This window comes from Lissotriton helveticus, chromosome 10, assembly GCF_964261635.1.
Source record: "Lissotriton helveticus chromosome 10, aLisHel1.1, whole genome shotgun sequence".
Classification (NCBI taxonomy): domain Eukaryota; kingdom Metazoa; phylum Chordata; class Amphibia; order Caudata; family Salamandridae; genus Lissotriton; species Lissotriton helveticus.
The window spans coordinates 399,851,321-399,923,409 of NC_136071.1; positions in this window are offsets into that span (position 1 = coordinate 399,851,321).

The following is a 72,089-nucleotide window of genomic DNA, read 5'->3' on the forward strand; positions in this document are numbered from 1 at the left end:
ATGTTAGTTGAAAAAGTACTAATTCCCATCCAACAGTAATTTACAGTCAAAAGATTAAATGTTAAAATTTCATCCAAATTGACCATTTTAGGAAAGTTCGACTGGTCCGGGGTCATCGTTTTTCATCAGAAAATTGATTTTTTTGTCTGTACCAAAAATCATTCAAAATGTCAATTGGATCGTGCCTAATGTTAAATAACCACTTTTTAAACCCTCACAGTGACCAAAATTGCCATTTTTACAGAGTTTTGCTTACTCAGAAGCTTCAATTTTGACCAACTTCAGGCCCAGAAATTACTTTAAACACAAAGATTTTAGTTGAAAAAGTAATAATTCACATCCAACAGTAATTAACAGTCAAAAGATTAAATGCTAAAATGTCATCAAAATTGACCATTTTAGGAACGTTCGACTGGTCCGGGGTCATTGTTTTTAATCAGAAAATTGATTTTTTGGACTGTACTAAAAATCATTCAAAATGTCAATTGGATCGTGCCTAATGTTAAATAACCACTTTTTAAACCCTCACAGTGACCAAAATTGCCATTTTTTCAGAGTTTTGCTTACTCAGAAGCTTCAATTTTGACCAACTTCAGGCACAGAAATGACTTTAAACACACTGATTTTAGTTGAAAAAGTAATAATTCACATCCAACAGTAATTAACAGTCAAAGGATTAAATGCTAAAATGTCATCAAAATTGACCATTTTAGGAACGTTCGACTGGTCCGGGGTCATTGTTTTTAATCAGTAAAATTGATTTTTTGGACTGTACCAAAAATGATTCAAAATGTAATTTGGATCGTGCCTCATGTTGAATAACCACTTTTTAAACCCTCACAGTGACCAAAATTGCCATTTCTACAGAGTTTTGCTTGCTCAGAAGCTTCAATTTTGACCAAATTCAGGCACAGAAATGACTTTAAACACAATTTTGTTAGTGGAAAAAAAAAATAATTCCCATCCAACAGTAATTTACAGTCAAAAGATTAAATATTACAATTTCATCAAAATTGACTATTTTAGGAAAGTTCGACTGGTCCGGGGTCATCGTTTTTCATCAGAAAATTGATTTTTTGGACTGTACCAAAAATCATTCAAAATGTCAATTGGATCGTGCCTAATGTTAAATAACCACTTTTTAAACCCTCACAGTGACCAAAATTGCCATTTTTACAGAGTTTTGCTTACTTAGAAGCTTCAATTTTGACCAACTTCAGGCACAGAAATGCCTTTAAACACACTGATTTTAGTTGAAAAAGTAATAATTCACATCCAACAGTAATTACCAGTCAAAAGATTAAATGTTAAAATGTCATCAAAATTGATCATTTTAGGAACGTTCGACTGGTCCGGGGTCATCGTTTTTCATCAGAAAATTGATTTTTTGGACTGTACCAAAAATGATTCAAAATGTAATTTGGATCGTGCCTCATGTTGAATAACCACTTTTTAAACCCTCACAGTGACCAAAATTGCCATTTTTACAGAGTTTTGCTTGCTCAGAAGCTTCAATTTTGACCAAATTCAGGCACAGAAATGACTTTAAACACAATTATGTTAGTTGAAAAAGTACTAATTCCCATCCAACAGTAATTTACAGTCAAAAGATTAAATGTTAAAATTTCATCCAAATTGACCATTTTAGGAAAGTTCGACTGGTCCGGGGTCATCGTTTTTCATCAGAAAATTGATTTTTTTGTCTGTACCAAAAATCATTCAAAATGTCAATTGGATCGTGCCTAATGTTAAATAACCACTTTTTAAACCCTCACAGTGACCAAAATTGCCATTTTTACAGAGTTTTGCTTACTCAGAAGCTTCAATTTTGACCAACTTCAGGCCCAGAAATTACTTTAAACACAAAGATTTTAGTTGAAAAAGTAATAATTCACATCCAACAGTAATTAACAGTCAAAAGATTAAATGCTAAAATGTCATCAAAATTGACCATTTTAGGAACGTTCGACTGGTCCGGGGTCATTGTTTTTAATCAGAAAATTGATTTTTTGGACTGTACTAAAAATCATTCAAAATGTCAATTGGATCGTGCCTAATGTTAAATAACCACTTTTTAAACCCTCACAGTGACCAAAATTGCCATTTTTTCAGAGTTTTGCTTACTCAGAAGCTTCAATTTTGACCAACTTCAGGCACAGAAATGACTTTAAACACACTGATTTTAGTTGAAAAAGTAATAATTCACATCCAACAGTAATTTACAGTCAAAAGATTAAATGTTAAAATCTCATCAACATTGACCATTTTAGGAACGTTCGACTGGTCCAGGTTCATCGTTTTTAATCAGAAAATTGATTTTTTGGACTGTACCAAAAATGATTTTAAATGTCAATTGGGTCGTGCCTCATGTTAAATAACCACTTTTTAAACCCTCATAGTGACCAAAAGTGCTATTTTTACAGACTTTTGCTTACTCAGAAGCTTCAATTTTGACTAATTTCAGGCACAGAAATAACTTTAAACACACTGATTTTAGTTGAAAAAGTAATAATTCACATCCAACAGTAATTTACAGTCAAAAGATTAAATGTTAACATTTCATCAAAATTGACCATTTAAGGAACGTTCTACTGGTCCGGGGTCATCGTTTTTCATCAGAAAATGGATTTTTTGGACTGTACCAAAAATCATTCAAAATGTCAATTGGATCGTGCCTAATGTTAAATAACCACTTTTTAAACCCTCACACTGACCAAAATTGCCATTTTTACAGAGTTTTGCTTACTTAGAAGCTTCAATTTTGACCAACTTCAGGCACAGAAATACCTTTAAACACACTGATTTTAGTTGAAAAAGTAATAATTCACATCCAACAGTAATTACCAGTCAAAAGATTAAATGTTAAAATGTCATCAAAATTGATCATTTTAGGAACGTTCGACTGGTCCGGGGTCATCGTTTTTCATCAGAAAATTGATTTTTTGGACTGTACCAAAAATGATTCAAAATGTAATTTGGATCGTGCCTCATGTTGAATAACCACTTTTTAAACCCTCACAGTGACCAAAATTGCCATTTTTACAGAGTTTTGCTTGCTCAGAAGCTTCAATTTTGACCAAATTCAGGCACAGAAATGACTTTAAACACAATTATGTTAGTTGAAAAAGTAATAATTCCCATCCAACAGTAATTTACAGTCAAAAGATTAAATGTTAAAATTTCATCCAAATTTACCATTTTAGGAAAGTTCGACTGGTCCGGGGTCATCGTTTTTCATCAGAAAATTGATTTTTTTGTCTGTACCAAAAATCATTCAAAATGTCAATTGGATCGTGCCTAATGTTAAATAACCACTTTTTAAACCCTCACAGTGACCAAAATTGCCATTTTTACAGAGTTTTGCTTACTCAGAAGCTTCAATTTTGACCAACTTCAGGCACAGAAATTACTTTAAACACAAAGATTTTAGTTGAAAAAGTAATAATTCACATCCAACAGTAATTAACAGTCAAAAGATTAAATGCTAAAATGTCATCAAAACTGACCATTTTAGGAACGTTCGACTGGTCCGGGGTCATTGTTTTTAATCAGAAAATTGATTTTTTGGACTGTACTAAAAATCATTCAAAATGTCAATTGGATCGTGCCTAATGTTAAATAACCACTTTTTAAACCCTCACAGTGACCAAAATTGCCATTTTTACAGAGTTTTGCTTACTCAGAAGCTTCAATTTTGACCAACTTCAGGCACAGAAATGACTTTAAACACACTGATTTTAGTTGAAAAAGTAATAATTCACATCCAACAGTAATTTACAGTCAAAAGATTAAATGTTAAAATCTCATCAACATTGACCATTTTAGGAACGTTCGACTGGTCCAGGGTCATCGTTTTTCATCAGAAAATTGATTTTTTGGACTGTACCAAAAATGATTTTAAATGTCAATTGGGTCGTGCCTCATGTTAAATAACCACTTTTTAAACCCTCATAGTGACCAAAATTGCTATTTTTACAGAGTTTTGCTTACTCAGTAGCTTCAATTTTTACTAATTTCAGGCACAGAAATAACTTTAAACACACTGATTTTAGTTGAAAAAGTAATAATTCACATCCAACAGTAATTACCAGTCAAAAGATTAAATGTTAAAATGTGATCAAAATTGACCATTTAAGGAACGTTCGACTGGTCCGGGGTCATCGTTTTTCATCAGAAAATTGATTTTTTGGACTGTACCAAAAATGATTCAAAATGTAATTTGGATCGTGCCTCATGTTGAATAACCACTTTTTAAACCCTCACAGTGACCAAAATTGCCATTTTTACAGAGTTTTGCTTACTCAGAAGCTTCAATTTTGACCAATTTCAGGCACAGAAATGACTTTAAACACACTGATTTTAGTTGAAAAAGTAATATTTCACATCCAACAATAATTAACAGTCAAAAGATTAAATGTTAAAATGTCATCAAAGTTGACCATTTTAGGAACGTTCGACTGGTCATCGTTTTTCACCAGGAAATTGATTTTTTGGACTGTACCAAAAATGATTCAAAATGTAATTTGGATCGTGCCTCATGTTGAATAACCACTTTTTAAACCCTCACAGTGACCAAAATTGCCATTTTTACAGAGTTTTGCTTGCTCAGAAGCTTCAATTTTGACCAAATTCAGGCACAGAAATGACTTTAAACACAATTATGTTAGTTAAAAAAGTAATAATTCCCATCCAACAGTAATTTACAGTCAAAAGATTAAATGTTAAAATTTCATCCAAATTGACCATTTTAGGAAAGTTCGACTGGTCCTGGGTCATCGTTTTTCATCAGAAAATAGATTTTTTGGACTGTACCAAAAATGATTCAAAATGTCATTTGGATCGTGCCTCATGTTGAATAACCCCTTTTTAAACCCTCAAAGTGACCAAAATTGCCATTTTTACAGAGTTTTGCTTACTCAGAAGCTTCAATTTGACCAATTTCAGGCACAGAAATGACTTTAAACACACTCATTTTAGTTGAAAAAGTAATAATTCACATCCAACAGTAATTAACAGTCAAAAGATTAAATGTCAAAATCTCATCAAAATTGACCATTTTAGGAACGTTCGACTGGTCCGGGGTCATCGTTTTTCATCAGAAAATTGATTTTTTTGTCTGTACCAAAAATCATTCAAAATGTCAATTGGATCGTGTCTTATGTTAATTAACCACTTTAAACACACTGATTTTAGTTGAAAAAGTAATAATTCACATCCAACAATAATTAACAGTCAAAAGATTAAATGTTAAAATGTCATCAAAATTGACCATTGTAGGAACGTCCGAATGGTCATTGTTTTTCATCAGAAAATTGATTTTTTGGACTGTACCAAAAATGATTCAAAATGTAATTTGGATCGTGCCTCATGTTGAATAACCACTTTTTAAACCCTCACAGTGACCAAAATTGCCATTTCTACAGAGTTTTGCTTGCTCAGAAGCTTCAATTTTGACCAAATTCAGGCACAGAAATGACTTTAAACACAATTATGTTAGTTGAAAAAGTAATAATTCCCATCCAACAGTAATTTACAGTCAAAAGATTAAATATTAAAATTTCATCCAAATTGACCATTTTAGGAAAGTTCGACTGGTCCGGGGTCATCGTTTTTCATCAGAAAATAGATTTTTTGGACTGTACCAAAAATCATTCAAAATGTCAATTGGATCGTGCCTAATGTTAATTAGCCACTTTTTAAACCCTCACAGTGACCAAAATTGCCATTTTTACAGAGTTTTGCTTACTCAGAAGCTTCAATTTTGACCAATTTCAAGCACAGAAATGACTTTAAACACACTGATTTTAGTTGAAAAAGTAATAATTCACATCCAACAATAATTAACAGTCAAAAGATTAAATGTTGAAATGTCATCAAAATTGACCATTGTAGGAACGTTCGACTGGTCATTGTTTTTCATCAGAAAATTGATTTTTTGGACTGTACCAAAAATGATTCAAAATGTAATTTGGATCGTGCCTCATGTTGAATAACCACTTTTTAAACCCTCACAGTGACCAAAATTGCCATTTCTACAGAGTTTTGCTTGCTCAGAAGCTTCAATTTTGACCAAATTCAGGCACAGAAATTACTTTAAACACAATTATGTTAGTTGAAAAAGTAATAATTCCCATCCAACAGTAATTTACAGTCAAAAGATTAAATATTGCAATTTCATCAAAATTGACCATTTTAGGAAAGTTCGACTGGTCCGGGGTCATCGTTTTTCATCAGAAAATTGATTTTTGGGACTGTACCAAAAATTATTCAAAATGTAATTTGGATCGTGCCTCATGTTGAATAACCACTTTTTAAACCCTCACAGTGACCAAAATTGCCATTTTTACAGAGTTTTGCTTGCTCAGAAGCTTCAATTTTGACCAAATTCAGGCACAGAAATGACTTTAAACACAATTATGTTAGTTGAAAAAGTAATAATTCCCATCCAACAGTAATTTACAGTCAAAAGATTAAATGTTAAAATTTCATCCAAATTTACCATTTTAGGAAAGTTCGACTGGTCCAGGGTCATCGTTTTTCATCAGAAAATTGATTTTTTGGACTGTACCAAAAATCATTCAAATTGTCAATTGGATCGTGCCTAATGTTAAATAACCACTTTTTAAACCCTCACAGTGACCAAAATTGCCATTTTTACAGAGTTTTGCTTACTTAGAAGCTTCAATTTTGACCAACTTCAGGCACAGAAATGCCTTTAAACACACTGATTTTAGTTGAAAAAGTAATAATTCACATCCAACAGTAATTACCAGTCAAAAGATTAAATGTTAAAATGTCATCAAAATTGACCATTTTAGGAAAGTTCGACTGGTCCGGGGTCATCGTTTTTCATCAGAAAATTGATTTTTTTTGTCTGTACCAAAAATGATTCAAAATGTAATTTGGATCGTGCCTCATGTTGAATAACCACTTTTTAAACCCTCACAGTGACTAAAATTGCCATTTTTACAGAGTTTTGCTTACTCAGAAGCTTCAATTTTGACCAACTTCAGGCACAGAAATTACTTTAAACACAAAGATTTTAGTTGAAAAAGTAATAATTCCCATCCAACAGTAATTTACAGTCAAAAGATTAAATATTACAATTTCATCAAAATTGACCATTTTAGGAAAGTTCGACTGGTCCGGGGTCATCGTTTTTCATCAGAAAATTGATTTTTGGGACTGTACCAAAAATTATTCAAAATGTAATTTGGATCGTGCCTCATGTTGAATAACCACTTTTTAAACCCTCACAGTGACCAAAATTGCCATTTTTACAGAGTTTTGCTTGCTCAGAAGCTTCAATTTTGACCAAATTCAGGCACAGAAATGACTTTAAACACAATTATGTTAGTTGAAAAAGTAATAATTCCCATCCAACAGTAATTTACAGTCAAAAGATTAAATGTTAAAATTTCATCCAAATTGACCATTTTAGGAAAGTTCGACTGGTCCGGGGTCATCGTTTTTCATCAGAAAATTGATTTTTTTTGTCTGTACCAAAAATCATTCAAAATGTCAATTGGATCGTGCCTAATGTTAAATAACCACTTTTTAAACCCTCACAGTGACCAAAATTGCCATTTTTACAGAGTTTTGCTTACTCAGAAGCTTCAATTTTGACCAACTTCAGGCACAGAAATTACTTTAAACACAAAGATTTTAGTTGAAAAAGTAATAATTCACATCCAACAGTAATTAACAGTCAAAAGATTAAATGCTAAAATGTCATCAAAATTGACCATTTTAGGAACGTTCGACTGGTCCGGGGTCATTGTTTTTAATCAGAAAATTGATTTTTTGGACTGTACTAAAAATCATTCAAAATGTCAATTGGATCGTGCCTAATGTTAAATAACCACTTTTTAAACCCTCACAGTGACCAAAATTGCCATTTTTTCAGAGTTTTGCTTACTCAGAAGCTTCAATTTTGACCAACTTCAGGCACAGAAATGCCTTTAAACACACTGATTTTAGTTGAAAAAGTAATAATTCACATCCAACAGTAATTTACAGTCAAAAGATTAAATGTTAAAATTTCATCAAAATTGACCATTTTAGGAACGTTCTACTGGTCCGGGGTCATCGTTTTTCATCAGAAAATTGATTTTTTGGACTGTACCAAAAATCACTCAAAATGTCAATTGGATCGTGCCTAATGTTAAATAACCACTTTTTAAACCCTCACAGTGACCAAAATTGCCATTTTTTCAGAGTTTTGCTTACTCAGAAGCTTCAATTTTGACCAACTTCAGGCACAGAAATGCCTTTAAACACACTGATTTTAGTTGAAAAAGTAATAATTCCCATCCAACAGTAATTTACAGTCAAAAGATTAAATATTACAATTTCATCAAAATTGACCATTTTAGGAAAGTTCGACTGGTCCGGGGTCATCGTTTTTCATCAGAAAATTGATTTTTGGGACTGTACCAAAAATTATTCAAAATGTAATTTGGATCGTGCCTCATGTTGAATAACCACTTTTTAAACCCTCACAGTGACCAAAATTGCCATTTTTACAGAGTTTTGCTTGCTCAGAAGCTTCAATTTTGACCAAATTCAGGCACAGAAATGACTTTAAACACAATTATGTTAGTTGAAAAAGTAATAATTCCCATCCAACAGTAATTTACAGTCAAAAGATTAAATGTTAAAATTTCATCCAAATTGACCATTTTAGGAAAGTTCGACTGGTCCGGGGTCATCGTTTTTCATCAGAAAATTGATTTTTTTTGTCTGTACCAAAAATCATTCAAAATGTCAATTGGATCGTGCCTAATGTTAAATAACCACTTTTTAAACCCTCACAGTGACCAAAATTGCCATTTTTACAGAGTTTTGCTTACTCAGAAGCTTCAATTTTGACCAACTTCAGGCACAGAAATTACTTTAAACACAAAGATTTTAGTTGAAAAAGTAATAATTCACATCCAACAGTAATTAACAGTCAAAAGATTAAATGCTAAAATGTCATCAAAATTGACCATTTTAGGAACGTTCGACTGGTCCGGTGTCATTGTTTTTAATCAGAAAATTGATTTTTTGGACTGTACTAAAAATCATTCAAAATGTCAATTGGATCGTGCCTAATGTTAAATAACCACTTTTTAAACCCTCACAGTGACCAAAATTGCCATTTTTTCAGAGTTTTGCTTACTCAGAAGCTTCAATTTTGACCAACTTCAGGCACAGAAATGCCTTTAAACACACTGATTTTAGTTGAAAAAGTAATAATTCACATCCAACAGTAATTTACAGTCAAAAGATTAAATGTTAAAATTTCATCAAAATTGACCATTTTAGGAACGTTCTACTGGTCCGGGGTCCTCGTTTTTCATCAGAAAATTGATTTTTTGGACTGTACCAAAAATCACTCAAAATGTCAATTGGATCGTGCCTAATGTTAAATAACCACTTTTTAAACCCTCACAGTGACCAAAATTGCCATTTTTACAGAGTTTTGCTTACTTAGAAGCTTCAATTTTGACCAACTTCAGGCACAGAAATGCCTTTAAACACACTGATTTTAGTTGAAAAAGTAATAATTCACATCCAACAGTAATTACCAGTCAAAAGATTAAATGTTAAAATGTCATCAAAATTGATCATTTTAGGAACGTTCGACTGGTCCGGGGTCATCGTTTTTCATCAGAAAATTGATTTTTTGGACTGTACCAAAAATGATTCAAAATGTAATTTGGATCGTGCCTCATGTTGAAAAACCACTTTTTAAACCCTCACAGTGACCAAAATTGCCATTTTTACAGAGTTTTGCTTGCTCAGAAGCTTCAATTTTGACCAAATTCAGGCACAGAAATGACTTTAAACACAATTATGTTAGTTGAAAAAGTAATAATTCCCATCCAACAGTAATTTACAGTCAAAAGATTAAATGTTAAAATTTCATCCAAATTGACCATTTTAGGAAAGTTCGACTCGTCCGGGGTCATCGTTTTTCATCAGAAAATTGATTTTTTTGTCTGTACCAAAAATCATTCAAAATGTCAATTGCATCGTGCCTAATGTTAAATAACCACTTTTTAAACCCTCACAGTGACCAAAATTGCCATTTTTACAGAGTTTTGCTTACTCAGAAGCTTCAATTTTGACCAACTTCAGGCACAGAAATTACTTTAAACACAAAGATTTTAGTTGAAAAAGTAATAATTCACATCCAACAGTAATTAACAGTCAAAAGATTAAATGCTAAAATGTCATCAAAATTGACCATTTTAGGAACGTTCGACTGGTCCGGGGTCATTGTTTTTAATCAGAAAATTGATTTTTTGGACTGTACTAAAAATCATTCAAAATGTCAATTGGATTGTGCCTAATGTTAAATAACCACTTTTTAAACACTCACAGTGACCAAAATTGCCATTTTTACAGAGTTTTGCTTACTCAGAAGCTTCAATTTTGACCAACTTTAGGCACAGAAATGACTTTAAACACACTGATTTTAGTTGAAAAAGTAATAATTCACATCCAACAGTAATTTACAGTCAAAAGACTAAATGTTAAAATCTCATCAACATTGACCATTTTAGGAACGTTCGACTGGTCCAGGGTCATCGTTTTTCATCAGAAAATTGATTTTTTGGACTGTACCAAAAAGGATTTTAAATGTCAATTGGGTCGTGCCTCATGTTAAATAACCACTTTTTAAACCCTCATAGTGACCAAAAGTGCTATTTTTACAGAGTTTTGCTTACTCAGAAGCTTCAATTTTGACTAATTTCAGGCACAGAAATAACTTTAAACACACTGATTTTAGTTGAAAAAGTAATAATTCACATCCAACAGTAATTTACAGTCAAAAGATTAAATGTTAAAATTTCATCAAAATTGACCATTTTAGGAACGTTCTACTGGTCCGGGGTCATCGTTTTTCATCAGAAAATTGATTTTTTGGACTGTACCAAAAATGATTTTAAATGTCAATTGGGTCGTGCCTCATGTTAAATAACCACTTTTTAAACCCTCAAAGTGACCAAAATTGCCATTTTTACAGAGTTTTGCTTACTCAGAAGATTCAATTTTGACCAAATTCAGGCACAGAAATGACTTTAAACACAATTATGTTAGTTGAAAAAGTAATAATTCCCATCCAACAATAATTTACAGTTAAAAGATTAAATGTTAAAATTTCATCCAAATTGACCATTTTAGGAAAGTTCGACTGGTCCGGGGTCATCGTTTTTCATCAGAAAATTGATTTTTTTGTCTGCACCAAAAATCATTCAAAATGTCAATTGGATCGTGCCTAATGTTAAATAACCACTTTTTGAACCCTCACAGTGACCAAAATTGCCATTTTTACAGAGTTTTGCTTACTCAGAAGCTTCAATTTTGACCAACTTCAGGCACAGAAATGACTTTAAACACACTGATTTTAGTTGAAAAAGTAATAATTCACATCCAACAGTAATTTACAGTCAAAAGATTAAATGTTAAAATCTCATCAACATTGACCATTTTAGGAACGTTCGACTGGTCCAGGGTCATCGTTTTTCATCGGAAAATAGATTTTTTGAACTGTACCAAAAATGATTTTAAATGTCAATTGGGTCGTGCCTCATGTGAAATAACCACTTTTTAAACCCTCATAGTGACCAAAAGTGCTATTTTTACAGAGTTTTGCTTACTCAGAAGCTTCAATTTTGACTAATTTCAGGCACAGAAATAACTTTAAACACACTGATTTTAGTTGAAAAAGTAATAATTCACATCCAACAGTAATTTACAGTCAAAAGATGAAATGTTAAAATTTCATCAAAATTGACCATTTTAGGAACGTTCTACTGGTCCGGGGTCATCGTTTTTCATCAGAAAATTGATTTTTTGGACTGTACCAAAAATGATTTTAAATGTCAATTGGGTCATGCCTCATGTTAAATAACCACTTTTTAAACCCTCATAGTGACCAAAATTGCTATTTTTACAGAGTTTTGCTTACTCAGAAGCTTCAATTTTGACTAATTTCAGGCACAGAAATAACTTTAAACACACTGATTTTAGTTGAAAAAGTAATAATTCACATCCAACAGTAATTACCAGTCAAAAGATTAAATGTTAAAATGTCATCAAAATTGACCATTTTAGGAACGTTCGACTGGTCCGGGTCATTGTTTTTCATCAGAAAATTGATTTTTTGGACTGTACCAAAAATCATTCAAAATGTCAATTGGATCGTGCCTAATGTTAAATAACCACTTTTTAAACCCTCACAGTGACCAAAATTGCCATTTTTACAGAGTTTTGCTTACTCAGAAGCTTCAATTTTGACCAACTTCAGGCACAGAAATGACTTTAAACACACTGATTTTAGTTGAAAAAGTAATAATTCACATCCAACAGTAATTTACAGTCAAAAGATTAAATGTTAAAATGTCATCAAAATTAACCATTTTAGGAACGTTCGACTAGTCCGGGGTCATCGTTTTTCATCAGAAAATTGATTTTTTGGACTGTACCAAAAATGATTTTAAATGTCAATTGGGTCGTGCCTCATGTTAAATAACCACTTTTTAAACCCTCATAGTGACCAAAATTGCTATTTTTACAGAGTTTTGCTTACTTAGAAGCTTCAATTTTGACCAACTTCAGGCACAGAAATGCCTTTAAACACACTGATTTTAGTTGAAAAAGTAATAATTCACATCCAACAGTAATTACCAGTCAAAAGATTAAATGTTAAAATGTCATCAAAATTGATCATTTTAGGAACGTTCGACTGGTCCGGGGTCATCGTTTTTCATCAGAAAATTGATTTTTTGGACTGTACCAAAAATGATTCAAAATGTAATTTGGATCGTGCCTCATGTTGAAAAACCACTTTTTAAACCCTCACAGTGACCAAAATTGCCATTTTTACAGAGTTTTGCTTGCTCAGAAGCTTCAATTTTGACCAAATTCAGGCACAGAAATGACTTTAAACACAATTATGTTAGTTGAAAAAGTAATAATTCCCATCCAACAGTAATTTACAGTCAAAAGATTAAATGTTAAAATTTCATCCAAATTGACCATTTTAGGAAAGTTCGACTGGTCCGGGGTCATCGTTTTTCATCAGAAAATTGATTTTTTTGTCTGTACCAAAAATCATTCAAAATGTCAATTGCATCGTGCCTAATGTTAAATAACCACTTTTTAAACCCTCACAGTGACCAAAATTGCCATTTTTACAGAGTTTTGCTTACTCAGAAGCTTCAATTTTGACCAACTTCAGGCACAGAAATTACTTTAAACACAAAGATTTTAGTTGAAAAAGTAATAATTCACATCCAACAGTAATTAACAGTCAAAAGATTAAATGCTAAAATGTCATCAAAATTGACCATTTTAGGAACGTTCGACTGGTCCGGGGTCATTGTTTTTAATCAGAAAATTGATTTTTTGGACTGTACTAAAAATCATTCAAAATGTCAATTGGATTGTGCCTAATGTTAAATAACCACTTTTTAAACACTCACAGTGACCAAAATTGCCATTTTTACAGAGTTTTGCTTACTCAGAAGCTTCAATTTTGACCAACTTTAGGCACAGAAATGACTTTAAACACACTGATTTTAGTTGAAAAAGTAATAATTCACACCCAACAGTAATTTACAGTCAAAAGACTAAATGTTAAAATCTCATCAACATTGACCATTTTAGGAACGTTCGACTGGTCCAGGGTCATCGTTTTTCATCAGAAAATTGATTTTTTGGACTGTACCAAAAATGATTTTAAATGTCAATTGGGTCGTGCCTCATGTTAAATAACCACTTTTTAAACCCTCATAGTGACCAAAAGTGCTATTTTTACAGAGTTTTGCTTACTCAGAAGCTTCAATTTTGACTAATTTCAGGCACAGAAATAACTTTAAACACACTGATTTTAGTTGAAAAAGTAATAATTCACATCCAACAGTAATTTACAGTCAAAAGATTAAATGTTAAAATTTCATCAAAATTGACCATTTTAGGAACGTTCTACTGGTCCGGGGTCATCGTTTTTCATCAGAAAATTGATTTTTTGGACTGTACCAAAAATGATTTTAAATGTCAATTGGGTCGTGCCTCATGTTAAATAACCACTTTTTAAACCCTCATAGTGACCAAAATTGCCATTTTTACAGAGTTTTGCTTACTTAGAAGCTTCAATTTTGACCAACTTCAGGCACAGAAATGCCTTTAAACACACTGATTTTAGTTGAAAAAGTAATAATTCACATCCAACAGTAATTACCAGTCAAAAGATTAAATGTTAAAATGTCATCAAAATTGACCATTTTAGGAACGTTCGACTGGTCCGGGGTCATCGTTTTTCATCAGAAAATTGATTTTTTGGACTGTACCAAAAATCATTCAAAATGTCAATTGGATCGTGCCTAATGTTAAATAACCACTTTTTAAACCCTCACAGTGACCAAAATTGCCATTTTTACAGAGTTTTGCTTACTTAGAAGCTTCAATTTTGACCAACTTCAGGCACAGAAATGCCTTTAAACACACTGATTTTAGTTGAAAAAGTAATAATTCACATCCAACAGTAATTACCAGTCAAAAGATTAAATGTTAAAATGTCATCAAAATTGACCATTTTAGGAACGTTCGACTGGTCCGGGGTCATCGTTTTTCATCAGAAAATTGATTTTTTGGACTGTACCAAAAATGATTCAAAATGTAATTTGGATCGTGCCTCATGTTGAAAAACCACTTTTTAAACCCTCACAGTGACCAAAATTGCCATTTTTACAGAGTTTTGCTTGCTCAGAAGCTTCAATTTTGACCAAATTCAGGCACAGAAATGACTTTAAACACAATTATGTTAGTTGAAAAAGTAATAATTCCCATCCAACAGTAATTTACAGTCAAAAGATTAAATGTTAAAATTTCATCCAAATTGACCATTTTAGGAAAGTTCGACTCGTCCGGGGTCATCGTTTTTCATCAGAAAATTGATTTTTTTGTCTGTACCAAAAATCATTCAAAATGTCAATTGCATCGTGCCTAATGTTAAATAACCACTTTTTAAACCCTCACAGTGACCAAAATTGCCATTTTTACAGAGTTTTGCTTACTCAGAAGCTTCAATTTTGACCAACTTCAGGCACAGAAATTACTTTAAACACAAAGATTTTAGTTGAAAAAGTAATAATTCACATCCAACAGTAATTAACAGTCAAAAGATTAAATGCTAAAATGTCATCAAAATTGACCATTTTAGGAACGTTCGACTGGTCCGGGGTCATTGTTTTTAATCAGAAAATTGATTTTTTGGACTGTACTAAAAATCATTCAAAATGTCAATTGGATTGTGCCTAATGTTAAATAACCACTTTTTAAACACTCACAGTGACCAAAAGTGCCATTTTTACAGAGTTTTGCTTACTCAGAAGCTTCAATTTTGACCAACTTTAGGCACAGAAATGACTTTAAACACACTGATTTTAGTTGAAAAAGTAATAATTCACATCCAACAGTAATTACCAGTCAAAAGATTAAATGTTAAAATGTCATCAAAATTGACCATTTTAGGAACGTTCGACTGGTCCGGGGTCATCGTTTTTCATCAGAAAATTGATTTTTTGGACTGTACCAAAAATGATTCAAAATGTAATTTGGATCGTGCCTCATGTTGAAAAACCACTTTTTAAACCCTCACAGTGACCAAAATTGCCATTTTTACAGAGTTTTGCTTGCTCAGAAGCTTCAATTTTGACCAAATTCAGGCACAGAAATGACTTTAAACACAATTATGTTAGTTGAAAAAGTAATAATTCCCATCCAACAGTAATTTACAGTCAAAAGATTAAATGTTAAAATTTCATCCAAATTGACCATTTTAGGAAAGTTCGACTCGTCCGGGGTCATCGTTTTTCATCAGAAAATTGATTTTTTTGTCTGTACCAAAAATCATTCAAAATGTCAATTGCATCGTGCCTAATGTTAAATAACCACTTTTTAAACCCTCACAGTGACCAAAATTGCCATTTTTACAGAGTTTTGCTTACTCAGAAGCTTCAATTTTGACCAACTTCAGGCACAGAAATTACTTTAAACACAAAGATTTTAGTTGAAAAAGTAATAATTCACATCCAACAGTAATTAACAGTCAAAAGATTAAATGCTAAAATGTCATCAAAATTGACCATTTTAGGAACGTTCGACTGGTCCGGGGTCATTGTTTTTAATCAGAAAATTGATTTTTTGGACTGTACTAAAAATCATTCAAAATGTCAATTGGATTGTGCCTAATGTTAAATAACCACTTTTTAAACACTCACAGTGACCAAAAGTGCCATTTTTACAGAGTTTTGCTTACTCAGAAGCTTCAATTTTGACCAACTTTAGGCACAGAAATGACTTTAAACACACTGATTTTAGTTGAAAAAGTAATAATTCACATCCAACAGTAATTTACAGTCAAAAGACTAAATGTTAAAATCTCATCAACATTGACCATTTTAGGAACGTTCGACTGGTCCAGGGTCATCGTTTTTCATCAGAAAATTGATTTTTTGGACTGTACCAAAAATGATTTTAAATGTCAATTGGGTCGTGCCTCATGTTAAATAACCACTTTTTAAACCCTCATAGTGACCAAAAGTGCTATTTTTACAGAGTTTTGCTTACTCAGAAGCTTCAATTTTGACTAATTTCAGGCACAGAAATAACTTTAAACACACTGATTTTAGTTGAAAAAGTAATAATTCACATCCAACAGTAATTTACAGTCAAAAGATTAAATGTTAAAATTTCATCAAAATTGACCATTTTAGGAACGTTCTACTGGTCCGGGGTCATCGTTTTTCATCAGAAAATTGATTTTTTGGACTGTACCAAAAATGATTTTAAATGTCAATTGGGTCGTGCCTCATGTTAAATAACCACTTTTTAAACCCTCACAGTGACCAAAATTGCCATTTTTACAGAGTTTTGCTTACTTAGAAGCTTCAATTTTGACCAACTTCAGGCACAGAAATGCCTTTAAACACACTGATTTTAGTTGAAAAAGTAATAATTCACATCCAACAGTAATTACCAGTCAAAAGATTAAATGTTAAAATGTCATCAAAATTGATCATTTTAGGAACGTTCGACTGGTCCGGGGTCATCGTTTTTCATCAGAAAATTGATTTTTTGGACTGTACCAAAAATGATTCAAAATGTAATTTGGATCGTGCCTCATGTTGAAAAACCACTTTTTAAACCCTCACAGTGACCAAAATTGCCATTTTTACAGAGTTTTGCTTGCTCAGAAGCTTCAATTTTGACCAAATTCAGGCACAGAAATGACTTTAAACACAATTATGTTAGTTGAAAAAGTAATAATTCCCATCCAACAGTAATTTACAGTCAAAAGATTAAATGTTAAAATTTCATCCAAATTGACCATTTTAGGAAAGTTCGACTCGTCCGGGGTCATTGTTTTTAATCAGAAAATTGATTTTTTGGACTGTACTAAAAATCATTCAAAATGTCAATTGGATTGTGCCTAATGTTAAATAACCACTTTTTAAACACTCACAGTGACCAAAATTGCCATTTTTACAGAGTTTTGCATACTCAGAAGCTTCAATTTTGACCAACTTTAGGCACAGAAATGACTTTAAACACACTGATTTTAGTTGAAAAAGTAATAATTCACACCCAACAGTAATTTACAGTCAAAAGACTAAATGTTAAAATCTCATCAACATTGACCATTTTAGGAACGTTCGACTGGTCCAGGGTCATCGTTTTTCATCAGAAAATTGATTTTTTGGACTGTACCAAAAATGATTTTAAATGTCAATTGGGTCGTGCCTCATGTTAAATAACCACTTTTTAAACCCTCATAGTGACCAAAAGTGCTATTTTTACAGAGTTTTGCTTACTCAGAAGCTTCAATTTTGACTAATTTCAGGCACAGAAATAACTTTAAACACACTGATTTTAGTTGAAAAAGTAATAATTCACATCCAACAGTAATTTACAGTCAAAAGATTAAATGTTAAAATTTCATCAAAATTGACCATTTTAGGAACGTTCTACTGGTCCGGGGTCATCGTTTTTCATCAGAAAATTGATTTTTTGGACTGTACCAAAAATGATTTTAAATGTCAATTGGGTCGTGCCTCATGTTAAATAACCACTTTTTAAACCCTCATAGTGACCAAAATTGCTATTTTTACAGAGTTTTTGCTTACTCAGAAGCTTCAATTTTGACTAATTTCAGCCACAGAAATAACTTTAAACACACTGATTTTAGTTGAAAAAGTAATAATTCACATCCAACAGTAATTACCAGTCAAAAGATTAAATGTTAAAATGTCATCAAAATTGACCATTTTAGGAACGTTCGACTGGTCCGGGTCATTGTTTTTCATCAGAAAATTGATTTTTTGGACTGTACCAAAAATCATTCAAAATGTCAATTGGATCGTGCCTAATGTTAAATAACCACTTTTTAAACCCTCACAGTGACCAAAATTGCCATTTTTACAGAGTTTTGCTTACTTAGAAGCTTCAATTTTGACCAACTTCAGGCACAGAAATGCCTTTAAACACACTGATTTTAGTTGAAAAAGTAATAATTCACATCCAACAGTAATTACCAGTCAAAAGATTAAATGTTAAAATGTCATCAAAATTGACCATTTTAGGAACGTTCGACTGGTCCGGGGTCATCGTTTTTAATCAGAAAATTGATTTTTTGGACTGTACCAAAAATGATTCAAAATGTCAATTGGATCGTGCCTCATGTTAAATAACCACTTTTTAAACCCTCAAAGTGACCAAAATTGCCATTTTTACAGAGTTTTGCTTACTCAGAAGATTCAATTTTGACCAAATTCAGGCACAGAAATGACTTTAAACACAATTATGTTAGTTGAAAAAGTAATAATTCCCATCCAACAATAATTTACAGTTAAAAGATTAAATGTTAAAATTTCATCCAAATTGACCATTTTAGGAAAGTTCGACTGGTCCGGGGTCATCGTTTTTCATCAGAAAATTGATTTTTTTGTCTGCACCAAAAATCATTCAAAATGTCAATTGGATCGTGCCTAATGTTAAATAACCACTTTTTGAACCCTCACAGTGACCAAAATTGCCATTTTTACAGAGTTTTGCTTACTCAGAAGCTTCAATTTTGACCAACTTCAGGCACAGAAATGACTTTAAACACACTGATTTTAGTTGAAAAAGTAATAATTCACATCCAACAGTAATTTACAGTCAAAAGATTAAATGTTAAAATCTCATCAACATTGACCATTTTAGGAACGTTCGACTGGTCCAGGGTCATCGTTTTTCATCAGAAAATTGATTTTTTGGACTGTACCAAAAATGATTTTAAATGTCAATTGGGTCGTGCCTCATGTGAAATAACCACTTTTTAAACCCTCATAGTGACCAAAAGTGCTATTTTTACAGAGTTTTGCTTACTCAGAAGCTTCAATTTTGACTAATTTCAGGCACAGAAATAACTTTAAACACACTGATTTTAGTTGAAAAAGTAATAATTCACATCCAACAGTAATTTACAGTCAAAAGATTAAATGTTAAAATTTCATCAAAATTGACCATTTTAGGAACGTTCTACTGGTCCGGGGTCATCGTTTTTCATCAGAAAATTGATTTTTTGGACTGTACCAAAAATGATTTTAAATGTCAATTGGGTCATGCCTCATGTTAAATAACCACTTTTTAAACCCTCATAGTGACCAAAATTGCTATTTTTACAGAGTTTTGCTTACTCAGAAGCTTCAATTTTGACTAATTTCAGGCACAGAAATAACTTTAAACACACTGATTTTAGTTGAAAAAGTAATAATTCACATCCAACAGTAATTACCAGTCAAAAGATTAAATGTTAAAATGTCATCAAAATTGACCATTTTAGGAACGTTCGACTGGTCCGGGTCATTGTTTTTCATCAGAAAATTGATTTTTTGGACTGTACCAAAAATCATTCAAAATGTCAATTGGATCGTGCCTAATGTTAAATAACCACTTTTTAAACCCTCACAGTGACCAAAATTGCCATTTTTACAGAGTTTTGCTTACTCAGAAGCTTCAATTTTGACCAACTTCAGGCACAGAAATGACTTTAAACACACTGATTTTAGTTGAAAAAGTAATAATTCACATCCAACAGTAATTTACAGTCAAAAGATTAAATGTTAAAATGTCATCAAAATTAACCATTTTAGGAACGTTCGACTAGTCCGGGGTCATCGTTTTTCATCAGAAAATTGATTTTTTGGACTGTACCAAAAATGATTTTAAATGTCAATTGGGTCGTGCCTCATGTTAAATAACCACTTTTTAAACCCTCATAGTGACCAAAATTGCTATTTTTACAGAGTTTTGCTTACTCAGAAGCTTCAATTTTGACTAATTTCAGGCACAGAAATAACTTTAAACACACTGATTTTAGTTGAAAAAGTAATAATTCACATCCAACAGTAATTACCAGTCAAAAGATTAAATGTTAAAATGTGATCAAAATTGACCATTTTAGGAACGTTCGACTGGTCCGGGGTCATCGTTTTTCATCAGAAAATTGATTTTTTGGACTGTACCAAAAAGTGATTCAAAATGTCAATTGGATCGTGTCTTATGTTAATTAACCACTTTTTAAACCCTCAAAGTGACCAAAATTGCCATTTTTACAGAGTTTTGCTTACTCAGAAGCTTCAATTTTGACCAATTTCAGGCACAGAAATGACTTTAAACACACTGATTTTAGTTGAAAAAGTAATATTTTACATCCAACAATAATTAACAGTCAAAAGATTAAATGTTAAAATGTCATCAAAGTTGACCATTTTAGGAACGTTCGACTGGTCATCGTTTTTCATCAGGAAATTGATTTTTTGGACTGTACCAAAAATGATTCAAAATGTAATTTGGATCGTGCCTCATGTTGAATAACCACTTTTTAAACCCTCACAGTGACCAAAATTGCCATTTTTACAGAGTTTTGCTTGCTCAGAAGCTTCAATTTTGACCAAATTCAGGCACAGAAATGACTTTAAACACAATTATGTTAGTTAAAAAAGTAATAATTCCCATCCAACAGTAATTTACAGTCAAAAGATTAAATGTTAAAATTTCATCCAAATTGACCATTTTAGGAAAGTTCGACTGGTCCGGGGTCATCGTTTTTCATCAGAAAATAGATTTTTTGGACTGTACCAAAAATGATTCAAAATGTCATTTGGATCGTGCCTCATGTTGAATAACCCCTTTTTAAACCCTCAAAGTGACCAAAATTGCCATTTTTACAGAGTTTTGCTTACTCGGAAGCTTCAATTTGACCAATTTCAGGCACAGAAATGACTTTAAACACACTGATTTTAGTAGAAAAAGTAATAATTCACATCCAACAGTAATTAACAGTCAAAAGATTAAATGTCAAAATATCATCAAAATTGACCATTTTAGGAACGTTCGACTGGTCCGGGGTCATCGTTTTTCATCAGAAAATTGATTTTTTTGTCTGTACCAAAAATCATTCAAAATGTCAATTGGATCGTGTCTTATGTTAATTAACCACTTTAAACACACTGATTTTAGTTGAAAAAGTAATAATTCACATCCAACAATAATTAACAGTCAAAAGATTAAATGTTAAAATGTCATCAAAATTGACCATTGTAGGAACGTCCGACTGGTCATTGTTTTTCATCAGAAAATTGATTTTTTGGACTGTACCAAAAATGATTTAAAATGTAATTTGGATCGTGCCTCATGTTGAATAACCACTTTTTAAACCCTCACATTGACCAAAATTGCCATTTCTACAGAGTTTTGCTTGCTCAGAAGCTTCAATTTTGACCAAATTCAGGCACAGAAATGACTTTAAACACAATTATGTTAGTTGAAAAAGTAATAATTCTCATCCAACAGTAATTTACAGTCAAAAGATTAAATATTAAAATTTCATCCAAATTGACCATTTTAGGAAAGTTCGACTGGTCCGGGGTCATCGTTTTTCATCAGAAAATTGATTTTTTGGACTGTACCAAAAATCATTCAAAATGTCAATTGGATCGTGCCTAATGTTAAATAACCACTTTTTAAACCCTCACAGTGACCAAAATTGCCATTTTTACAGAGTTTTGCTCACTCAGAAGCTTCAATTTTGACCAACTTCAGGCACAGAAATGACTTTAAACACACTGATTTTAGTTGAAAAAGTAATAATTCACATCCAACAGTAATTACCAGTCAAAAGATTAAATATTAAAATTTCATCCAAATTGACCATTTTAGGAAAGTTCGACTGGTCCGGGGTCATCGTTTTTCATCAGAAAATTCACTTTTTGGACTGTACCAAAAATCATTCAAAATGTCAATTGGATCGTGCCTAATGTTAAATAACCACTTTTTAAACCCTCACAGTGACCAAAATTGCCATTTTTACAGAGTTTTGCTCACTCAGAAGCTTCAATTTTGACCAATTTCAGGCACAGAAATGACTTTAAACACACTGATTTTAGTTGAAAAAGTAATAATTCACATCCAACAATAATTAACAGTCAAAAGATTAAATGTTAAAATGTCATCAAAATTTACCATTTTAGGAACGTTCGACTGGTCATTGTTTTTCATCGGAAAATTGATTTTTTGGACTGTACCAAAAATGATTCAAAATGTAATTTGGATCGTGCCTCATGTTGAACAACCACTTTTTAAACCCTCACAGTGACCAAAATTGCCATTTTTACAGAGTTTTGCTTGCTCAGAAGCTTCAATTTTGACCAAATTCAGGCACAGAAATGACTTTAAACACAATTATGTTAGTTGAAAAAGTAATAATTCCCAACCAACAGTAATTTACAGTCAAAAGATTAAATGTTAAAATTTCATCCAAATTGACCATTTTAGGAAAGTTCGACTGGTCCGGGGTCATCGTTTTTCATCAGAAAATAGATTTTTTGGACTGTACCAAAAATCATTCAAAATGTCAATTGGATCGTGCCTAATGTTAAATAACCACTTTTTAAACCCTCACAGTGACCAAAATTGCCATTTTTACTGAGTTTTGCTTACTTAGAGCTTCAATTTTGACCAACTTCAGGCACAGAAATGCCTTTAAACACACTGATTTTAGTTGAAAAAGTAATAATTCACATCCAACAGTAATTACCAGTCAAAAGATTAAATGTTAAAATGTCATCAAAATTGATCATTTTAGGAACGTTCGACTGGTCCGGGGTCATCGTTTTTCATCAGAAAATTGATTTTTTGGACTGTACCAAAAATGATTCAAAATGTAATTTGGATCGTGCCTCATGTTGAATAACCACTTTTTAAACCCTCACAGTGACCAAAATTGCCATTTTTACAGAGTTTTGCTTGCTCAGAAGCTTCAATTTTGACCAAATTCAGGCACAGAAATGACTTTAAACACAATTATGTTAGTTGAAAAAGTAATAATTCCCATCCAACAGTAATTTACAGTCAAAAGATTAAATGTTCAAATTTCATCCAAATTGACCATTTTAGGAAAGTTCGACTGGTCCGGGGTCATCGTTTTTCATCAGAAAATTGATTTTTTTGTCTGTACCAAAAATCATTCAAAATGTCAATTGGATCGTGCCTAATGTTAAATAACCACTTTTTAAACCCTCACAGTGACCAAAATTGCCATTTTTACAGAGTTTTGCTTACTCAGAAGCTTCAATTTTGACCAACTTCAGGCACAGAAATGACTTTAAACACACTGATTTTAGTTGAAAAAGTAATAATTCACATCCAACAATAATTAACAGTCAAAAGATTAAATGTTAAAATGTCATCAAAATTTACCATTTTAGGAACGTTCGACTGGTCATTGTTTTTCATCGGAAAATTGATTTTTTTGGACTGTACCAAAAATGATTCAAAATGTAATTTGGATCGTGCCTCATGTTGAACAACCACTTTTTAAACCCTCACAGTGACCAAAATTGCCATTTTTACAGAGTTTTGCTTGCTCAGAAGCTTCAATTTTGACCAAATTCAGGCACAGAAATGACTTTAAACACAATTATGTTAGTTGAAAAAGTAATAATTCCCATCCAACAGTAATTTACAGTCAAAAGATTAAATGTTAAAATTTCATCCAAATTGACCATTTTAGGAAAGTTCGACTGGTCCGGGGTCATCGTTTTTCATCAGAAAATAGATTTTTTGGACTGTACCAAAAATCATTCAAAATGTCAATTGGATCGTGCCTAATGTTAATTAGCCACTTTTTAAACCCTCACAGTGACCAAAATTGCCATTTTTACAGAGTTTTGCTTACTCAGAAGCTTCAATTTTGACCAATTTCAAGCACAGAAATGACTTTAAACACACTGATTTTAGTTGAAAAAGTAATAATTCACATCCAACAATAATTAACAGTCAAAAGAATAAATGTTTAAATGTCATCAAAATTGACCATTGTAGGAACGTTCGACTGGTCATTGTTTTTCATCAGAAAATTGATTTTTTGGACTGTACCAAAAATGATTCAAAATGTAATTTGGATCGTGCCTCATGTTGAATAACCACTTTTTAAACCCTCACAGTGACCAAAATTGCCATTTCTACAGAGTTTTGCTTGCTCAGAAGCTTCAATTTTGACCAAATTCAGGCACAGGAATGACTTTAAACACAATTATGTTAGTGGAAAAAATAATAATTCCCATCCAACAGTAATTTACAGTCAAAAGATTAAATATTACAATTTCATCAAAATTGACCATTTTAGGAAAGTTCGACTGGTCTGGGGTCATCGTTTTTCATCAGAAAATTGATTTTTTGGACTGTACCAAAAATCATTCAAAATGTCAATTGGATCGTGCCTAATGTTAAATAACCACTTTTTAAACCCTCACAGTGACCAAAATTGCCATTTTTACATAGTTTTGCTTACTTAGAAGCTTCAATTTTGACCAACTTCAGGCACAGAAATGCCTTTAAACACACTGATTTTAGTTGAAAAAGTAATAATTCACATCCAACAGTAATTACCAGTCAAAAGATTAAATGTTAAAATGTCATCAAAATTGATCATTTTAGGAACGTTCGACTGGTCCGGGGTCATCGTTTTTCATCAGAAAATTGATTTTTTGGACTGTACCAAAAATGATTCAAAATGTAATTTGGATCGTGCCTCATGTTGAATAACCACTTTTTAAACCCTCACAGTGACCAAAATTGCCATTTTTACAGAGTTTTGCTTGCTCAGAAGCTTCAATTTTGACCAAATTCAGGCACAGAAATGACTTTAAACACAATTATGTTAGTTGAAAAAGTAATAATTCCCATCCAACAGTAATTTACAGTCAAAAGATTAAATGTTAAAATTTCATCCAAATTGACCATTTTAGGAAAGTTCGACTGGTCCGGGGTCATCGTTTTTCATCAGAAAATTGATTTTTTTGTCTGCACCAAAAATCATTCAAAATGTCAATTGGATCGTGCCTAATGTTAAATAACCACTTTTTAAACCCTCACAGTGACCAAAATTGCCATTTTTACAGAGTTTTGCTTACTCAGAAGCTTCAATTTTGACCAACTTCAGGCACAGAAATGACTTTAAACACACTGATTTTAGTTGAAAAAGTAATAATTCACATCCAACAGTAATTTACAGTCAAAAGATTAAATGTTAAAATCTCATCTACATTGACCATTTTAGGAACGTTCGACTGGTCCAGGGTCATCGTTTTTCATCAGAAAATTGATTTTTTGGACTGTACCAAAAATGATTTTAAATGTCAATTGGGTCGTGCCTCATGTTAAATAACCACTTTTTAAACCCTCATAGTGACCAAAAGTGCTATTTTTACAGAGTTTTGCTTACTCAGAAGCTTCAATTTTGACTAATTTCAGGCACAGAAATAACTTTAAACACACCGATTTTAGTTGAAAAAGTAATAATTCACATCCAACAGTAATTTACAGTCAAAAGATTAAATGTTAAAATTTCATCAAAATTGCCCATTTTAGGAACGTTCTACTGGTCCGGGGTCATCGTTTTTCATCGGAAAATTGATTTTTTGGACTGTACCAAAAATGATTTTAAATGTCAATTGGGTCGTGCCTCATGTTAAATAACCACTTTTTAAACCCTCATAGTGACCAAAATTGCTATTTTTACAGAGTTTTGCTTACTCAGAAGCTTCAATTTTGACTAATTTCAGGCACAGAAATAACTTTAAACACACTGATTTTAGTTGAAAAAGTAATAATTCACATCCAACAGTAATTACCAGTCAAAAGATTAAATGTTAAAATGTCATCAAAATTGACCATTTTAGGAACGTTCGACTGGTCCGGGTCATTGTTTTTCATCAGAAAATTGATTTTTTGGACTGTACCAAAAATCATTCAAAATGTCAATTGGATCGTGCCTAATGTTAAATAACCACTTTTTAAACCCTCACAGTGACCAAAATTGCCATTTTTACAGAGTTTTGCTTACTCAGAAGCTTCAATTTTGACCAACTTCAGGCACAGAAATGACTTTAAACACACTGATTTTAGTTGAAAAAGTAATAATTCACATCCAACAGTAATTTACAGTCAAAAGATTAAATGTTAAAATGTGATCAAAATTGACCATTTTAGGAACGTTCGACTGGTCCGGGGTCATCGTTTTTCATCAGAAAATTGATTTTTTGGACTGTACCAAAAATGATTCAAAATGTCAATTGGATCGTGTCTTATGTTAATTAACCACTTTTTAAACCCTCAAAGTGACCAAAATTGCCATTTTTACAGAGTTTTGCTTACTCAGAAGCTTCAATTTTGACCAATTTCAGGCACAGAAATGACTTTAAACACACTGATTTTAGTTGAAAAAGTAATATTTTACATCCAACAATAATTAACAGTCAAAAGATTAAATGTTAAAATGTCATCAAAGTTGACCATTTTAGGAACGTTCGACTGGTCATCGTTTTTCCTCAGGAAATTGATTTTTTGGACTGTACCAAAAATGATTCAAAATGTAATTTGGATCGTGCCTCATGTTGAATAACCACTTTTTAAACCCTCACAGTGACCAAAATTGCCATTTTTACAGAGTTTTGCTTGCTCAGAAGCTTCAATTTTGACCAAATTCAGGCACAGAAATGACTTTAAACACAATTATGTTAGTTAAAAAAGTAATAATTCCCATCCAACAGTAATTTACAGTCAAAAGATTAAATGTTAAAATTTCATCCAAATTGACCATTTTAGGAAAGTTCGACTGGTCCGGGGTCATCGTTTTTCATCAGAAAATAGATTTTTTGGACTGTACCAAAAATGATTCAAAATGTCATTTGGATCGTGCCTCATGTTGAATAACCCCTTTTTAAACCCTCAAAGTGACCAAAATTGCCATTTTTACAGAGTTTTGCTTACTCAGAAGCTTCAATTTGACCAATTTCAGGCACAGAAATGACTTTAAACACACTGATTTTAGTAGAAAAAGTAATAATTCACATCCAACAGTAATTAACAGTCAAAAGATTAAATGTCAAAATATCATCAAAATTGACCATTTTAGGAACATTCGACTGGTCCGGGGTCATCGTTTTTCATCAGAAAATTGATTTTTTTGTCTGTACCAAAAATCATTCAAAATGTCAATTGGATCGTGTCTTATGTTAATTAACCACTTTAAACACACTGATTTTAGTTGAAAAAGTAATAATTCACATCCAACATTAATTAACAGTCAAAAGATTAAATGTTAAAATGTCATCAAAATTGACCATTGTAGGAACGTCCGACTGGTCATTGTTTTTCATCAGAAAATTGATTTTTTGGACTGTACCAAAAATGATTTAAAATGTAATTTGGATCGTGCCTCATGTTGAATAACCACTTTTTAAACCCTCACAGTGACCAAAATTGCCATTTCTACAGAGTTTTGCTTGCTCAGAAGCTTCAATTTTGACCAAATTCAGGCACAGAAATGACTTTAAACACAATTATGTTAGTTGAAAAAGTAATAATTCTCATCCAACAGTAATTTACAGTCAAAAGATTAAATATTAAAATTTCATCCAAATTGACCATTTTAGGAAAGTTCGACTGGTCCGGGGTCATCGTTTTTCATCAGAAAATTGACTTTTTGGACTGTACGAAAAATCATTCAAAATGTCAATTGGATCGTGCCTAATGTTAAATAACCACTTTTTAAACCCTCACAGTGACCAAAATTGCCATTTTTACAGAGTTTTGCTCACTCAGAAGCTTCAATTTTGACCAATTTCAGGCACAGAAATGACTTTAAACACACTGATTTTAGTTGAAAAAGTAATAATTCACATCCAACAATAATTAACAGTCAAAAGATTAAATGTTAAAATGTCATCAAAATTTACCATTTTAGGAACGTTCGACTGGTCATTGTTTTTCATCGGAAAATTGATTTTTTGGACTGTACCAAAAATGATTCAAAATGTAATTTGGATCGTGCCTCATGTTGAACAACCACTTTTTAAACCCTCACAGTGACCAAAATTGCCATTTTTACAGAGTTTTGCTTACTTAGAAGCTTCAATTTTGACCAACTTCAGGCACAGAAATGCCTTTAAACACACTGATTTTAGTTGAAAAAGTAATAATTCACATCCAACAGTAATTACCAGTCAAAAGATTAAATGTTAAAATGTCATCAAAATTGATCATTTTAGGAACGTTCGACTGGTCCGGGGTCATCGTTTTTCATCAGAAAATTGATTTTTTGGACTGTACCAAAAATGATTCAAAATGTAATTTGGATCGTGCCTCATGTTGAATAACCACTTTTTAAACCCTCACAGTGACCAAAATTGCCATTTTTACAGAGTTTTGCTTGCTCAGAAGCTTCAATTTTGACCAAATTCAGGCACAGAAATGACTTTAAACACAATTATGTTAGTTGAAAAAGTAATAATTCCCATCCAACAGTAATTTACAGTCAAAAGATTAAATGTTCAAATTTCATCCAAATTGACCATTTTAGGAAAGTTCGACTGGTCCGGGGTCATCGTTTTTCATCAGAAAATTTATTTTTTTGTCTGTACCAAAAATCATTCAAAATGTCAATTGGATCGTGCCTAATGTTAAATAACCACTTTTTAAACCCTCACAGTGACCAAAATTGCCATTTTTACAGAGTTTTGCTTACTCAGAAGCTTCAATTTTGACCAACTTCAGGCACAGAAATGACTTTAAACACACTGATTTTAGCTGAAAAAGTAATAATTCACATCCAACAATAATTAACAGTCAAAAGATTAAATGTTAAAATGTCATCAAAATTTACCATTTTAGGAACGTTCGACTGGTCATTGTTTTTCATCGGAAAATTGATTTTTTGGACTGTACCAAAAATGATTCAAAATGTAATTTGGATCGTGCCTCATGTTGAACAACCACTTTTTAAACCCTCACAGTGACCAAAATTGCCATTTTTACAGAGTTTTGCTTGCTCAGAAGCTTCAATTTTGACCAAATTCAGGCACAGAAATGACTTTAAACACAATTATGTTAGTTGAAAAAGTAATAATTCCCATCCAACAGTAATTTACAGTCAAAAGATTAAATGTTAAAATTTCATCCAAATTGACCATTTTAGGAAAGTTCGACTGGTCCGGGGTCATCGTTTTTCATCAGAAAATAGATTTTTTGGACTGTACCAAAAATCATTCAAAATGTCAATTGGATCGTGCCTAATGTTAATTAGCCACTTTTTAAACCCTCACAGTGACCAAAATTGCCATTTTTACAGAGTTTTGCTTACTCAGAAGCTTCAATTTTGACCAATTTCAAGCACAGAAATGACTTTAAACACACTGATTTTAGTTGAAAAAGTAATAATTCACATCCAACAATAATTAACAGTCAAAAGATTAAATGTTTAAATGTCATCAAAATTGACCATTGTAGGAACGTTCGACTGGTCATTGTTTTTCATCAGAAAATTGATTTTTTGGACTGTACCAAAAATGATTCAAAATGTAATTTGGATCGTGCCTCATGTTGAATAACCACTTTTTAAACCCTCACAGTGACCAAAATTGCCATTTCTACAGAGTTTTGCTTGCTCAGAAGCTTCAATTTTGACCAAATTCAGGCACAGAAATGACTTTAAACACAATTATGTTAGTGGAAAAAATAATAATTCCCATCCAACAGTAATTTACAGTCAAAAGATTAAATATTACAATTTCATCAAAATTGACCATTTTAGGAAAGTTCGACTGGTCCGGGGTCATCGTTTTTCATCAGAAAATTGATTTTTTGGACTGTACCAAAAATTATTCAAAATGTCAATTGGATCGTGCCTAATGTTAAATAACCACTTTTTAAACCCTCACAGTGACCAAAATTGCCATTTTTACAGAGTTTTGCTTACTTAGAAGCTTCAATTTTGACCAACTTCAGGCACAGAAATGCCTTTAAACACACTGATTTTAGTTGAAAAAGTAATAATTCACATCCAACAGTAATTACCAGTCAAAAGATTAAATGTTAAAATGTCATCAAAATTGATCATTTTAGGAACGTTCGACTGGTCCGGGGTCATCGTTTTTCATCAGAAAATTTATTTTTTGGACTGTACCAAAAATGATTCAAAATGTAATTTGGATCGTGCCTCATGTTGAATAACCACTTTTTAAACCCTCACAGTGACCAAAATTGCCATTTTTACAGAGTTTTGCTTGCTCAGAAGCTTCAATTTTGACCAAATTCAGGCACAGAAATGACTTTAAACACAATTATGTTAGTTGAAAAAGTAATAATTCCCATCCAACAGTAATTTACAGTCAAAAGATTAAATGTTAACATTTCATCCAAATTGACCATTTTAGGAAAGTTCGACTGGTCCGGGGTCATCGTTTTTCATCAGAAAATTGATTTTTTTGTCTGTACCAAAAATCATTCAAAATGTCAATTGGATCGTGCCTAATGTTAAATAACCACTTTTTAAACCCTCACAGTGACCAAAATTGCCATTTTTACAGAGTTTTGCTTACTCAGAAGCTTCAATTTTGACCAACTTCAGGCACAGAAATTACTTTAAACACAAAGATTTTAGTTGAAAAAGTAATAATTCACATCCAACAGTAATTAACAGTCAAAAGATTAAATGCTAAAATGTCATCAAAATTGACCATTTTAGGAACGTTCGACTGGTCCGGGGTCATTGTTTTTAATCAGAAAATTGATTTTTTGGACTGTACTAAAAATCATTCAAAATGTCAATTGGATCGTGCCTAATGTTAAATAACCACTTTTTAAACCCTCACAGTGACCAAAATTGCCATTTTTTCAGAGTTTTGCTTACTCAGAAGCTTCAATTTTGACCAACTTCAGGCACAGAAATGACTTTAAACACACTGATTTTAGTTGAAAAAGTAATAATTCACATCCAACAGTAATTTACAGTCAAAAGATTAAATGTTAAAATCTCATCAACATTGACCATTTTAGGAACGTTCGACTGGTCCAGGGTCATCGTTTTTCATCAGAAAATTGATTTTTTGGACTGTACCAAAAATGATTTTAAATGTCAATTGGGTTGTGCCTCATGTTAAATAACCACTTTTTAAACCCTCATAGTGATTAAAAGTGCTATTTTTACAGAGTTTTGCTTACTCAGAAGCTTCAATTTTGACTAATTTCAGGCACAGAAATAACTTTAAACACACTGATTTTAGTTGAAAAAGTAATAATTCACATCCAACAGTAATTTACAGTCAAAAGATTAAATGTTAAAATTTCATCAAAATTGACCATTTTAGGAACGTTCTACTGGTCCGGGGTCATCGTTTTTCATCAGAAAAATGATTTTTTTGTCTGTACCAAAAATCATTCAAAATGTCAATTGGATCGTGCCTAATGTTAAATAACCACTTTTTAAACCCTCACAGTGACCAAAATTGCCATTTTTACAGAGTTTTGCTTACTCAGAAGCTTCAATTTTGACCAACTTCAGGCACAGAAATGACTTTAAACACACTGATTTTAGTTGAAAAAGTAATAATTCACATCCAACAATAATTAACAGTCAAAAGATTAAATGTTAAAATGTCATCAAAATTTACCATTTTAGGAACGTTCGACTGGTCATTGTTTTTCATCGGAAAATTGATTTTTTGGACTGTACCAAAAATGATTCAAAATGTAATTTGGATCGTGCCTCATGTTGAACAACCACTTTTTAAACCCTCACAGTGACCAAAATTGCCATTTTTACAGAGTTTTGCTTGCTCAGAAGCTTCAATTTTGACCAAATTCAGGCACAGAAATGACTTTAAACACAATTATGTTAGTTGAAAAAGTAATAATTCCCATCCAACAGTAATTTACAGTCAAAAGATTAAATGTTAAAATTTCATCAAAATTTACCATTTTAGGAACGTTCGACTGGTCATTGTTTTTCATCGGAAAATTGATTTTTTGGACTGTACCAAAAATCATTCAAAATGTCAATTGGATCGTGCCTAATGTTAATTAGCCACTTTTTAAACCCTCACAGTGACCAAAATTGCCATTTTTACAGAGTTTTGCTTACTCAGAAGCTTCAATTTTGACTAATTTCAGGCACAGAAATAACTTTAAACACACTGATTTTAGTTGAAAAAGTAATAATTCACATCCAACAGTAATTACCAGTCAAAAGATTAAATGTTAAAATGTGATCAAAATTGACCATTTTAGGAACGTTCGACTGGTCCGGGGTCATCGTTTTTTATCAGAAAATTGATTTTTTGGACTGTACCAAAAATGATTCAAAATGTCAATTGGATCGTGTCTTATGTTAATTAACCACTTTTTAAACCCTCACAGTGACCAAAATTGCCATTTTTACAGAGTTTTGCTTACTCAGAAGCTTCAATTTTGACCAATTTCAGGCACAGAAATGACTTTAAACACACTGATTTTAGTTGAAAAAGTTATATTTCACATCCAACAATAATTAACAGTCAAAAGATTAAATGTTAAAATGTCATCAAAGTTGACCATTTTAGGAACGTTCGACTGGTCATCGTTTTTCATCAGGAAATTGATTTTTTGGACTGTACCAAAAATGATTCAAAATGTAATTTGGATCGTGCCTCATGTTGAATAACCACTTTTTAAACCCTCACAGTGACCAAAATTGCCATTTTTACAGAGTTTTGCTTGCTCAGAAGCTTCAATTTTGATCAAATTCAGGCACAGAAATGACTTTAAACACAATTATGTTAGTTAAAAAAGTAATAATTCCCATCCAACAGTAATTTACAGTCAAAAGATTAAATGTTAAAATTTCATCCAAATTGACCATTTTAGGAAAGTTCGACTGGTCCGGGGTCATCGTTTTTCATCAGAAAATAGATTTTTTGGACTGTACCAAAAATGATTCAAAATGTCATTTGGATCGTGCCTCATGTTGAATAACCCCTTTTTAAACCCTCAAAGTGACCAAAATTGCCATTTTTACAGAGTTTTGCTTACTCAGAAGCTTTAATTTGACCAATTTCAGGCACAGAAATGACTTTAATCACACTGATTTTAGTTGAAAAAGTAATAATTCTTTTTTTTTTTTTTAAACTTTTTTATTGAGTTTTACTCCCCATTTTTCCAATAATACCAATATATTTTAGCAGTACAGAAAATGACTGTAAGAATATCAATAGAGACATTTCACAAAATTCAGATACAGGTACAAAATTCAAAACTTAAATACAATCAAAATCAGCCTTCATATATTTTTGGCCTCTACTTACTCCTATTCTTCCATTTCTCTATAGGTGACCAGATCCTACCCCCCAATGCCCTTGCCCTTCTACCTTTCCTATCATAAATGGCCTTCTCTAGGTTATAAGTGGAGAGAAGTCTTGCTATCCATGTCTGAAATGTGGGTGCAGACTTGTCAAGCCAAGCCCTTGCCATAATAATCCTTAACACTGCTGTGGCCATAAACAAGAATTCAGTGTGTTCATTGCAATCTCTTGTATTCACCCCTAGTATTATCAGTTCTTCCGACAATTTAGTCTTTATCCCTAATGAGGTTTCCATAAATTTTTCTATTGCCAGCTTTAGTGTATACAATTGTGGGCATTGTGCGAACATGTGTACAATGTTAGCACCACTTGAATTACATCTTGGGCATGTTATGCCCGTCATGCCCCCCCACTGAGCAATTCTTGCCGGCGTATGATAAAGAGAATAAATCGTTTTGTAGTGCTGAGTTTGCAGCGTGGCTGAGCACAGCACCGAACGTCCTAAATCTAATGAGATTTGTAGGCCGTCAAGATGCGCCCCTAATTGTTCCGCCCATTTCTTGGAGAATTTCTCTCTATCATCTGCTTTAAATGCAGAGAGTTCCGCATAAATTTGTCTAATTGTTACCCGTGTACTACGCTCCAAGTAATCCATTATCCTACAATGAGACATCCCTGCTGTCCCACCCTGTTTCTTATAAAAATAGCTCCTAACTTGTAGATATTTAAAGAAATTACATCCTGGAATATTAAACTTAATTTGAATCTCTTGAAATGACAAAAATATCCCTTCTGCGTCCAGCAGGTCTCCTAGTTTTTTAATCCCCTTTCCGTCCCATTCCTTCATAACTGTATCTCTGAAGATTTCTGCGGGGAGGTCAATGTTCGTGAGCAACCTAAGATATCTATTATATCTCCCGATTCCTAATTTTTTCCCGACAGCCTTCCAGATTTTGAAAATTGCACTCAGTGTCTTAAACCTAGTATGTTTAAAATACGCATAGTCCACTGTATTCACCAAGGCGTTCCCTGCCTCCTCGCCCAGGACTGCTTCATAAGCGTTCGCCCTGCCCGAGCTCTCTCCACCCTGGCTACTATCGCCTAATAGTCCTTGTGCATATTGTAGAGCTGCTGCCCAATAGTAGAGTCTAAAATCCGGTGCACCCCACCCCCCCTTCTCCCTTGATAGTGTCAAAAAACGATAAGCCCTTCGTGTCTTCCCCTTAGCCCAGATAAACCTATTCATAACTGCTTCTATTTTATTAAACCATGTGCCCTCAATATATAATGGGATTGCTCTAAGGATATATAGAATTTTCGGAAACGTGACCATTTTAATCATGTTGATTCGCCCCATTAGCGTTAGATGAAGATTATTAACTCTCTCTAGATTTCTTTTAACTTTCCCTAAGAGTGGCTCTATGTTAAGCTCTACGATTCTGTCCAGTTGTGCTGAGACCCTAATCCCCAAATACGTTGCTTCCGGGACTATTCTAGTATCCTGACAATTGGCAAACCTGTTCTGCACTATCTGCGTCTTACCACTATTTATGAGATACCCTGAAAAAGTCCCAAAGTTTTTTGCCTCTTGTTCTATTTCTGTTAGGGCCCCCTCTGGCTCTGGAGTTATAATTGCTACGTCGTCTGCATAGGCAAACAGCTTATATTCCTGTTCGTGTAGCCTAACTGGGGGAATCCTGTTGTTACATGTTAGTCTTCTTAGCAGTGGATCTAGATATAAGGCGAATAACAGAGGTGAAGCTGGGCATCCCTGTCTAGTCCCCCTTCGGATCCGTACCGCCTCTGTGTATGATTTATTTATTCTTATTCTAGCCGTTGGATGTTTGTACAGTGCTTGAATTGCCTTTATATAGCCTACACTTATCCCAGCCCATTCCATAACTTTCCACAGATAGTCCCAGGAGACCCTGTCGAAGGCCTTCTCAGCATCCAGAAAAATAGCCGCGACAGGGTCTCCTGCCACCTCTGCTGCGTCCAGAACGGTGATCATCTGTCTGGTGTGCTGGGTGGTTCCCTTACCTGGTATAAAGCCATGTTGTTCTGGGGACACCAAACTCTCAATAACCCTACTAAGTCTTTTCGCTAATGTTTTAGAGAATATTTTTGTATCTGCGTTTAATAACGTTATTGGCCTATATGACCCTGGCTCTACTGGTGGCTTATCCTTTTTTAATATTATGATTATATCTGCCCCGGCCCAAGACTGTGGAACCACCCTTCCCCCCTGTGCCATACAGCATATTGACCAGAGATCTGTACCCAATACATCCCAGAAAGTCCTATAAAATTCTACCGGAATTTGATCTTGCCCTGTTGCTTTTCCAGGGGGAGGCTAAATGTTGCTTCTCTTACCTCCTGTAGTGTTAACTGCTGATCCAATCTCTCCCTTTCTTCCGTACTTAACCCTCTGTTTGGTATTTGTGACAAATATTCTGACATCCTTGGCGTATCGTTACTTGCCTCCTGAGCATATAGTGATTCATAGAACTTCCTGAAGACTTCCTGCACTTCCTCCACCTTATTAACTATAGTCCCTGTACTGTCCTTAATTTCTTTTATTTCCCCTGCAGCTAACGTTTGTCTAGTTCTTATTGCCAATAAGTGGCCTACTCTTTCATTAAACTCATAGCATTTTTCTTTTTTAGCTAAAAAGTTCCCTGCTGCTTTTTGCGCCAACATTACCCCTAGCTCTGCTTTCTGTAACTCTATGTCTAATAATATCTGTTCAATAGGTGCTTGTCTACTTATTGCGCCCACGAGGCCCTCCTCCAATCTTGCCAGGCTTCTAAGACTCCCCTCTGTCCTCTCCCTTTCCACACTGATTTTAGTTGAAAAAATAATAATTCACATCCAACAGTAATTACCAGTCAAAAGATTAAATGTTAAAATGTCATCAAAATTGACCATTTTAGGAACGTTCGACTGGTCCGGGTCATTGTTTTTCATCAGAAAATTGATTTTTTGGACTGTACCAAAAATCATTCAAAATGTCAATTGGATCGTGCCTAATGTTAAATAACCACTTTTTAAACCCTCACAGTGACCAAAATTGCCATTTTTACAGAGTTTTGCTTGCTCAGAAGCTTCAATTTTGACCAAATTCAGGCACAGAAATGACTTTAAACACAATTATGTTAGTTGAAAAAGTAATAATTCCCATCCAACAGTAATTTACAGTCAAAAGAATAAATATTAAAATTTCATCCAAATTGACCATTTTAGGAAAGTTCGACTGGTCCGGGGTCATCGTTTTTCATCAGAAAATAGATTTTTTGGACTGTACCAAAAATCATTCAAAATGTCAATTGGATCGTGCCTAATGTTAAATAACCACTTTTTAAACCCTCACAGTGACCAAAATTGCCATTTTTACAGAGTTTTGCTCACTCAAAAGCTTCAATTTTGACCAATTTCAGGCACAGAAATGACTTTAAACACACTGATTTTAGTTGAAAAAGTAATAATTCACATCCAACAATAATTAACAGTCAAAAGATTAAATGTTGAAATGTCATCAAAATTGACCATTGTAGGAACGTTCGACTGGTCATTGTTTTTCATCAGAAAATTGATTTTTTGGACTGTACCAAAAATGATTCAAAATGTAATTTGGATCGTGCCTCATGTTGAATAACCACTTTTTAAACCCTCACAGTGACCAAAATTGCCATTTTGACCAAATTCAGGCACAGAAATTACTTTAAACACAATTATGTTAGTTGAAAAAGTAATAATTCCCATCCAACAGTAATTTACAGTCAAAAGATTAAATATTACAATTTCATCAAAATTGACCATTTTAGGAAAGTTCGACTGGTCCGGGGTCATCGTTTTTCATCAGAAAATTGATTTTTTGGACTGTACCAAAAATCATTCAAAATGTCAATTGGATCGTGCCTAATGTTAAATAACCACTTTTTAAACCCTCACAGTGACCAAAATTGCCATTTTTACAGAGTTTTGCTTACTTAGAAGCTTCAATTTTGACCAACTTCAGGCACAGAAATGCCTTTAAACACACTGATTTTTGTTGAAAAAGTAATAATTCACATCCAACAGTAATTACCAGTCAAAAGATTAAATGTTAAAATGTCATCAAAATTGATCATTTTAGGAACGTTCGACTGGTCCGGGGTCATCGTTTTTCATCAGAAAATGGATTTTTTGGACTGTACCAAAAATGATTCAAAATGTAATTTGGATCGTGCCTCATGTTGAATAACCACTTTTTAAACCCTCACAGTGACCAAAATTGCCATTTTTACAGAGTTTTGCTTGCTCAGAAGCTTCAATTTTGACCAAATTCAGGCACAGAAATGACTTTAAACACAATTATGTTAGTTGAAAAAGTAATAATTCCCATCCAACAGTAATTTACAGTCAAAAGATTAAATGTTAAAATTTCATCCAAATTGACCATTTTAGGAAAGTTCGACTGGTCCGGGGTCATCGTTTTTCATCAGAAAATGGATTTTTTTGTCTGTACCAAAAATCATTCAAAATGTCAATTGGATCGTGCCTAATGTTAAATAACCACTTTTTAAACACTCACAGTGACCAAAATTGCCATTTTTACAGAGTTTTGCTTACTCAGAAGCTTCAATTTTGACCAACTTCAGGCACAGAAATTACTTTAAACACAAAGATTTTAGTTGAAAAAGTAATAATTCACATCCAACAGTAATTAACAGTCAAAAGATTAAATGCTAAAATGTCATCAAAATTGACCATTTTAGGAACGTTCGACTGGTCCGGGGTCATTGTTTTTAATCAGAAAATTGATTTTTTGGACTGTACTAAAAATCATTCAAAATGTCAATTGGATCGTGCCTAATGTTAAATAACCACTTTTTAAACCCTCACAGTGACCAAAATTGCCATTTTTACAGAGTTTTGCTTACTCAGAAGCTTCAATTTTGACCAACTTCAGGCACAGAATTGACTTTAAACACACTTATTTTAGTTGAAAAAGTAATAATTCACATCCAACAGTAATTTACAGTCAAAAGATTAAATGTTAAAATCTCATCAACATTGACCATTTTAGGAACGTTCGACTGGTCCAGGGTCATCGTTTTTCATCAGAAAATTGATTTTTTGGACTGTACCAAAAATGATTTTAAATGTCAATTGGGTCGTGCCTCATGTTAAATAACCACTTTTTAAACCCTCATAGTGACCAAAAGTGCTATTTTTACAGAGTTTTGCTTACTCAGAAGCTTCAATTTTGACTAATTTCAGGCACAGAAATAACTTTAAACACACTGGTTTTAGTTGAAAAAGTAATAATTCACATCCAACAGTAATTTACAGTCAAAAGATTAAATGTAAAAATTTCATCAAAATTGACCATTTTAGGAACGTTCTACTGGTCCGGGGTCATCGTTTTTCATCAGAAAATTGATTTTTTGGACTGTACCAAAAATGATTTTAAATGTCAATTGGGTCGTGCCTCATGTTAAATAACCACTTTTTAAACCCTCATAGTGACCAAAATTGCTATTTTTACAGAGTTTTGCTTACTCAGAAGCTTCAATTTTGACTAATTTCAGGCACAGAAATAACTTTAAAGACACTGATTTTAGTTGAAAAAGTAATAATTCACATCCAACAGTAATTACCAGTCAAAAGATTAAATGTTAAAATGTCATCAAAATTGACCATTTTAGGAACGTTCGACTGGTCCGGGTCATTGTTTTTCATCAGAAAATTGATTTTTTGGACTGTACCAAAAATCATTCAAAATGTCAATTGGATCGTGCCTAATGTTAAATAACCACTTTTTAAACCCTCACAGTGACCAAAATTGCCATTTTTACAGAGTTTTGCTTACTCAGAAGCTTCAATTTTGACCAAATTCAGGCACAGAAATGACTTTAAACACACTGATTTTAGTTGAAAAAGTAATAATTCACATCCAACAGTAATTTACAGTCAAAAGATTAAATGTTAAAATGTCATCAAAATTAACCATTTTAGGAACGTTCGACTAGTCCGGGGTCATCGTTTTTCATCAGAAAATTGATTTTTTGGACTGTACCAAAAATGATTTTAAATGTCAATTGGGTCGTGCCTCATGTTAAATAACCACTTTTTAAACCCTCATAGTGACCAAAATTGCTATTTTTACAGAGTTTTGCTTACTCAGAAGCTTCCATTTTGACTAATTTCAGGCACAGAAATAACTTTAAACACACTGATTTTAGTTGAAAAAGTAATAATTCACATCCAACAGTAATTACCAGTCAAAAGATTAAATGTTAAAATGTGATCAAAATTGACCATTTTAGGAACGTTCGACTGGTCCGGGGTCATCGTTTTTCATCAGAAAATTGATTTTTTGGACTGTACCAAAAATGATTCAAAATGTCAATTGGATCGTGTCTTATGTTAATTAACCACTTTTTAAACCCTCAAAGTGACCAAAATTGCCATTTTTACAGAGTTTTGCTTACTCAGAAGCTTCAATTTTGACCAATTTCAGGCACAGAAATGACTTTAAACACACTGATTTTAGTTGAAAAAATAATATTTTACATCCAACAATAATTAACAGTCAAAAGATTAAATGTTAAAATGTCATCAAAGTTGACCATTTTAGGAACGTTCGACTGGTCATTGTTTTTCATCAGGAAATTGATTTTTTGGACTGTACCAAAAATGATTCAAAATGTAATTTGGATCGTGCCTCATGTTGAATAACCACTTTTTAAACCCTCACAGTGACCAAAATTGCCATTTTTACAGAGTTTTGCTTGCTCAGAAGCTTCAATTTTGACCAAATTCAGGCACAGAAATGACTTTAAACACAATTATGTTAGTTAAAAAAGTAATAATTCCCATCCAACAGCAATTTACAGTCAAAAGATTAAATGTTAAAATTTCATCCAAATTGACCATTTTAGGAAAGTTCGACTGGTCCGGGGTCATCGTTTTTCATCAGAAAATAGATTTTTTGGACTGTACCAAAAATGATTCAAAATGTCATTTGGATCGTGCCTCATGTTGAAAACCCCTTTTTAAACCCTCAAAGTGACCAAAATTGCCATTTTTACAGAGTTTTGCTTACTCAGAAGCTTCAATTTGACCAATTTCAGGCACAGAAATGACTTTAAACACACTGATTTTAGTAGAAAAAGTAATAATTCACATCCAACAGTAATTAACAGTCAAAAGATTAAATGTCAAAATATCATCAAAATTGACCATTTTAGGAACGTTCGACTGGTCCGGGGTCATCGTTTTTCATCAGAAAATTGATTTTTTTGTCTGTACCAAAAATCATTCAAAATGTCAATTGGATCGTGTCTTATGTTAATTAACCACTTTAAACACACTGATTTTAGTTGAAAAAGTAATAATTCACATCCAACAATAATTAACAGTCAAAAGATTAAATGTTAAAATGTCATCAAAATTGACCATTGTAGGAACGTCCGACTGGTCATTGTTTTTCATCAGAAAATTGATTTTTTGGACTGTACCAAAAATGATTTAAAATGTAATTTGGATCGTGCCTCATGTTGAATAACCACTTTTTAAACCCTCACAGTGACCAAAATTGCCATTTCTACAGAGTTTTGCTTGCTCAGAAGCTTCAATTTTGACCAAATTCAGGCACAGAAATGACTTTAAACACAATTATGTTAGTTGAAAAAGTAATAATTCTCATCCAACAGTAATTTACAGTCAAAAGATTAAATATAAAAATTTCATCCAAATTGACCATTTTAGGAAAGTTCGACTGGTCCGGGTCATCGTTTTTCATCAGAAAATTGATTTTTTGGACTGTACCAAAAATCATTCAAAATGTCAATTGGATCGTGCCTAATGTTAAATAACCACTTTTTAAACCCTCACAGTGACCAAAATTGCCATTTTTACAGAGTTTTGCTCACTCAGAAGCTTCAATTTTGACCAACTTCAGGCACAGAAATGACTTTAAACACAATTATGTTAGTTGAAAAAGTAATAATTCCCATCCAACAGTAATTTACAGTCAAAAGATTAAATGTTCAAATTTCATCCAAATTGACCATTTTAGGAAAGTTCGACTGGTCCGGGGTCATCGTTTTTCATCAGAAAATTGATTTTTTTGTCTGTACCAAAAATCATTCAAAATGTCAATTGGATCGTGCCTAATGTTAAATAACCACTTTTTAAACCCTCACAGTGACCAAAATTGCCATTTTTACAGAGTTTTGCTTACTCAGAAGCTTCAATTTTGACCAACTTCAGGCACAGAAATGACTTTAAACACACTGATTTTAGTTGAAAAAGTAATAATTCACATCCAACAATAATTAAAAGTCAAAAGATTAAATGTTAAAATGTCATCAAAATTTACCATTTTAGGAACGTTCGACTGGTCATTGATTGTTTTTCATCGGAAAATTGATTTTTTGGACTGTATCAAAAATGATTCAAAATGTAATTTGGATCGTGCCTCATGTTGAACAACCACTTTTTAAACCCTCACAGTGACCAAAATTGCCATTTTTACAGAGTTTTGCTTGCTCAGAAGCTTCAATTTTGACCAAATTCAGGCACAGAAATGACTTTAAACACAATTATGTTAGTTGAAAAAGTAATAATTCCCATCCAACAGTAATTTACAGTCAAAAGATTAAATGTTAAAATTTCATCCAAATTGACCATTTTAGGAAAGTTCGACTGGTCCGGGGTCATCGTTTTTCATCAGAAAATAGATTTTTTGGACTGTACCAAAAATCATTCAAAATGTCAATTGGATCGTGCCTAATGTTAATTAGCCACTTTTTAAACCCTCACAGTGACCAAAATTGCCATTTTTACAGAGTTTTGCTTACTCAGAAGCTTCAATTTTGACCAATTTCAAGCACAGAAATGACTTTAAACACACTGATTTTAGTTGAAAAAGTAATAATTCACATCCAACAATAATTAACAGTCAAAAGATTAAATGTTTAAATGTCATCAAAATTGACCATTGTAGGAACGTTCGACTGGTCATTGTTTTTCATCAGAAAATTGATTTTTTGGAATGTACCAAAAATGATTCAAAATGTAATTTGGATCGTGCCTCATGTTGAATAACCACTTTTTAAACCCTCACAGTGACCAAAATTGCCATTTTTACAGAGTTTTGCTTGCTCAGAAGCTTCAATTTTGACCAAATTCAGGCACAGAAATGACTTTAAACACAATTATGTTAGTTGAAAAAGTAATAATTCCCATCCAACAGTAATTTACAGTCAAAAGATTAAATGTTAAAATTTCATCCAAATTGACCATTTTAGGAAAGTTCGACTGGTCCGGGGTCATCGTTTTTCATCAGAAAATTGATTTTTTTGTCTGTACCAAAAATCATTCAAAATGTCAATTGGATCGTGCCTAATGTTAAATAACCACTTTTTAAACCTTGACAGTGACCAAAATTGCCATTTTTACAGAGTTTTGCTTACTCAGAAGCTTAAATTTTGACCAACTTCAGGCACAGAAATTACTTTAAACACAAAGATTTTAGTTGAAAAAGTAATAATTCACATCCAACAGTAATTAACAGTCAAAAGATTAAATGCTAAAATGTCATCAAAATTGACCATTTTAGGAACGTTCGACTGGTCCGGGGTCATTTTTTTAATCAGAAAATTGATTTTTTGGACTGTACTAAAAATCATTCAAAATGTCAATTGGATCGTGCCTAATGTTAAATAACCACTTTTTAAACCCTCACAGTGACCAAAATTGCCATTTTTACAGAGTTTTGCTTACTCAGGAGCTTCATTTTTGACCAACTTCAGGCACAGAAATGACTTTAAACACACTGATTTTAGTTGAAAAAGTAATAATTCACATCCAACAGTAATTTACAGTCAAAAGATTAAATGTTAAAATCTCATCAACATTGACCATTTTAGGAACGTTCGACTGGTCCAGGGTCATCGTTTTTCATCAGAAAATTGATTTTTTGGACTGTACCAAAAATGATTTTAAATGTCAATTGGGTCGTGCCTCATGTTAAATAACCACTTTTTAAACCCTCATAGTGACCAAAAGTGCTATTTTTACAGAGTTTTGCTTACTCAGAAGCTTCAATTTTGACTAATTTCAGGCACAGAAATAACTTTAAACACACTGATTTTAGTTGAAAAAGTAATAATTCACATCCAACAGTAATTTACAGTCAAAAGATTAAATGTTAAAATTTCATCAAAATTGACCATTTTAGGAACGTTCTACTGGTCCGGGGTCATCGTTTTTCATCAGAAAATTGATTTTTTGGACTGTACCAAAAATGATTTTAAATGTCAATTGGGTCGTGCCTCATGTTAAATAACCACTTTTTAAACCCTCATAGTGACCAAAATTGCTATTTTTACAGAGTTTTGCTTACTCAGAAGCTTCAACTTTGACTAATTTCAGGCACAGAAATAACTTTAAACACACTGATTTTAGTTGAAAAAGTAATAATTCACATCCAACCGTAATTACCAGTCAAAAGATTAAATGTTAAAATGTCATCAAAATTGACCATTTTAGGAACGTTCGACTGGTCCGGGTCATTGTTTTTCATCAGAAAATTGATTTTTTGGACTGTACCAAAAATCATTCAAAATGTCAATTGGATCGTGCCTAATGTTAAATAACCACTTTTTAAACCCTCACAGTGACCAAAATTGCCATTTTTACAGAGTGTTGCTTACTCAGAAGCTTCAATTTTGACCAACTTCAGGCACAGAAATGACTTTAAACACACTGATTTTAGTTGAAAAAGTAATAATTCACATCCAACAGTAATTACCAGTCAAAAGATTAAATGTTAAAATGTGATCAAAATTGACCATTTTAGGAACGTTCGACTGGTCCGGGGTCATCGTTTTTCATCAGAAAATTGATTTTTTGGACTGTACCAAAAATGATTCAAAATGTCAATTGGATCGTGTCTTATGTTAATTAACCACTTTTTAAACCCTCACAGTGACCAAAATTGCCATTTTTACAGAGTTTTGCTTACTCAGAAGCTTCAATTTTGACCAACTTCAGGCACAGAAATGACTTTAAACACACTGATTTTAGTTGAAAAAGTAATAATTCACATCCAACAGTAATTTACAGTCAAAAGATTAAATGTTAAAATCTCATCAACATTGACCATTTTAGGAACGTTCGACTGGTCCAGGGTCATCGTTTTTCATCAGAAAATTGATTTTTTGGACTGTACCAAAAATGATTTTAAATGTCAATTGGGTCGTGCCTCATGTTAAATAACCACTTTTTAAACCCTCATAGTGACCAAAAGTGCTATTTTTACAGAGTTTTGCTTACTCAGAAGCTTCAATTTTGACTAATTTCAGGCACAGAAATAACTTTAAACACACTGATTTTAGTTGAAAAAGTAATAATTCACATCCAACAGTAATTTACAGTCAAAAGATTAAATGTTAAAATTTCATCAAAATTGACCATTTTTGGAACGTTCTACTGGTCCGGGGTCATCGTTTTTCATCAGAAAATTGATTTTTTGGACTGTACCAAAAATGATTTTAAATGTCAATTGGATCGTGTCTTATGTTAATTAACCACTTTAAACACACTGATTTTAGTTGAAAAAGTAATAATTCACATCCAACAATAATTAACAGTCAAAAGATTAAATGTTAAAATGTCATCAAAATTGACCATTGTAGGAACGTCCGACTGGTCATTGTTTTTCATCAGAAAATAGATTTTTTGGACTGTACCAAAAATCATTCAAAATGTCAATTGGATCGTGCCTAATGTTAAATAACCACTTTTTAAACCCTCACAGTGACCAAAATTGCCATTTTTACAGAGTTTTGCTTGCTCAGAAGCTTCAATTTTGACCAAATTCAGGCACAGAAATGACTTTAAACACAATTATGTTAGTTGAAAAAGTAATAATTCCCATCCAACAATAATTAACAGTCAAAAGATTAAATGTTAAAATGTCATCAAAATTGACCATTTTAGGAACGTTCGACTGGTCCGGGGTCATCGTTTTTCATCAGAAAATTGATTTTTTGGACTGTACCAAAAATGATTCAAAATGTAATTTAGATCGTGCCTCATGTTTAATAACCACTTTTTAAACCCTCACAGTGACCAAAATTGCCATTTTTACAGAGTTTTGCTTGCTCAGAAGCTTCAATTTTGACCAAATTCAGGCACAGAAATGACTTTAAACACAATTATGTTAGTTGAAAAAGTAATAATTCCCATCCAACAGTAATTTACAGTCAAAGATTAAATGTTAAAATTTCATCCAAATTGACCATTTTAGGAAAGTTCGACTGGTCCGGGGTCATCGTTTTTCATCAGAAAATGGATTTTTTTGTCTGTACCAAAAATCATTCAAAATGTCAATTGGATCGTGCCTAATGCTAAATAACCACTTTTTAAACCCTCACAGTGACCAAAATTGCCATTTTTACAGAGTTTTGCTTACTCAGAAGCTTCAATTTTGACCAACTTCAGGCACAGAAATGACTTTAAACACACTGATTTTAGTTGAGAAAGTAATAATTCACATCCAACAGTAATTTACAGTCAAAAGATTAAATGTTAAAATTTCATCAAAATTGACCATTTTAGGAACGTTCTACTGGTCCGGGGTCATCGTTTTTCATCAGAAAATGGATTTTTTGGACTGTACCAAAAATCATTCAAAATGTCAATTGGATCGTGCCTAATGTTAAATAACCACTTTTTAAACCCTCACAGTGACCAAAATTGCCATTTTTACAGAGTTTTGCTTACTCAGAAGCTTCAATTTTGACCAATTTCAAGCACAGAAATGACTTTAAACACACTGATTTTAGTTGAAAAAGTAATAATTCACATCCAACAATAATTAACAGTCAAAAGATTAAATGTTTAAATGTCATCAAAATTAACCATTGTAGGAACGTTCGACTGGTCATTGTTTTTCATCAGAAAATTGATTTTTTGGACTGTACCAAAAATGATTCAAAATGTAATTTGGATCGTGCCTCATGTTGAATAACCACTTTTTAAACCCTCACAGTGACCAAAATTGCCATTTCTACAGAGTTTTGCTTGCTCAGAAGCTTCAATTTTGACCAAATTCAGGCACAGAAATGACTTTAAACACAATTATGTTAGTTGAAAAAGTATTAATTCCCATCCAACAGTAATTTACAGTCAAAGATTAAATGTTAAAATTTCATCCAAATTGACCATTTTAGGAAAGTTCGACTGGTCCGGGGTCATCGTTTTTCATCAGAAAATGGATTTTTTTGTCTGTACCAAAAATCATTCAAAATGTCAATTGGATCGTGCCTAATGCTAAATAACCACTTTTTAAACCCTCACAGTGACCAAAATTGCCATTTTTACAGAGTTTTGCTTACTCAGAAGCTTCAATTTTGACCAACTTCAGGCACAGAAATGACTTTAAACACCATGATTTTAGTTGAGAAAGTAATAATTCACATCCAACAGTAATTTACAGTCAAAAGATTAAATGTTAAAATTTCATCAAAATTGACCATTTTAGGAAAGTTCGACTGGTCCGGGGTCATCGTTTTTCATCAGAAAATTGATTTTTTTGTCTGTACCAAAAATCATTCAAAATGTCAATTGGATCGTGCCTAATGTTAAATAACCACTTTTTAAACCTTGACAGTGACCAAAATTGCCATTTTTACAGAGTTTTGCTTACTCAGAAGCTTAAATTTTGACCAACTTCAGGCACAGAAATTACTTTAAACACAAAGATTTTAGTTGAAAAAGTAATAATTCACATCCAACAGTAATTAACAGTCAAAAGATTAAATGCTAAAATGTCATCAAAATTGACCATTTTAGGAACGTTCGACTGGTCCGGGGTCATTGTTTTTAATCAGAAAATTGATTTTTTGGACTGTACTAAAAATCATTCAAAATGTCAATTGGATCGTGCCTAATGTTAAATAACCACTTTTTAAACCCTCACAGTGACCAAAATTGCCATTTTTACAGAGTTTTGCTTACTCAGGAGCTTCATTTTTGACCAACTTCAGGCACAGAAATGACTTTAAACACACTGATTTTAGTTGAAAAAGTAATAATTCACATCCAACAGTAATTTACAGTCAAAAGATTAAATGTTAAAATCTCATCAACATTGACCATTTTAGGAACGTTCGACTGGTCCAGGGTCATCGTTTTTCATCAGAAAATTGATTTTTTGGACTGTACCAAAAATGATTTTAAATGTCAATTGGGTCGTGCCTCATGTTAAATAACCACTTTTTAAACCCTCATAGTGACCAAAAGTGCTATTTTTACAGAGTTTTGCTTACTCAGAAGCTTCAATTTTGACTAATTTCAGGCACAGAAATAACTTTAAACACACTGATTTTAGTTGAAAAAGTAATAATTCACATCCAACAGTAATTTACAGTCAAAAGATTAAATGTTAAAATTTCATCAAAATTGACCATTTTAGGAACGTTCTACTGGTCCGGGGTCATCGTTTTTCATCAGAAAATTGATTTTTTGGACTGTACCAAAAATGATTTTAAATGTCAATTGGGTCGTGCCTCATGTTAAATAACCACTTTTTAAACCCTCATAGTGACCAAAATTGCTATTTTTACAGAGTTTTGCTTACTCAGAAGCTTCAACTTTGACTAATTTCAGGCACAGAAATAACTTTAAACACACTGATTTTAGTTGAAAAAGTAATAATTCACATCCAACCGTAATTACCAGTCAAAAGATTAAATGTTAAAATGTCATCAAAATTGACCATTTTAGGAACGTTCGACTGGTCCGGGTCATTGTTTTTCATCAGAAAATTGATTTTTTGGACTGTACCAAAAATCATTCAAAATGTCAATTGGATCGTGCCTAATGTTAAATAACCACTTTTTAAACCCTCACAGTGACCAAAATTGCCATTTTTACAGAGTTTTGCTTACTCAGAAGCTTCAATTTTGACCAACTTCAGGCACAGAAATGACTTTAAACACCATGATTTTAGTTGAGAAAGTAATAATTCACATCCAACAGTAATTTACAGTCAAAAGATTAAATGTTAAAATTTCATCAAAATTGACCATTTTAGGAAAGTTCGACTGGTCCGGGGTCATCGTTTTTCATCAGAAAATTGATTTTTTTGTCTGTACCAAAAATCATTCAAAATGTCAATTGGATCGTGCCTAATGTTAAATAACCACTTTTTAAACCTTGACAGTGACCAAAATTGCCATTTTTACAGAGTTTTGCTTACTCAGAAGCTTAAATTTTGACCAACTTCAGGCACAGAAATTACTTTAAACACAAAGATTTTAGTTGAAAAAGTAATAATTCACATCCAACAGTAATTAACAGTCAAAAGATTAAATGCTAAAATGTCATCAAAATTGACCATTTTAGGAACGTTCGACTGGTCCGGGGTCATTGTTTTTAATCAGAAAATTGATTTTTTGGACTGTACTAAAAATCATTCAAAATGTCAATTGGATCGTGCCTAATGTTAAATAACCACTTTTTAAACCCTCACAGTGACCAAAATTGCCATTTTTACAGAGTTTTGCTTACTCAGGAGCTTCATTTTTGACCAACTTCAGGCACAGAAATGACTTTAAACACACTGATTTTAGTTGAAAAAGTAATAATTCACATCCAACAGTAATTTACAGTCAAAAGATTAAATGTTAAAATCTCATCAACATTGACCATTTTAGGAACGTTCGACTGGTCCAGGGTCATCGTTTTTCATCAGAAAATTGATTTTTTGGACTGTACCAAAAATGATTTTAAATGTCAATTGGGTCGTGCCTCATGTTAAATAACCACTTTTTAAACCCTCATAGTGACCAAAAGTGCTATTTTTACAGAGTTTTGCTTACTCAGAAGCTTCAATTTTGACTAATTTCAGGCACAGAAATAACTTTAAACACACTGATTTTAGTTGAAAAAGTAATAATTCACATCCAACAGTAATTTACAGTCAAAAGATTAAATGTTAAAATTTCATCAAAATTGACCATTTTAGGAACGTTCTACTGGTCCGGGGTCATCGTTTTTCATCAGAAAATTGATTTTTTGGACTGTACCAAAAATGATTTTAAATGTCAATTGGGTCGTGCCTCATGTTAAATAACCACTTTTTAAACCCTCATAGTGACCAAAATTGCTATTTTTACAGAGTTTTGCTTACTCAGAAGCTTCAACTTTGACTAATTTCAGGCACAGAAATAACTTTAAACACACTGATTTTAGTTGAAAAAGTAATAATTCACATCCAACCGTAATTACCAGTCAAAAGATTAAATGTTAAAATGTGATCAAAATTGACCATTTTAGGAACGTTCGACTGGTCCGGGGTCATCGTTTTTCATCAGAAAATTGATTTTTTGGACTGTACCAAAAATGATTCAAAATGTCAATTGGATCGTGTCTTATGTTAATTAACCACTTTTTAAACCCTCACAGTGACCAAAATTGCCATTTTTACAGAGTTTTGCTTACTCAGAAGCTTCAATTTTGACCAACTTCAGGCACAGAAATGACTTTAAACACACTGATTTTAGTTGAAAAAGTAATAATTCACATCCAACAGTAATTTACAGTCAAAAGATTACATGTTAAAATCTCATCAACATTGACCATTTTAGGAACGTTCGACTGGTCCAGGGTCATCGTTTTTCATCAGAAAATTGATTTTTTGGACTGTACCAAAAATGATTTTAAATGTCAATTGGGTCGTGCCTCATGTTAAATAACCACTTTTTAAACCCTCATAGTGACCAAAAGTGCTATTTTTACAGAGTTTTGCTTACTCAGAAGCTTCAATTTTGACTAATTTCAGGCACAGAAATAACTTTAAACACACTGATTTTAGTTGAAAAAGTAATAATTCACATCCAACAGTAATTTACAGTCAAAAGATTAAATGTTAAAATTTCATCAAAATTGACCATTTTTGGAACGTTCTACTGGTCCGGGGTCATCGTTTTTCATCAGAAAATTGATTTTTTGGACTGTACCAAAAATGATTTTAAATGTCAATTGGATCGTGTCTTATGTTAATTAACCACTTTAAACACACTGATTTTAGTTGAAAAAGTAATAATTCACATCCAACAATAATTAACAGTCAAAAGATTAAATGTTAAAATGTCATCAAAATTGACCATTGTAGGAACGTCCGACTGGTCATTGTTTTTCATCAGAAAATTGATTTTTTGGACTGTACCAAAAATCATTCAAAATGTCAATTGGATCGTGCCTAATGTTAAATAACCACTTTTTAAACCCTCACAGTGACCAAAATTGCCATTTTTACAGAGTTTTGCTTGCTCAGAAGCTTCAATTTTGACCAAATTCAGGCACAGAAATGACTTTAAACACAATTATGTTAGTTGAAAAAGTAATAATTCCCATCCAACAATAATTAACAGTCAAAAGATTAAATGTTAAAATGTCATCAAAATTGACCATTTTAGGAACGTTCGACTGGTCCGGGGTCATCGTTTTTCATCAGAAAATTGATTTTTTGGACTGTACCAAAAATGATTCAAAATGTAATTTAGATCGTGCCTCATGTTGAATAACCACTTTTTAAACCCTCACAGTGACCAAAATTGCCATTTTTACAGAGTTTTGCTTGCTCAGAAGCTTCAATTTTGACCAAATTCAGGCACAGAAATGACTTTAAACACAATTATGTTAGTTGAAAAAGTAATAATTCCCATCCAACAGTAATTTACAGTCAAAGATTAAATGTTAAAATTTCATCCAAATTGACCATTTTAGGAAAGTTCGACTGGTCCGGGGTCATCGTTTTTCATCAGAAAATGGATTTTTTTGTCTGTACCAAAAATCATTCAAAATGTCAATTGGATCGTGCCTAATGCTAAATAACCACTTTTTAAACCCTCACAGTGACCAAAATTGCCATTTTTACAGAGTTTTGCTTACTCAGAAGCTTCAATTTTGACCAACTTCAGGCACAGAAATGACTTTAAACACACTGATTTTAGTTGAGAAAGTAATAATTCACATCCAACAGTAATTTACAGTCAAAAGATTAAATGTTAAAATTTCATCAAAATTGACCATTTTAGGAACGTTCTACTGGTCCGGGGTCATCGTTTTTCATCAGAAAATGGATTTTTTGGACTGTACCAAAAATCATTCAAAATGTCAATTGGATCGTGCCTAATGTTAAATAACCACTTTTTAAACCCTCACAGTGACCAAAATTGCCATTTTTACAGAGTTTTGCTTACTTAGAAGCTTCAATTTTGACCAACTTCAGGCACAGAAATGCCTTTAAACACACTGATTTTAGTTAAAAAAGTCATAATTCACATCCAACAGTAATTACCAGTCAAAAGATTTAATGTTAAAATGTCATCAAAATTGATCATTTTAGGAACGTTCGACTGGTCCGGGGTCATCGTTTTTCATCAGAAAATTGATTTTTTGGACTGTACCAAAAATGATTCAAAATGTAATTTGGATCGTGCCTCGTGTTGAATAACCACTTTTTAAATCCTCACAGTGACCAAAATTGCCATTTTTACAGAGTTTTGCTTGCTCAGAAGCTTCAATTTTGACCAAATTCAGGCACAGAAATGACTTTAAACACAATTATGTTAGTTGAAAAAGTAATAATTCCCATCCAACAGTAATTTACAGTCAAAAGATTAAATGTTAAAATTTCATCCAAATTGACCATTTTAGGAAAGTTCGACTGGTCCGGGGTCATCGTTTTTCATCAGAAAATTGATTTTTTTGTCTGTACCAAAAATCATTCAAAATGTCAATTGGATCGTGCCTAATGTTAAATAACCACTTTTTAAACCTTGACAGTGACCAAAATTGCCATTTTTACAGAGTTTTGCTTACTCAGAAGCTTAAATTTTGACCAACTTCAGGCACAGAAATTACTTTAAACACAAAGATTTTAGTTGAAAAAGTAATAATTCACATCCAACAGTAATTAACAGTCAAAAGATTAAATGCTAAAATGTCATCAAAATTGACCATTTTAGGAACGTTCGACTGGTCCGGGGTCATTGTTTTTAATCAGAAAATTGATTTTTTGGACTGTACTAAAAATCATTCAAAATGTCAATTGGATCGTGCCTAATGTTAAATAACCACTTTTTAAACCCTCACAGTGACCAAAATTGCCATTTTTACAGAGTTTTGCTTACTCAGGAGCTTCATTTTTGACCAACTTCAGGCACAGAAATGACTTTAAACACACTGATTTTAGTTGAAAAAGTAATAATTCACATCCAACAGTAATTTACAGTCAAAAGATTAAATGTTAAAATCTCATCAACATTGACCATTTTAGGAACGTTCGACTGGTCCAGGGTCATCGTTTTTCATCAGAAAATTGATTTTTTGGACTGTACCAAAAATGATTCAAAATGTCAATTGGATCGTGTCTTATGTTAATTAACCACTTTTTAAACCCTCACAGTGACCAAAATTGCCATTTTTACAGAGTTTTGCTTACTCAGAAGCTTCAATTTTGACCAACTTCAGGCACAGAAATGACTTTAAACACACTGATTTTAGTTGAAAAAGTAATAATTCACATCCAACAGTAATTTACAGTCAAAAGATTAAATGTTAAAATCTCATCAACATTGACCATTTTAGGAACGTTCGACTGGTCCAGGGTCATCGTTTTTCATAAGAAAATTGATTGTTTGGACTGTACCAAAAATGATTTTAAATGTCAATTGGGTCGTGCCTCATGTTAAATAACCACTTTTTAAACCCTCATAGTGACCAAAAGTGCTATTTTTACAGAGTTTTGCTTACTCAGAAGCTTCAATTTTGACTAATTTCAGGCACAGAAATAACTTTAAACACACTGATTTTAGTTGAAAAAGTAATAATTCACATCCAACAGTAATTTACAGTCAAAAGATTAAATGTTAAAATTTCATCAAAATTGACCATTTTTGGAACGTTCTACTGGTCCGGGGTCATCGTTTTTCATCAGAAAATTGATTTTTTGGACTGTACCAAAAATGATTTTAAATGTCAATTGGATCGTGTCTTATGTTAATTAACCACTTTAAACACACTGATTTTAGTTGAAAAAGTAATAATTCACATCCAACAATAATTAACAGTCAAAAGATTAAATGTTAAAATGTCATCAAAATTGACCATTGTAGGAACGTCCTAATGGTCATTGTTTTTCATCAGAAAATTGATTTTTTGGACTGTACCAAAAATCATTCAAAATGTCAATTGGATCGTGCCTAATGTTAAATAACCACTTTTTAAACCCTCACAGTGACCAAAATTGCCATTTTTACAGAGTTTTGCTCACTCAGAAGCTTCAATTTTGACCAATTTCAGGCACAGAAATGACTTTAAACACACTGATTTTAGTTGAAAAAGTAATAATTCACATCCAACAATAATTAACAGTCAAAAGATTAAATGTTAAAATGTCATCAAAATTGACCATTTTAGGAACGTTCGACTGGTCATTGTTTTTCATCGGAAAATTGATTTTTTGGACTGTACCAAAAATGATTCAAAATGTAATTTGGATCGTGCCTCATGTTGAACAACCACTTTTTAAACCCTCACAGTGACCAAAATTGCCATTTTTACAGAGTTTTGCTTGCTCAGAAGCTTCAATTTTGACCAAATTCAGGCACAGAAATGACTTTAAACACAATTATGTTAGTTGAAAAAGTAATAATTCCCATCCAACAGTAATTTACAGTCAAAAGATTAAATGTTAAAATTTCATCCAAATTGACCATTTTAGGAAAGTTCGACTGGTCCGGGGTCATCGTTTTTCATCAGAAAATTGATTTTTTTGTCTGTACCAAAAATCATTCAAAATGTCAATTGGATCGTGCCTAATGTTAAATAACCACTTTTTAAACCTTGACAGTGACCAAAATTGCCATTTTTACAGAGTTTTGCTTACTCAGAAGCTTAAATTTTGACCAACTTCAGGCACAGAAATTACTTTAAACACAAAGATTTTAGTTGAAAAAGTAATAATTCACATCCAACAGTAATTAACAGTCAAAAGATTAAATGCTAAAATGTCATCAAAATTGACCATTTTAGGAACGTTCGACTGGTCCGGGGTCATCGTTTTTCATCAGAAAATTGATTTTTTGGACTGTACCAAAAATGATTCAAAATGTAATTTGGATCGTGCCTCATGTTGAATAACCACTTTTTAAATCCTCACAGTGACCAAAATTGCCATTTTTACAGAGTTTTGCTTGCTCAGAAGCTTCAATTTTGACCAAATTCAGGCACAGAAATGACTTTAAACACAATTATGTTAGTTGAAAAAGTAATAATTCCCATCCAACAGTAATTTACAGTCAAAAGATTAAATGTTAAAATTTCATCCAAATTGACCATTTTAGGAAAGTTCGACTGGTCCGGGGTCATCGTTTTTCATCAGAAAATTGATTTTTTTGTCTGTACCAAAAATCATTCAAAATGTCAATTGGATCGTGCCTAATGTTAAATAACCACTTTTTAAACCTTGACAGTGACCAAAATTGCCATTTTTACAGAGTTTTGCTTACTCAGAAGCTTAAATTTTGACCAACTTCAGGCACAGAAATTACTTTAAACACAAAGATTTTAGTTGAAAAAGTAATAATTCACATCCAACAGTAATTAACAGTCAAAAGATTAAATGCTAAAATGTCATCAAAATTGACCATTTTAGGAACGTTCGACTGGTCCGGGGTCATTGTTTTTAATCAGAAAATTGATTTTTTGGACTGTACTAAAAATCATTCAAAATGTCAATTGGATCGTGCCTAATGTTAAATAACCACTTTTTAAACCCTCACAGTGACCAAAATTGCCATTTTTACAGAGTTTTGCTTACTCAGGAGCTTCATTTTTGACCAACTTCAGGCACAGAAATGACTTTAAACACACTGATTTTAGTTGAAAAAGTAATAATTCACATCCAACAGTAATTTACAGTCAAAAGATTAAATGTTAAAATCTCATCAACATTGACCATTTTAGGAACGTTCGACTGGTCCAGGGTCATCGTTTTTCATCAGAAAATTGATTTTTTGGACTGTACCAAAAATGATTTTAAATGTCAATTGGGTCGTGCCTCATGTTAAATAACCACTTTTTAAACCCTCATAGTGACCAAAATTGCTATTTTTACAGAGTTTTGCTTACTCAGAAGCTTCAACTTTGACTAATTTCAGGCACAGAAATAACTTTAAACACACTGATTTTAGTTGAAAAAGTAATAATTCACATCCAACAGTAATTACCAGTCAAAAGATTAAATGTTAAAATGTGATCAAAATTGACCATTTTAGGAACGTTCGACTGGTCCGGGGTCATCGTTTTTCATCAGAAAATTGATTTTTTGGACTGTACCAAAAATGATTCAAAATGTCAATTGGATCGTGTCTTATGTTAATTAACCACTTTTTAAACCCTCACAGTGACCAAAATTGCCATTTTTACAGAGTTTTGCTTACTCAGAAGCTTCAATTTTGACCAACTTCAGGCACAGAAATGACTTTAAACACACTGATTTTAGTTGAAAAAGTAATAATTCACATCCAACAGTAATTTACAGTCAAAAGATTAAATGTTAAAATCTCATCAACATTGACCATTTTAGGAACGTTCGACTGGTCCAGGGTCATCGTTTTTCATAAGAAAATTGATTGTTTGGACTGTACCAAAAATGATTTTAAATGTCAATTGGGTCGTGCCTCATGTTAAATAACCACTTTTTAAACCCTCATAGTGACCAAAAGTGCTATTTTTACAGAGTTTTGCTTACTCAGAAGCTTCAATTTTGACTAATTTCAGGCACAGAAATAACTTTAAACACACTGATTTTAGTTGAAAAAGTAATAATTCACATCCAACAGTAATTTACAGTCAAAAGATTAAATGTTAAAATTTCATCAAAATTGACCATTTTTGGAACGTTCTACTGGTCCGGGGTCATCGTTTTTCATCAGAAAATTGATTTTTTGGACTGTACCAAAAATGATTTTAAATGTCAATTGGATCGTGTCTTATGTTAATTAACCACTTTAAACACACTGATTTTAGTTGAAAAAGTAATAATTCACATCCAACAATAATTAACAGTCAAAAGATTAAATGTTAAAATGTCATCAAAATTGACCATTGTAGGAACGTCCGACTGGTCATTGTTTTTCATCAGAAAATTGATTTTTTGGACTGTACCAAAAATCATTCAAAATGTCAATTGGATCGTGCCTAATGTTAAATAACCACTTTTTAAACCCTCACAGTGACCAAAATTGCCATTTTTACAGAGTTTTGCTCACTCAGAAGCTTCAATTTTGACCAATTTCAGGCACAGAAATGACTTTAAACACACTGATTTTAGTTGAAAAAGTAATAATTCACATCCAACAATAATTAACAGTCAAAAGATTAAATGTTAAAATGTCATCAAAATTGACCATTTTAGGAACGTTCGACTGGTCATTGTTTTTCATCGGAAAATTGATTTTTTGGACTGTACCAAAAATGATTCAAAATGTAATTTGGATCGTGCCTCATGTTGAACAACCACTTTTTAAACCCTCACAGTGACCAAAATTGCCATTTTTACAGAGTTTTGCTTGCTCAGAAGCTTCAATTTTGACCAAATTCAGGCACAGAAATGACTTTAAACACAATTATGTTAGTTGAAAAAGTAATAATTCCCATCCAACAGTAATTTACAGTCAAAAGATTAAATGTTAAAATTTCATCCAAATTGACCATTTTAGGAAAGTTCGACTGGTCCGGGGTCATCGTTTTTCATCAGAAAATAGATTTTTTGGACTGTACCAAAAATCATTCAAAATGTCAATTGGATCGTGCCTAATGTTAATTAGCCATTTTTTAAACCCTCACAGTGACCAAAATTGCCATTTTTACAGAGTTTTGCTTACTCAGAAGCTACAATTTTGACCAATTTCAAGCACAGAAATGACTTTAAACACACTGATTTTAGTTGAAAAAGTAATAATTCACATCCAACAATAATTAACAGTCAAAAGATTAAATGTTGAAATGTCATCAAAATTGACCATTGTAGGAACGTTCGACTGGTCATTGTTTTTCATCAGAAAATTGATTTTTTTGTACCAAAAATGATTCAAAATGTAATTTGGATCGTGCCTCATGTTGAATAACCACTTTTTAAACCCTCACAGTGACCAAAATTGCCATTTCTACAGAGTTTTGCTTGCTCAGAAGCTTCAATTTTGACCAAATTCAGGCACAGAAATGACTTTAAACACAATTATGTTAGTTGAAAAAGTAATAATTCCCATCCAACAGTAATTTACAGTCAAAAGATTAAATATTACAATTTCATCAAAATTGACCATTTTAGGAAAGTTCGACTGGTCCGGGGTCATCGTTTTTCATCAGAAAATTGATTTTTTGGACTGTACTAAAAATCATTCAAAATGTCAATTGGATCGTGCCTAATGTTAAATAACCACTTTTTAAACCCTCACAGTGACCAAAATTGCCATTTTTACAGAGTTTTGCTTACTCAGAAGCTTCAATTTTGACCAACTTCAGGCACAGAAATGACTTTAAACACACTGATTTTAGTTGAAAAAGTAATAATTCACATCCAACAGTAATTTGCAGTCAAAAGATTAAATGTTAAAATCTCATCAACATTGACCATTTTAGGAACGTTCGACTGGTCCAGGGTCATCGTTTTTCATGAGAAAATTGATTTTTTGGACTGTACCAAAAATGATTTTAAATGTCAATTGGGTCGTGCCTCATGTTAAATAACCACTTTTTAAACCCTCATAGTGACCAAAAGTGCTATTTTTACAGAGTTTTGCTTACTCAGAAGCTTCTATTTTGACTAATTTCAGGCACAGAAATAACTTTAAACACACTGATTTTAGTTGAAAAAGTAATAATTCACATCCAACAGTAATTACCAGTCAAAAGATTAAATGTTAAAATGTGATCAAAATTGACCATTTTAGGAACGTTCGATTGGTCCGGGTCATTGTTTTTCATCAGAAAATTGAGTTTTTTGGACTGTACCAAAAATCATTCAAAATGTCAATTGGATCGTGTCTTATGTTAATTAACCACTTTTTAAACCCTCACAGTGACCAAAATTGCCATTTTTACAGAGTTTTGCTTACTCAGAAGCTTCAATTTTGACCAATTTCAGGCACAGAAATGACTTTAAACACACTGATTTTAGTTGAAAAAGTAATATTTCACATCCAACAATAATTAACAGTCAAAAGATTAAATGTTAAAATCTCATCAAAATTGACCATTTTAGGAACGTTCGACTGGTCCGGGGTCATCGTTTTTCATCAGAAAATTGATGTTTTTGTCTGTACCAAAAATCATTCAAAATGTCAATTGGATCGTGTCTTATGTTAATTAACCACTTTAAACACACTGATTTTAGTTGAAAAAGTAATAATTCACATCCAACAATAATTAACAGTCAAAAGATTAAATGTTAAAATGTCATCAAAATTGACCATTGTAGGAACGTCCGACTGGTCATTGTTTTTCATCAGAAAATGGATTTTTTGGACTGTACCAAAAATGATTCAAAATGTAATTTGGATCGTGCCTCATGTTGAATAACCACTTTTTAAACCCTCACAGTGACCAAAATTGCCATTTCTACAGAGTTTTGCTTGCTCAGAAGCTTCAATTTTGACCAAATTCAGGCACAGAAATGACTTTAAACACAATTATGTTAGTTGAAAAAGTAATAAGTCCCATCCAACAGTAATTTACAGTCAAAAGATTAAATATTAAAATTTCATCAAAATTGACCATTTTAGGAACGTTCGACTGGTCATTGTTTTTCATCGGAAAATTGATTTTTTGGACTGTACCAAAAATGATTCAAAATGTAATTTGGATCGTGCCTTATGTTGAACAACCACTTTTTAAACCCTCACAGTGACCAAAATTGCCATTTTTACAGAGTTTTGCTCACTCAGAAGCTTCAATTTTGACCAATTTCAGGCACAGAAATGACTTTAAACACACTGATTTTAGTTGAAAAAGTAATAATTCACATCCAACAATAATTAACAGTCAAAAGATTAAATGTTAAAATGTCATCAAAATTGACCATTTTAGGAAAGTTCGACTGGTGCGGGGTCATCGTTTTTCATCAGAAAATTGATTTTTTGGACTGTACCAAAAATGATTCAAAATGTCAATTGGATCGTGTCTTATGTTAATTAACCACTTTTTAAACCCTCACAGTGACCAAAATTGCCATTTTTACAGAGTTTTGCTTACTCAGAAGCTTCAATTTTGACCAACTTCAGGCACAGAAATGACTTTAAACACACTGATTTTAGTTGAAAAAGTAATAATTCACATCCAACAGTAATTTACAGTCAAAAGATTAAATGTTAAAATCTCATCAACATTGACCATTTTAGGAACGTTCGACTGGTCCAGGGTCATCGTTTTTCATAAGAAAATTGATTGTTTGGACTGTACCAAAAATGATTTTAAATGTCAATTGGGTCGTGCCTCATGTTAAATAACCACTTTTTAAACCCTCATAGTGACCAAAAGTGCTATTTTTACAGAGTTTTGCTTACTCAGAAGCTTCAATTTTGACTAATTTCAGGCACAGAAATAACTTTAAACACACTGATTTTAGTTGAAAAAGTAATAATTCACATCCAACAGTAATTTACAGTCAAAAGATTAAATGTTAAAATTTCATCAAAATTGACCATTTTTGGAACGTTCTACTGGTCCGGGGTCATCGTTTTTCATCAGAAAATTGATTTTTTGGACTGTACCAAAAATGATTTTAAATGTCAATTGGATCGTGTCTTATGTTAATTAACCACTTTAAACACACTGATTTTAGTTGAAAAAGTAATAATTCACATCCAACAATAATTAACAGTCAAAAGATTAAATGTTAAAATGTCATCAAAATTGACCATTGTAGGAACGTCCGACTGGTCATTGTTTTTCATCAGAAAATTGATTTTTTGGACTGTACCAAAAATCATTCAAAATGTCAATTGGATCGTGCCTAATGTTAAATAACCACTTTTTAAACCCTCACAGTGACCAAAATTGCCATTTTTACAGAGTTTTGCTCACTCAGAAGCTTCAATTTTGACCAATTTCAGGCACAGAAATGACTTTAAACACACTGATTTTAGTTGAAAAAGTAATAATTCACATCCAACAATAATTAACAGTCAAAAGATTAAATGTTAAAATGTCATCAAAATTGACCATTTTAGGAACGTTCGACTGGTCATTGTTTTTCATCGGAAAATTGATTTTTTGGACTGTACCAAAAATGATTCAAAATGTAATTTGGATCGTGCCTCATGTTGAACAACCACTTTTTAAACCCTCACAGTGACCAAAATTGCCATTTTTACAGAGTTTTGCTTGCTCAGAAGCTTCAATTTTGACCAAATTCAGGCACAGAAATGACTTTAAACACAATTATGTTAGTTGAAAAAGAAATAATTCCCATCCAACAGTAATTTACAGTCAAAAGATTAAATGTTAAAATTTCATCCAAATTGACCATTTTAGGAAAGTTCGACTGGTCCGGGGTCATCGTTTTTCATCAGAAAATAGATTTTTTGGACTGTACCAAAAATCATTCAAAATGTCAATTGGATCGTGCCTAATGTTAATTAGCCATTTTTTAAACCCTCACAGTGACCAAAATTGCCATTTTTACAGAGTTTTGCTTACTCAGAAGCTACAATTTTGACCAATTTCAAGCACAGAAATGACTTTAAACACACTGATTTTAGTTGAAAAAGTAATATTTCACATCCAACAATAATTAACAGTCAAAAGATTAAATGTTGAAATGTCATCAAAATTGACCATTGTAGGAACGTTCGACTGGTCATTGTTTTTCATCAGAAAATTGATTTTTTTGTACCAAAAATGATTCAAAATGTAATTTGGATCGTGCCTCATGTTGAATAACCACTTTTTAAACCCTCACAGTGACCAAAATTGCCATTTCTACAGAGTTTTGCTTGCTCAGAAGCTTCAATTTTGACCAAATTCAGGCACAGAAATGACTTTAAACACAATTATGTTAGTTGAAAAAGTAATAATTCCCATCCAACAGTAATTTACAGTCAAAAGATTAAATATTACAATTTCATCAAAATTGACCATTTTAGGAAAGTTCGACTGGTCCGGGGTCATCGTTTTTCATCAGAAAATTGATTTTTTGGACTGTACTAAAAATCATTCAAAATGTCAATTGGATCGTGCCTAATGTTAAATAACCACTTTTTAAACCCTCACAGTGACCAAAATTGCCATTTTTACAGAGTTTTGCTTACTCAGAAGCTTCAATTTTGACCAACTTCAGGCACAGAAATGACTTTAAACACACTGATTTTAGTTGAAAAAGTAATAATTCACATCCAACAGTAATTTACAGTCAAAAGATTAAATGTTAAAATCTCATCAACATTGACCATTTTAGGAACGTTCGACTGGTCCAGGGTCATCGTTTTTCATGAGAAAATTGATTTTTTGGACTGTACCAAAAATGATTTTAAATGTCAATTGGGTCGTGCCTCATGTTAAATAACCACTTTTTAAACCCTCATAGTGACCAAAAGTGCTATTTTTACAGAGTTTTGCTTACTCAGAAGCTTCTATTTTGACTAATTTCAGGCACAGAAATAACTTTAAACACACTGATTTTAGTTGAAAAAGTAATAATTCACATCCAACAGTAATTACCAGTCAAAAGATTAAATGTTAAAATGTGATCAAAATTGACCATTTTAGGAACGTTCGATTGGTCCGGGTCATTGTTTTTCATCAGAAAATTGAGTTTTTTGGACTGTACCAAAAATCATTCAAAATGTCAATTGGATCGTGTCTTATGTTAATTAACCACTTTTTAAACCCTCACAGTGACCAAAATTGCCATTTTTACAGAGTTTTGCTTACTCAGAAGCTTCAATTTTGACCAATTTCAGGCACAGAAATGACTTTAAACACACTGATTTTAGTTGAAAAAGTAATATTTCACATCCAACAATAATTAACAGTCAAAAGATTAAATGTTAAAATCTCATCAAAATTGACCATTTTAGGAACGTTCGACTGGTCCGGGGTCATCGTTTTTCATCAGAAAATTGATGTTTTTGTCTGTACCAAAAATCATTCAAAATGTCAATTGGATCGTGTCTTATGTTAATTAACCACTTTAAACACACTGATTTTAGTTGAAAAAGTAATAATTCACATCCAACAATAATTAACAGTCAAAAGATTAAATGTTAAAATGTCATCAAAATTGACCATTGTAGGAACGTCCGACTGGTCATTGTTTTTCATCAGAAAATGGATTTTTTGGACTGTACCAAAAATGATTCAAAATGTAATTTGGATCGTGCCTCATGTTGAATAACCACTTTTTAAACCCTCACAGTGACCAAAATTGCCATTTCTACAGAGTTTTGCTTGCTCAGAAGCTTCAATTTTGACCAAATTCAGGCACAGAAATGACTTTAAACGCAATTATGTTAGTTGAAAAAGTAATAAGTCCCATCCAACAGTAATTTACAGTCAAAAGATTAAATATTAAAATTTCATCAAAATTGACCATTTTAGGAACGTTCGACTGGTCATTGTTTTTCATCGGAAAATTGATTTTTTGGACTGTACCAAAAATGATTCAAAATGTAATTTGGATCGTGCCTTATGTTGAACAACCACTTTTAAAACCCTCACAGTGACCAAAATTGCCATTTTTACAGAGTTTTGCTCACTCAGAAGCTTCAATTTTGACCAATTTCAGGCACAGAAATGACTTTAAACACACTGATTTTAGTTGAAAAAGTAATAATTCACATCCAACAATAATTAACAGTCAAAAGATTAAATGTTAAAATGTCATCAAAATTGACCATTTTAGGAAAGTTCGACTGGTGCGGGGTCATCGTTTTTCATCAGAAAATAGATTTTTTGGACTGTACCAAAAATCATTCAAAATGTCAATTGGATCGTGCCTAATGTTAAATAACCACTTTTTAAACCCTCACAGTGACCAAAATTGCCATTTTTACAGAGTTTTGCTCACTCAGAAGCTTCAATTTTGACCAATTTCAGGCACAGAAATGACTTTAAACACACTGATTTTAGTTGAAAAAGTAATAATTCACATCCAACAATAATTAACAGTCAAAAGATTAAATGTTAAAATGTCATCAAAATTGACCATTTTAGGATCGTTCGACTGGTCATTGTTTTTCATCGGAAAATTGATTTTTTGGACTGTACCAAAAATGATTCAAAATGTAATTTGGATCGTGCCTCATGTTGAACAACCACTTTTTAAACCCTCACAGTGACCAAAATTGCCATTTTTACAGAGTTTTGCTTGCTCAGAAGCTTCAATTTTGACCAAATTCAGGCACAGAAATGACTTTAAACACAATTATGTTAGTTGAAAAAGTAATAATTCCCATCCAACAGTAATTTACAGTCAAAAGATTAAATGTTAAAATTTCATCCAAATTGACCATTTTAGGAAAGTTCGACTGGTCCGGGGTCATCGTTTTTCATCAGAAAATAGATTTTTTGGACTGTACCAAAAATCATTCAAAATGTCAATTGGATCGTGCCTAATGTTAATTAGCCACTTTTTAAACCCTCACAGTGACCAAAATTGCCATTTTTACAGAGTTTTGCTTACTCAGAAGCTTCAATTTTGACCAATTTCAAGCACAGAAATGACTTTAAACACACTGATTTTAGTTGAAAAAGTAATAATTCACATCCAACAATAATTAACAGTCAAAAGATTAAATGTTGAAATGTCATCAAAATTGACCATTGTAGGAACGTTCGACTGGTCATTGTTTTTCATCAGAAAATTGATTTTTTGGACTGTACCAAAAATGATTCAAAATGTAATTTGGATCGTGCCTCATGTTGAATAACCACTTTTTAAACCCTCACAGTGACCAAAATTGCCATTTCTACAGAGTTTTGCTTGCTCAGAAGCTTCAATTTTGACCAAATTCAGGCACAGAAATTACTTTAAACACAATTATGTTAGTTGAAAAAGTAATAATTCCCATCCAACAGTAATTTACAGTCAAAAGATTAAATATTACAATTTCATCAAAATTGACCATTTTAGGAAAGTTCGACTGGTCCGGGGTCATCGTTTTTCATCAGAAAATTGATTTTTTGGACTGTACCAAAAATCATTCAAAATGTCGATTGGATCGTGCCTAATGTTAAATAACCACTTTTTAAACCCTCGCAGTGACCAAAATTGCCATTTTTACAGAGTTTTGCTTACTTAGAAGCTTCAATTTTGACCAACTTCAGGCACAGAAATGCCTTTAAACACACTGATTTTAGTTGAAAAAGTAATAATTCACATCCAACAGTAATTACCAGTCAAAAGATTAAATGTTAAAATGTCATCAAAATTGATCATTTTAGGAACGTTCGACTGGTCCGGGGTCATCGTTTTTCATCAGAAAATTGATTTTTTGGACTGTACCAAAAATGATTCAAAATGTAATTTGGATCGTGCCTCATGTTGAATAACCACTTTTTAAACCCTCACAGTGACCAAAATTGCCATTTTACAGAGTTTTGCTTACTCAGAAGCTTCAATTTTGACCAACTTCAGGCACAGAAATTACTTTAAACACAAAGATGTTAGTTGAAAAAGTAATAATTCACATCCAACAGTAATTAACAGTCAAAAGATTAAATGCTAAAATGTCATCAAAATTGACCATTTTAGGAACGTTCGACTGGTCCGGGGTCATTGTTTTTAATCAGAAAATTGATTTTTTGGACTGTACTAAAAATCATTCAAAATGTCAATTGGATCGTGCCTAATGTTAAATAACCACTTTTTAAACCCTCACAGTGACCAAAATTGCCATTTTTACAGAGTTTTGCTTACTCAGAAGCTTCAATTTTGACCAACTTCAGGCACAGAAATGACTTTAAACACACTGATTTTAGTTGAAAAAGTAATAATTCACATCCAACAGTAATTTACAGTCAAAAGATTAAATGTTAAAATCTCATCAACATTGACCATTTTAGGAACGTTCGACTGGTCCAGGGTCATCGTTTTTCATCAGAAAATTGATTTTTTGGACTGTACCAAAAATGATTTTAAATGTCAATTGGGTCGTGCCTCATGTTAAATAACCACTTTTTAAACCCTCATAGTGACCAAAATTGCTATTTTTACAGAGTTTTGCTTACTCAGAAGCTTCAATTTTGACTAATTTCTGGCACAGAAATAACTTTAAACACACTGATTTTAGTTGAAAAAGTAATAATTCACATCCAACAGTAATTACCAGTCAAAAGATTAAATGTTAAAATGTGATCAAAATTGACCATTTTAGGAACGTTCGACTGGTCCGGGGTCATCGTTTTTCATCAGAAAATTGATTTTTTGGACTGTACCAAAAATGATTAAAAATGTAATTTGGATCATGCCTCATGTTGAATAACCACTTTTTAAACCCTCAAAGTGACCAAAATTGCAATTTTTACAGAGTTTTGCTTGCTCAGAAGCTTCAATTTTGACCAAATTTAGGCACAGAAATGACTTTAAACACAATTATGTTAGTTGAAAAAGTAATCATTCCCATCCAACAGTAATTTACAGTCAAAAGATTAAATGTTAAAATTTCATCCAAATTGACCATTTTAGGAAAGTTCGACTGGTCCGGGGTCATCGTTTTTCATCAGAAAATTGATTTTTTGGACTGTACCAAAAATGATTCAAAATGTAATTTGGATCGTGCCTCATGTTGAATAACCACTTTTTAAACCCTCACAGTGACCAAAATTGCCATTTTTACAGAGTTTTGCTTACTCAGAAGCTTCAATTTTGACCAATTTCAAGCACAGAAATGACTTTAAACACACTGATTTTAGTTGAAAAAGTAATAATTCACATCCAACAATAATTAACAGTCAAACGATTAAATGTTGAAATGTCATCAAAATTGACCATTGTAGGAACGTTCGACTGGTCATTGTTTTTCATCAGAAAATTGATTTTTTGGACTGTACCAAAAATGATTCAAAATGTAATTTGGATCGTGCCTCATGTTGAATAACCACTTTTTAAACCCTCACAGTGACCAAAATTGCCATTTTTACAGAGTTTTGCTTACTCAGAAGCTTCAATTTTGACCAACTTCAGGCACAGAAATTACTTTAAACACAAAGATTTTAGTTGAGAAAGTAATAATTCACATCCAACAGTAATTAACAGTCAAAAGATTAAATGCTAAAATGTCATCAAAATTGACCATTTTAGGAACGTTCGACTGGTCCGGGGTCATTGTTTTTAATCAGAAAATTGATTTTTTGGACTGTACTAAAAATCATTCAAAATGTCAATTGGATCGTGCCTAATGTTAAATAACCACTTTTTAAACCCTCACAGTGACCAAAATTGCAATTTTTTCAGAGTTTTGCTTACTCAGAAGCTTCAATTTTGACCAACTTCAGGCACAGAAATGCCTTTAAACACACTGATTTTAGTTGAAAAAGTAATAATTCACATCCAACAGTAATTTACAGTCAAAAGATTAAATGTTAAAATGTCATCAAAATTGACCATTTTAGGAAAGTTCGACTGGTGCGGGGTCATCGTTTTTCATCAGAAAATAGATTTTTTGGACTGTACCAAAAATCATTCAAAATGTCAATTGGATCGTGCCTAATGTTAAATAACCACTTTTTAAACCCTCACAGTGACCAAAATTGCCATTTTTACAGAGTTTTGCTCACTCAGAAGCTTCAATTTTGACCAATTTCAGGCACAGAAATGACTTTAAACACACTGATTTTAGTTGAAAAAGTAATAATTCACATCCAACAATAATTAACAGTCAAAAGATTAAATGTTAAAATGTCATCAAAATTGACCATTTTAGGATCGTTCGACTGGTCATTGTTTTTCATCGGAAAATTGATTTTTTGGACTGTACCAAAAATGATTCAAAATGTAATTTGGATCGTGCCTCATGTTGAACAACCACTTTTTAAACCCTCACAGTGACCAAAATTGCCATTTTTACAGAGTTTTGCTTGCTCAGAAGCTTCAATTTTGACCAAATTCAGGCACAGAAATGACTTTAAACACAATTATGTTAGTTGAAAAAGTAATAATTCCCATCCAACAGTAATTTACAGTCAAAAGATTAAATGTTAAAATTTCATCCAAATTGACCATTTTAGGAAAGTTCGACTGGTCCGGGGTCATCGTTTTTCATCAGAAAATAGATTTTTTGGACTGTACCAAAAATCATTCAAAATGTCAATTGGATCGTGCCTAATGTTAATTAGCCACTTTTTAAACCCTCACAGTGACCAAAATTGCCATTTTTACAGAGTTTTGCTTACTCAGAAGCTTCAATTTTGACCAATTTCAAGCACAGAAATGACTTTAAACACACTGATTTTAGTTGAAAAAGTAATAATTCACATCCAACAATAATTAACAGTCAAAAGATTAAATGTTGAAATGTCATCAAAATTGACCATTGTAGGAACGTTCGACTGGTCATTGTTTTTCATCAGAAAATTGATTTTTTGGACTGTACCAAAAATGATTCAAAATGTAATTTGGATCGTGCCTCATGTTGAATAACCACTTTTTAAACCCTCACAGTGACCAAAATTGCCATTTCTACAGAGTTTTGCTTGCTCAGAAGCTTCAATTTTGACCAAATTCAGGCACAGAAATTACTTTAAACACAATTATGTTAGTTGAAAAAGTAATAATTCCCATCCAACAGTAATTTACAGTCAAAAGATTAAATATTACAATTTCATCAAAATTGACCATTTTAGGAAAGTTCGACTGGTCCGGGGTCATCGTTTTTCATCAGAAAATTGATTTTTTGGACTGTACCAAAAATCATTCAAAATGTCGATTGGATCGTGCCTAATGTTAAATAACCACTTTTTAAACCCTCGCAGTGACCAAAATTGCCATTTTTACAGAGTTTTGCTTACTTAGAAGCTTCAATTTTGACCAACTTCAGGCACAGAAATGCCTTTAAACACACTGATTTTAGTTGAAAAAGTAATAATTCACATCCAACAGTAATTACCAGTCAAAAGATTAAATGTTAAAATGTCATCAAAATTGATCATTTTAGGAACGTTCGACTGGTCCGGGGTCATCGTTTTTCATCAGAAAATTGATTTTTTGGACTGTACCAAAAATGATTCAAAATGTAATTTGGATCGTGCCTCATGTTGAATAACCACTTTTTAAACCCTCACAGTGACCAAAATTGCCATTTTACAGAGTTTTGCTTACTCAGAAGCTTCAATTTTGACCAACTTCAGGCACAGAAATTACTTTAAACACAAAGATGTTAGTTGAAAAAGTAATAATTCACATCCAACAGTAATTAACAGTCAAAAGATTAAATGCTAAAATGTCATCAAAATTGACCATTTTAGGAACGTTCGACTGGTCCGGGGTCATTGTTTTTAATCAGAAAATTGATTTTTTGGACTGTACTAAAAATCATTCAAAATGTCAATTGGATCGTGCCTAATGTTAAATAACCACTTTTTAAACCCTCACAGTGACCAAAATTGCCATTTTTACAGAGTTTTGCTTACTCAGAAGCTTCAATTTTGACCAACTTCAGGCACAGAAATGACTTTAAACACACTGATTTTAGTTGAAAAAGTAATAATTCACATCCAACAGTAATTTACAGTCAAAAGATTAAATGTTAAAATCTCATCAACATTGACCATTTTAGGAACGTTCGACTGGTCCAGGGTCATCGTTTTTCATCAGAAAATTGATTTTTTGGACTGTACCAAAAATGATTTTAAATGTCAATTGGGTCGTGCCTCATGTTAAATAACCACTTTTTAAACCCTCATAGTGACCAAAATTGCTATTTTTACAGAGTTTTGCTTACTCAGAAGCTTCAATTTTGACTAATTTCTGGCACAGAAATAACTTTAAACACACTGATTTTAGTTGAAAAAGTAATAATTCACATCCAACAGTAATTACCAGTCAAAAGATTAAATGTTAAAATGTGATCAAAATTGACCATTTTAGGAACGTTCGACTGGTCCGGGGTCATCGTTTTTCATCAGAAAATTGATTTTTTGGACTGTACCAAAAATGATTAAAAATGTAATTTGGATCATGCCTCATGTTGAATAACCACTTTTTAAACCCTCAAAGTGACCAAAATTGCAATTTTTACAGAGTTTTGCTTGCTCAGAAGCTTCAATTTTGACCAAATTTAGGCACAGAAATGACTTTAAACACAATTATGTTAGTTGAAAAAGTAATCATTCCCATCCAACAGTAATTTACAGTCAAAAGATTAAATGTTAAAATTTCATCCAAATTGACCATTTTAGGAAAGTTCGACTGGTCCGGGGTCATCGTTTTTCATCAGAAAATTGATTTTTTGGACTGTACCAAAAATGATTCAAAATGTAATTTGGATCGTGCCTCATGTTGAATAACCACTTTTTAAACCCTCACAGTGACCAAAATTGCCATTTTTACAGAGTTTTGCTTACTCAGAAGCTTCAATTTTGACCAATTTCAAGCACAGAAATGACTTTAAACACACTGATTTTAGTTGAAAAAGTAATAATTCACATCCAACAATAATTAACAGTCAAACGATTAAATGTTGAAATGTCATCAAAATTGACCATTGTAGGAACGTTCGACTGGTCATTGTTTTTCATCAGAAAATTGATTTTTTGGACTGTACCAAAAATGATTCAAAATGTAATTTGGATCGTGCCTCATGTTGAATAACCACTTTTTAAACCCTCACAGTGACCAAAATTGCCATTTTTACAGAGTTTTGCTTACTCAGAAGCTTCAATTTTGACCAACTTCAGGCACAGAAATTACTTTAAACACAAAGATTTTAGTTGAGAAAGTAATAATTCACATCCAACAGTAATTAACAGTCAAAAGATTAAATGCTAAAATGTCATCAAAATTGACCATTTTAGGAACGTTCGACTGGTCCGGGGTCATTGTTTTTAATCAGAAAATTGATTTTTTGGACTGTACTAAAAATCATTCAAAATGTCAATTGGATCGTGCCTAATGTTAAATAACCACTTTTTAAACCCTCACAGTGACCAAAATTGCAATTTTTTCAGAGTTTTGCTTACTCAGAAGCTTCAATTTTGACCAACTTCAGGCACAGAAATGCCTTTAAACACACTGATTTTAGTTGAAAAAGTAATAATTCACATCCAACAGTAATTTACAGTCAAAAGATTAAATGTTAAAATTTCATCAAAATTGACCATTTTAGGAACGTTCTACTGGTCCGGGGTCATCGTTTTTCATCAGAAAATTGATTTTTTGGACTGTACCAAAAATCATTCAAAATGTCAATTGGATCGTGCCTAATGTTAAATAACCACTTTTTAAACCCTCACAGTGACCAAAATTGCCATTTTTACAGAGTTTTGCTTACTTAGAAGCTTCAATTTTGACCAACTTCAGGCACAGAAATGCCTTTAAACACACTGATTTTAGTTGAAAAAGTAATAATTCACATCCAACAGTAATTACCAGTCAAAAGATTAAATGTTAAAATGTCATCAAAATTGATCATTTTAGGAACGTTCGACTGGTCCGGGGTCATCGTTTTTCATCAGAAAATTGATTTTTTGGACTGTACCAAAAATGATTCAAAATGTAATTTGGATCGTGCCTCATGTTGAATAACCACTTTTTAAACCCTCACAGTGACCAAAATTGCCATTTTTACAGAGTTTTGCTTGCTCAGAAGCTTCAATTTTGACCAAATTCAGGCACAGAAATGACTTTAAACACAATTATGTTGGTTGAAAAAGTAATAATTCACATCCAACAGTAATTTACAGTCAAAAGATTAAATGTTAAAATCTCATCAACATTGACCATTTTAGGAACGTTCGACTGGTCCAGGGTCATCGTTTTTCATCAGAAAATTGATTTTTTGGACTGTACCAAAAATGATTTTAAATGTCAATTGGGTCGTGCCTCATGTTAAATAACACCTTTTTAAACCCTCATAGTGACCAAAAGTGCTATTTTTACAGAGTTTTGCTTACTCAGAAGCTTCAATTTTGACTAATTTCAGGCACAGAAATAACTTTAAACACACTGATTTTAGTTGAAAAAGTAATAATTCACATCCAACAGTAATTTACAGTCAAAAGATTAAATGTTAAAATTTCATCAAAATTGACCATTTTAGGAACGTTCTACTGGTCCGGGGTCATCGTTTTTCATCAGAAAATTGA